The 57911-nt window shown below is 40.1% G+C and overlaps 4 protein-coding genes and 1 pseudogene across 7 annotated transcripts in view; all 5 read left to right on the top strand.

Annotated features, from left to right (window-relative positions):
* The first annotated feature begins 27159 nt into the window (after nt 1–27159).
* LOC133711936 (uncharacterized) lies at nt 27160–29295 on the top strand. Of its 3 annotated transcripts, XM_062138009.1 has the most exons (3): nt 27201–27316; nt 27429–27465; nt 27877–29295. In XM_062138009.1, exon 3 carries the CDS (start codon nt 27897–27899, stop codon nt 28953–28955), a length of 1059 nt encoding a protein of 352 aa, XP_061993993.1. In that variant the 5' UTR covers nt 27201–27316; nt 27429–27465; nt 27877–27896; the 3' UTR covers nt 28956–29295. The 3 variants fall into 3 exon arrangements, with proteins under 3 accessions (XP_061993990.1, XP_061993996.1, XP_061993993.1); XM_062138006.1 differs by lacking the exon at nt 27429–27465 and having other exon boundaries at nt 27160–27316; XM_062138012.1 differs by lacking the exon at nt 27429–27465 and having other exon boundaries at nt 27171–27316; nt 27886–29295.
* A 2210-nt stretch (nt 29296–31505) lies between these two features.
* On the top strand, nt 31506–32230 carry LOC133727030 (lachrymatory-factor synthase-like). Its single transcript, XM_062154659.1, has one exon. It carries the CDS (start codon nt 31534–31536, stop codon nt 32113–32115), a length of 582 nt encoding a protein of 193 aa, XP_062010643.1. The 5' UTR covers nt 31506–31533; the 3' UTR covers nt 32116–32230.
* Nucleotides 32231–34207: 1977 nt separating this feature from the next.
* On the top strand, nt 34208–35986 carry LOC133711931 (lachrymatory-factor synthase-like; annotated as a pseudogene).
* Nucleotides 35987–38032: 2046 nt separating this feature from the next.
* LOC133711916 (cell division cycle protein 27 homolog B) lies at nt 38033–46583 on the top strand. Of its 2 annotated transcripts, none has more exons than XM_062137995.1 (16): nt 38033–38218; nt 38874–38946; nt 39090–39199; nt 39394–39440; nt 40478–40575; nt 40697–41001; nt 41902–42054; nt 42624–42834; nt 43217–43440; nt 43532–43597; nt 44034–44153; nt 44442–44518; nt 45210–45329; nt 45430–45649; nt 45753–46034; nt 46169–46583. In XM_062137995.1, exons 1-16 carry the CDS (start codon nt 38114–38116, stop codon nt 46217–46219), a joined length of 2262 nt encoding a protein of 753 aa, XP_061993979.1. In that variant the 5' UTR covers nt 38033–38113; the 3' UTR covers nt 46220–46583. The 2 variants fall into 2 exon arrangements, with proteins under 2 accessions (XP_061993979.1, XP_061993975.1); XM_062137991.1 differs by having other exon boundaries at nt 41902–42084.
* A 10040-nt stretch (nt 46584–56623) lies between these two features.
* LOC133711906 (protein phosphatase 1 regulatory inhibitor subunit PPP1R7 homolog) overlaps nt 56624–57911 on the top strand; it is a 2476-nt gene continuing 1188 nt past the window's right edge. The window contains exons 1-5 of the mRNA XM_062137982.1: nt 56624–56958; nt 57049–57279; nt 57431–57577; nt 57669–57811; nt 57901–57911. The exon at nt 57901–57911 is cut by the window's right edge and continues 104 nt beyond it. Of these exons, the coding sequence (XP_061993966.1) occupies nt 56665–56958; nt 57049–57279; nt 57431–57577; nt 57669–57811; nt 57901–57911 (826 nt within the window). The 5' untranslated portion in view covers nt 56624–56664. The remainder of the gene's footprint in view (nt 56959–57048; nt 57280–57430; nt 57578–57668; nt 57812–57900) is intronic.

The raw sequence follows: 57911 nt of genomic DNA, 5'->3' as shown, positions 1-57911 counted from the left end.
ATTTTTCTTTTGGTATAGTGGTTTGTATAATGGAGGGGTATGAAGGATTACTAGAAGGTCCCTAGAGGAGAGCCAAATTACCTAAGGATGCCATCACATTCAATGATTAAAGATATTGGAAAGATATTTGGGAAGGTCCCAAATGTCAAATAAAGAGTTTTGCTCTACATAGTAAGGTACTTGCAATCTCTTTTACCCTTCTTGGAAGGGTAACTACATCATACAATGTGATCAAAAATGGAGTTGGAAAGGAGAAGATGAAAGTAGGGATGATTGGGAAAACAAAATTTATTTCCAAATAGTGATTATACTTAAATTAATTTTTGTTGGTCCATAGTCTCAAAAAATATTTTAATCGATCTTAGCCAAACGTTATTAAACTGCTCATAACTAGCTAGAAAACCGTTGAGTTGTTAGAGACTGAGACTAGACAAATAGGGTAGTATTAATGTAGTTATTTATATAACGAATTAAAGCAATGTAAATGATCAAGGGTTACTCTATCCCCATCAGTCAAGGCTCTAGTTGATACAAGAATGTATAAATCATAGTAGAAGACCAGCTGAAACAAATCGAGCTATATGAATTATAATACTATATTACATATATGTATGAAGACCGAACGAAGAAAAAAAGATATCATCCGAATTTCGATTGGTAGTAAGAATTGGAGAAGGATAATCGTTTATTTTTAAAATCAATGTTTTTGATGCAAAAAATTCGGGTAGAAATGGGATAAAATGATAAATCTATGTCTATTTTATACTTATATACGCAACCAAATCCATCCCGACACAAACTATTTCAAATTGAATACTTAAATTTGAGTGAAAAAAATAAATGAATATAGAGAGGTGGCTAGCTACAAGTTGGGCACAATAGAGAGGCTGGGTGGCTAGCAAGTAGCAGATCGAAACTCGATGAAATTAGCCAATAGACCCGGGTGGGATATCGATCCAAAGCTTGCTGTTATTGTTTCGTATAGGCCGGTGGTGTTCAATCAACTTGTACGATTTTCTTCAAATCATTTTCACACGTTAATTTGCACGTAGTTCTCTTTCATTCATCTCAAGAAGTCCAATCAAAATTTAATTCTCGAGTTTATGTACCAAGACAATTAATGTTGTAGGGTTTAGCATAAAACTAATTCAGTGCCATAATTAGCATGCATAAAATCAGGTAACGCGATTTTTCAAGCACCGAGTAATACCACTGATCCTAAAAAGGAATATCTTGTCCATGCAAAGAAACCTAAAAATTCACAAATTGTGTCAAAGATAATTACATTTAAAAAACGCAAGTAGATATATTTAACGGGAATTTATAAATAAATTGACATTTATATTAGATCTTTACCCAATCAGCTAATCATTAAATTATAAAGAAACAAGGTTATTACTATCAAGTTATGTTGATGTTAAAGGTAAAATCTTCAAATATGGACCTAAAAACGTACACTTAAGAGTAAACTGGTGTCAGCTTCATAATAAAAAATTATCTAACCATTTGAGCTCGCTGGTTGATATGAAATTATAATTTGAATTGTTTAGTTCATATTTTGATCCCCTTTCATAGATCACTTCTGCTATTAATTGTTAACAAATTAAGTTGTTCAATTTACTTTTAACTTACTTGATCATACTGAATTTTGGTTGTCTACTATTTTTTTATTAAAATGTTAATGAAAGACCGATCGATCTAAAAGATCGACGAATAACTCAAATTATATGTGATATGTTATAAATTGATAGTTAGCTTCCCATTATAGTGCTAATCGGTTCATAATTACTCTTATATGTGAGTTACGATCATAAAATTGATTAAGGATTATTTTTTTTCTTTTTCTTTTGGGTGACAGGATTGGAGGAGTTTCCCGAGGGCACTACTATAGTCATGTGGAGTTTCCCATGGAGAGAGCGATGCATGGAGTGAGAGTGACCCAGCCAGCCAGCCTGACAAGGTTGACAGGCTTCAATGAGTGCACCTACTCTGAACACGTGGCCATCTTCTGAATCTTTCACCGAACCTTATTATATACGAAAACCAACCTTCGAGTGTACTGTACCCAATTCTGTTGAAGAACGCAAGAGACCCCAGCTGGGACCTCTGACCCCAATTATGTTCTTAGTTATATTCCATTGTCTTGTTCTTCCTTCTCCTCTAAGGACATCGAAGGACATTGGATCAATAAATTAGATCTTTAACGCAACACGAAGTAGCTAACCCATTAGAATATTGATGTTTTAATGCTTCAAGGTGGAAATGCTTGAGAAAACTTTGTCAACTTGATCAAGAAAAGCACAAATGGTGCCATTGCTTTTCCTTCATTTCAACCCCAAACGTACGAGTGCTTTTCCTTTTACTAACTCCACCTACCGTGCTCACTAGGAAATGCAGTTGTGCAACAAGACCTTTGATTTGCATGTGGGTGTTACATATAATTATTTTGTTGATGGAGGAGACTAAGAATAATCGTATCAACTCATACACGATTCTTAACTATTAATCTAAGATAATAATCTTGATCTAGATTGTTTAGTAATCGTATGGGTGTCAATAAATGTAATGTTGAAAGTCAATTTGTATTTTCTTTTGTGTGAACGATGTATGGCAATAGCTATTTGGATAACTATATGTTTGTTACAAAAAAAAATGCTAGATTGTTAATTAATTATTAATAGTCTGTGATTTACATATTAGTAAACTAAATGTCCACATATGATCGATTCATGTTTTATTCAAGAGTGTTGCTAGTAAAGATGCGCGATTGTTCTATAGTTTATGTTCAAATGTTGGATTCGTTAAAAAAATGATATGATTTCCCAATCCTCTTAGATGTAGAAGACCCATGTTAAAATGTAAGAAAGAGATGTAGCTTAGCCAGTAATTATGCTAAAGGACTCTTACGGTAAAGAAATCACGCTCAAACAAGGAAAATGTGGTCTATGTGGGTAATTTTCAGGGAAACTTTACATTGCGTGTATGTTTAGCGTGATTTAGTTCGTTGTGTCCATCTCAGTGTGTTCTAGTACTGCATGCATACTCTGGGCACGTGTCTGCCGCGTTCTTAGAACTGAAAGCGCCGGCGATTCAGGCAATTATTGACTTGTGAAAATGATTGAAGCTTGATTAGGCGCACACGATGGAACTAGGAGTCTAGGAAAAATCAGGTGCTTTCCGGAAGCCACATATATACCACTTTCTGTTAAGGCGAGTGAGGTGGTGAGTGATCGATCTTCCATTATGAGTTTTCTTACTTGTCAACCATGTATGCACTCAGCTCTAGAACTTTAGGAAAGGAAGCTGAAAAATCTCCGCGGCAGCTTTATGGTTGGGCCATATGATATGAATTAACTTGCTTTTCATCGACATCAAACTTCTAAACCAATCAGTAGGAGCTAGTTAGCCAGAATGGAATCCGAAGGCGCGGGGACCTGATGCCATCTGTCAACTACTACCTTAATTACTTGCCTAGCTGCAACTGCTCTCCCTAATTTGAAGGCTTTTGATTTTTCTCATGCTTGACCATCATGCATGCATATAGCCATATACAGTATTTCGTTTTGAAATGTGTTCTGTTCATAGTGGGGTTTGGACAAACTTGGGGACTGGTCAATCCGTCAATGTCATATTCATGTCTTGCCCGCAAAGCAGATTTATAGTTGTAAACTTTTAATGTTTTAGAAAATTACATGTAAATGTCATTTTAAAACTTTAATTAGTGATAAAGCCACCTGTTTGAGTCCAAAAGTAATTTTAGCAACATCCTTTAATAGATTTAGCACAGCGGCCCGATACTTGTGGCCCAAAAATAAGCTTACTTGGGTTTGGGTTACAGCTTCGCCCATTCCGTGATCCATAAGGAAAACGAAACCTTATTGGAATCAAGTAGCAGAGATTGAATAGGAAACTTCAATCAATAATCCTTCTATGACAAGGAACAGTCGAAACCCTAGGTATAAATATCAGGTTTCAAGGACGAATCAAGGACGACTCTCAAATCAATCAATCCCTCGGATTATCAAACCTCTCAGGAGCAAACCTTCAACCTAGTTGAAACCCGGCGACCGTGCTTCCAGTCCTAGTCTCTCCAAGAGCCTACTGTTAAGTACTACTGCCACCGATACTACCAGCGAAGCAAGGGTAACGCCCTCGCAACCCCGCGAAGCTAAAGTCACGCTTTAGCAAACCCTGTGCTTTCTCCAAACTTCCCAGTGATTGCTCTGCTTAGTCTACAACACTAAGTATCGATTCGGTGTCGCGAAGAGATCACAACCAAAGCCCTTATCCGTAAGGCAAGAAGTCCTTTCTCGGAAGGCAGAGAAAAGAGCCTTGTGATGAGGTTGGTGCTCTCCTCGTCCACAACGCTTGAAGAAGAAGTCAGGTCAAGGGACTCCCCCGACGACTGCACCCCACGGTGCTGGCACGCCCGTGCAATCACATGCTCAAAAGAGACAGTTTGCAAGCCAACTGGTTTTCGCGTCAAACATTTTGGCATGCCCAGTGGGACCTATTGCATAACGTTTCTTCGCAAACGTAACCATTGGGAAGTCAAGCGAAAACCCTTACCAAAAGGTTTACGCTAACTGTCCGAAGCACAAGACCTCCAGTTACAGACCGCATTCTCGCGCGGACTGTCGTGGTCTTTCTAAAGAACAAGTGACACGAAGGTTTTGTAGCTCCTTCCAATCATCAAGCATGTCAACTGAACAAGGAGAAAACCAGGCGCCCGCTACTGAGGGGCAAAACGTCACTACAAACCAAGTAAGTGAACCTGGCAGCAGTGTCGTCTCCAATGCAGGAGGCGTGACAAGAGAGGCCTTTGTGCCTACGCCCATCCCAGAGGGAACACCCTTCGAAGAGCAGTTTGCGATCATCTTGGCTGATATTGACAGACATCGAAAGATAATAGCTGATGATTTTGATAAGGCAGACGCACGGGCAGAGCGGCGCATGCGCGAACTGGACCAGCTGGCTGATGAGACAAAAAAGGAAGCGATTGAGTCTAGAGCGCAAGCCAGAAGAATCGCTGAGGAGCATACTCAGCAACAAAAACAGGTCGTGGAAACCATCACGAACCAAACCAAACAGACTGCATCAGATTTGGCAGGTCTTATCAAAGATGGTTCTAACCTTGCGACAGAAGTCGCCATGCAGAGAGCTGAGTTGAACCAGGCCAAGGAGGTATTAAGCAAAGCTTTAGGGGATCCTAAAGCCATCCTTAGTTCGCTTGGCCAACCCTCTGGCTCTGGCAAATATATACCTCCTAATGCTCGTGAAAAGGGTAGCAGCAGCACGGCTACGCCTTCAGTAATGACCACTACTGCGGCAGCCAAGAGTAAGGAGAAAACCCTGGTAATCGGCGGTAGCAACGAAAGGACCACTCAGGGCGGACAAACTACCTCCTCTGTCGGGCAGAAAAATCAAACCTCAAAGGCCAACGAGCATGTCTCGTCCTATTCTGCCGCATTCGTGCAATATGACAGTGATGGAGTAGAAAATATATATGAAGAGCTTACAGGAGATTACTATGGCATTGATATGGCTGGCAATCCGATCAAGATAACTGCACTCGTCAAAGAGGCAGCCGTGCCAGCAATGACTCTTCGGCAGTCTGCGAATCCCCGGACTATTCGTCTAGGGGAGCGAACAATGAATACTATCCAAGCCATACCATTGCAGGCTGCTCGCCAGAATGTGGCGATACCTCCCCCTCCTGGTCCTGAGTTTGTGAGGCGTGAAGAGGTCAATGAGATGATCAGGCTGGCTAACCCTAGGGCCCAAATGGATGGGGTCTATGAGGGACCTTTCCCGCCACATATAATGCTCGCGCCTTTTCCTAGGGGCTACAAGAATATTATATTTTCTACCTTTTCAGGAGAAGACACTGAGAACGCGGCAACCCATCTGGCCAGGTTCAGGGTGCAATGCGGCCAATATCAGAATGATGACATTCTCAAGTGCAGGATATTTGGCACCTCTCTTTCTGGAGCAGCCTTTAGATGGTTTTCCAAACTCCGACCAGGAACAGTGGCCGATTGGCCAGTGTACATACATGTACATTTGCAAGCATAATTAGCTATAATGGGCTACGCTCATTGTACCGCCAGAGGTACTAATTCCCGCCAAAGGAATAACATGCAGATACACAGCCAGGCGGGCAACAGCCTGAGCCTCGGATCACCCCCAGATCACCGCCGACGCGCCGCCACGCGCCGTGCCAAGATAGCATCAGAAGCTCCCAGAGCTGGGGACTGAAGCACATCAGTCCCACATCAAAAACAAAGAGAAGATCAACCTCTTCCTCACCTATAAAAGGTTCTCTCCTCCCTCCTCATTAATTACGCATTTAATACTTACCTACTGTTACTTTGTCAACATAAATACATTGACTAACTGAGGCATCGGAGAGTCGAAGACCGCCCGGCGCGGTCTCCCTCTGACGCCCTCTGTATTTTACTTGACAGGGAGCGGAAGCTTTGATAACATCACAAGTATTGATCCGCCCACCGGATCAGCGTTAACAAAGGTTCAGCTACCTCTGAACTTTTAGACATTAACAGCCAGCGATGGAAAAGCTCTTCCGAGAAACTTTCGGAGCCATTGAGCTTGAGGTTGATTTGGCTTCTCTTACTCAGATGGCCGAGCAGCCCACCGAATCTAGTGTCGCCTATCTTCAACGCTTCCAAATTTAGAAAGCCAAACTGAGTGTGATTCTGCCTGAGAAGGAATTAGTCAAAGGTTTGGAACCACACCAGCCAAAGAAACAACATGGCAGCTTGATCCAATCAATGGGAGACCTGATCACAGAGGTAGGTAGTTTTGAGCATCTCCTCAGAGAAACCGATGCCATGAAGAATGCATCCAAATGGACATATGTGCCAGGGAAGCATCGTACTGTAGCAGCTTTGAACTACCAGCCGACTACCTATGATCCCTACTACCACCACCAAGAGGAAGAGGTGTTCCAATATGAAGATGAAGAGGAGAATGACGTCTCCGCGTTAGAATTGACAGGTAGGAAGAACTCAGCCCTCAAGCAATTAAAGATATCTAAGGAACCTGTCAAACTCAAGTCTACGGTTTTCACCAAACTTGAGTTCGCGACATATACGTATGATGCCAATAAGGCACATGAGATTCTAGATGAGATGATCTCCGCGAAGATGGTGAAGACAGACTTTGGCCCTTTTCCTCGACCGGATCAGCTGAAAGGAAAGAAGTATTGCAAATTCCACAATTTGTGGAACCATAATACAGCTGACTGTGTGAAGCTAAAGGACCAAATTCAGGTATGGCTTAATAATGGTAGTTTGTAGGTTGAGCCCTCGGCGACCGCGACAGCACTTGTAGACCTGAACCCTTTTCCGGACACTGGAGTCGGTATGGTTGATGTGAACTGGCCTAAGAAGAACCAGAGAAAACCAACCCTGGATTTGACTACAAAGGGGAAGGAATAGCAAGTTGACGAGGAGGAAACCCCCATAAAAAAGAAAGCTAAGCCCATCAGCGAGGCCTCATCAGTGGTCCTCTGCTCGCGATGCAAAGAAGAATGCGACATCCAAGTGACGCACAAAGAAGTCGAGCAGACGTTTCAGTTCGGTTCTTTCCTGCCAATTAAATGGGCTTCACCATCACGAAACTATCAGCCTTCTAGCCCAAAGGTGAGAGATGAGGGAAAGTCACCACCATACCCAAAAGATTTCAACCTATTTAAGAAATTGAAAGCGGCCGCGACCGATCAAAAACAAGAAGGAAGGGCTTGGAATGAGCACAAAGATGTCGTGACCAAACCTTACATTCCGCCTGCTTCAGCATCCACCATCAAGGAAGGTAAATGGTACACCAGAGAGAAGGGGAAAGCAGTGGAAATCAGCCTTTCCAAGAAAAGGAAATTGCAGCGAAGGTTCGGAGAGGCCAAGCGTGCTTTAGAAGCTCTGGATCAGGGTCTGATTAAGCCGTCACAACTGGTTAAATATTTTGAGCAATATCAGAAGGAGATGGAAGCATTAGCTGCTAAGCCATTACTGGCTCCTCGCAGCTTTCAGAAGCACGCGCGATCAGAATCAGGGGCCTCTAAGCCTAGTGTTTTCTGCAGGATCACGAATGAGAGGACATCTCCGCCAGCTAGGAAAGACAATTCGCCAACTAGGCGATCACATGTCAGGCGCAGGTTGTTTCGAGAGGAACCAGAGGCCAAACCCTCAGTGTTTGAGAGATTGGGGGGCAAGGGCAGTACTGTAGAAGATCTACAGTGGAGACCTAAGAAAGACCAAAGTCTGGTGGTCGCGCCCTCAAAGGAAATACTTGCAGGGGAACAAGGACCAAACCGCCATTAGAAATGGCCGAACTGCAGGAACAAAAGCAGTGTGAGGTAAAAGGCCTTACAGAAGAATCGCTAGTTGACCGGCTGGCGAAGCAGTTCAACACTGATATCCCGGTTGGGGAGCCTAAGCTCAATTTAGAAGACGACACAGACGAAATTGAAGCGGTTGATACCTCCTGCAATTTGGTCTATGTACTTCCCGCGAAATATGCTTTGCCAATAGCCGCGCAGGAATGTGTGGAGAATGAGGAAGGTACCGACCAGCCCCTGCAGATTACTTCGGCTGCAACAACACCTTTGGCAGACGCAGTGGTTCTTGAGACGAAAGATGCTGCTGGTAAAGGTTTCTTAATGAGCTTTACAAGACCAACACCTGCGATGGTCCAGCACATGCGACCTTTATATATCACTGTGGAATTTGCTGGCACTAAGGTCAGTAAGGTTATGGTTGACACAGGGGCAGCTGTCAATGTTATCCAGTCTACATCCCTCACGCTGAAGAACTTCGCGGGGACAGTCACAAAGACTTTGGGCTTATTGTTTCTACATATCAAGGTAGGACCAGCAGAGGGAGTCTATGCCTTTTTCGTGACAGACTGTTACGCGGCTTATAGTGCCATCCTAGGACTCGACTGGATTCACCGGAGCTATTGTGTTCCGTCAACTCTCCACCAGGAATTGGTGATGTGGAACAGGGTAATAGATAAAGCTGAAGTAATTCAAGCAGATCCTCGTCCATTCCCAGTCTCCGTGAACTATGTAGATGCCAGGTACTACTTGGAGCCAATCACTCCATTGCAGGTCAGTGGCATCGATAATAAAGGCTGCCCCACAGGGGTGACGACCTCTGAATTGGCACAGTGGGGGCTAACGCTCGCAAAAGAAGGCTTGGAAAGGCATGGCCACGCTGTGCCTAAACCCTTAAACGATTAATGGATTACGACCTTCCAGAGGAAGAGATAGAGGCCTCCTACTCGCTATACGAAAGACTATTCTCGTACTTGGTGGAAAAAGAGGCCTATGATAGGATCGCAACCTTAGAAATCATAAGGGCTAAATACTAGTTAGTACCTTGTGGTTTAAGTCCAAAATCAATTCAGTCCCTGGACTTCTAATTTCATCTAAAACACCCATGCACTTTCAATTTTGATCTAATAGGTCCAATTCGTTAATATTCTGTTATGGGTTCAAGTTAGAGTTGGATTATTTGTTGAAAAACTATTTATTTTTAATAGTAGGCCGGACTCAGTCCTAAATTGACTATGCAGACCACCTCGACACCACATCATAAAACATAGGCCATATATGAGCCACATTAACAAGTTAAATAACTCAATTGTCGGAAAACTAACAAATTGGACCTATTAGATCAAAATTGAAAGTGCAGGGGTGTTTTTGATGAAATTAGAAGTTTAGGGACTGAATTGACTTTGGACCTAAACCACAGGGTAGTAATTTGTATTTAGGCCAAATCATAAATGAGGAGCTCTCTGACCAAGAACAGGAAGATGAAGAAGAAATTTAGCTGGCTCTGGCAGCGCTGGATGACACTCCCCCAAAGGTCAGGGACCCTACCTAGAAGGTCAATCTTGGAACAGCAGACGAGCCTATGGAAATGGCCATCAGCGCTTACTTAGAGCCTAGCGAGAAACAGAGGCTTATTGATTTATTACTAGAATTCAGAGACTGCTTCACGGAGAAATATGAAGACATGCCAGGCCTGTCACCGGACTTGGTATGCCATCAGCTGCCAACACTCCCAGACAAGAGGCCTGTAAAGCAAGAGCCGCGGAGGATGAATTCCGAGACCCAAGTTCTGGTCAAAGAGGAAGTTGAAAAAATGCACAAGTCAGGCATTATTAGGGTAGCCAAATATAACCAGTGGTTGTCCAATATAGTGCCAGTTCGAAAGAAGAATGGCAAGATGAGGGTCTGCGTGGATTACAGAGACCTTAATGTCGCTACGCCTAAAGACGTCTACCCCATGCCGGTTGCGGATATGTTGGTAGATGCAGTGGCAGGACATGAATTGTTGTCCTTCATGGACGGCACAGCGGGATATCATCAGATTCCGGTCGCGGAGGACGATAGACACAAGACCGCGTTTCGCTGCCCAGGGTTCACGGGAGTTTTTGAATATGTGGTCATGCCTTTCGGTTTAAAGAATGCTGGGGCAACGTATCAAAGATCCATGAACTTGATCTTCCACGACATTCTTGGGAAGATCCTAGAGGTTTATATCGATGATGTAGTCGTCAAGTCCAAACAACGAGGAGACCACATCACTGATCTCAGAAAGGTTTTCGAACGCATGCGGCTGCACAAGCTAAAAATGAACCCCGCTAAGTGCGTGTTTGGAGTCCAGGCATGAGATTTTCTAGGCTTCATCGTCCATCAAATGGGTATTGAGGTCCCTGAAGATAAGGCCAGCGCAGTCATCAACGCATCTTCCCCGCAAACAAAGAAAGAGCTACAACGTTTGCTGGGTAAAATCAACTTCCCGAGACGTTTCATATCTAACTCTGCAGGTAAAATCCAGCCTTTTTCTCCACTACTGAAACTACAAGGACAAAATGAGTTTGTATGGGAACCTAAACACCAAGAGGCTTTTGATAAAATTAAGGCCTATCTGGCGAGCCCGCCAGTACTCATTCCACCTAGAGCTGGATTTCCATTAAAGTTGTATATTTCAGCAGCTGAGGCTTCCATTGGCAGCCTACTCGCCCAGGATGATGAGGACGGTGTCGAGCATGCTATTTTTTTACCTCAGTAGGACACTGACGGATTGTGAAACCAGGTATACTTCCATGGAAAAATTGTGTCTTACGTTATACTTCTCAGCATGCAAGTTGCGCCACTACATGTTATCCTTTACCACTTGCATTATCGCTCAAACCGACCTGGTTAAGTACGTGCTGTAGCGACCTATTCTGAGAGGTCGTATTGGCAAGTGGGTGTTGGCCTTATCCGAATTCTCGCTACAATACGTTCCACAGAAAGCAGTGAAGGGATAAGCCATCGCAGATTTTCTCGCACATCACCCTATGTTGGATGTCCCCACAGTGAAAGAGTTAGAGATAGCGACCGCAATCATAACTCGCCCGAGTTTGGCGCACATTCCAGAACATGGTTTATGGTATCAAGCCACAGTCTCCCTTCAACCCTGGGTATTATTTTTTGATGGCTCACGAACAGATACACTAGCAGGAGCAGGGATTGTTCTGGAAAACCCAGCGGGCAATCGTTTTTCTTATTCTTTCCAATTGGAGTTTAGGTGCACCAATAATCAAGCGGAGTATGAGGCCCTTATTATTGGCCTAGAGGTATTACTGGAGCTAGGAGTAAGAGATGTCCAAGTACGCGGTGATTCTTTGCTTGTAATAAATCAGCTTCAAGAGAAGTACAGATGTGTGAGCTGTTTACTCGTACCATATTTGAATCGCGCCATTGAGCTCCTCAACCAATTTGATGACGTGGATTTGGAATACATTCCTCGCGAGCGCAACTTTGCAGCTAATGAGCTCGCTCAGTTGGCTACCGGCATTACCTTGAAATATGGGGTTCGCGAGCACATTCTAAAAGTCGAGCGCCGCACGCTACCTTCGTGGATCGTGAGGCCAGACCCTCCAGATGAACCAATGGTGGCGGCATTAGATCTCATTGATGTGGACTGGCGCGATCCATTAATTGCTTATCTCAAACAGCCAGATCCTACAGCAGACATGAAGATTCGTTTTCTTGCCTTAAATTACTTCCTCAGGGGCGACGAGCTGCAACGACGTGGGGAAGATGGCAATGACTTCCGGTGTGTTTATGGCCTCGAAGCAAAGCGCTTAATGCGCGAGGCACACGCGGGCGTATGCGGAGCTCATCAAGCGGGTCCTAAGATGCGATGGCTCATCAGGAGACATGGGTATTATTGGCCCAGCATTTTGAAGGACTGTATCACGTTCGCGAAGGGATGCCAAGACTGCCAAGCACATGGTCCAGTCCAGCACATCCCCAATATTCCCATGCAGCCTATTATTAAGCCTTAGCCTGCGAGGGGCTGGGCATTGGACTTGATTGGCATGATTCACCCACATTCCTCACTCCAACACAATTTCATCATTGTTGCTACTGATTTCTTCACCAAGTGGGTCGAAGCTGAGCCTTTGAAAGAGGCTTCAGGTGCCACCATTCGCCAATTTATCTTTCAACATATTATCTACAGGTTTGGTATCCCAGAAGTGCTTGTCTCAGACAGGGGGGCAGCATTCATGGGTGGTGATGTAGAGAAACTTGTCAATGACTTAGGCATCCAGTTCGTCCACAGCACTCCATAGTATGCTCAGTCCAACGGTCAAGCGGAGGCCAGTAACAAGATTATCATCACCCTGCTAAAGAAGATGCTGGTTGAAAACCCTCTCCAGTGGCACAACACGTTATATGAGACACTATGGGCTTACCGCACCTCCAAGAGGAATCCCACTGCTACAACACCCTATGCACTAATGTTTGGTCATGATGCAGTTTTACCCTTGGAACTCAACGTTCAATCCTTGCGCGTCCAAGATCAGTATCACTTGATCGGCGAAGACTACGTCCAGGCGATGTGGCAAGAACATGAAGATCTGAACGAGCAGCGCCTAGCGACTTTGGATAACCTAGTGATGGAAAAACAACGTATCGCCCGCGCCTATGATAAGAGGACGCGTGGCCGTAGTTACAAAGAGGGTGACCTTGTTTGGAAAGCTTTTTTGCCCTTTGGCGAGAAATTGACCGGTCGCGGTAAATGGACTTCACGCTGGGAAGGACCCTTTGTTGTTCACCGCATTCTGGAGCGCGGGGCTTTTCACCTCAAAGATTTGGATGGCGATATCCACCGTAACCCCATCAACGGGCGGTTCCTAAAAAAGTATTACCCTAGTGTTTGGGAATTCGAAGATCCACCGGACCAACCATCTTCCCAGACAGGGGGGAACCATAGTCTTCATTGGCTCGCGTTATCCATACATTCAGGCCTTTCCTGTGGCCTCATTCTCATGTATTTGCTTCACCTACGAACACTAGGGGGGCAACACTCTGTACATCTTGGCCTTAGTTGTGGCCAATTTTATGTTTTTGTTGTAACTTTCTTTATTCCATTTTCCTTGACAATATGTGTTAAGAATATATCCATGGCCTATACATGAGGCTTTATTTTACAACAATTTTTTCCATTTTGAACTCAGAAACATTCATTCATAAATTGGCTTTGCGGCCAAAGCAGTACAAGTTGAAACAGTTACATTTGCGATTTACAAGGCCAAAAGTGGCTTAAGAAATCATAAGAGTTGCAGATCTTCTAAGAGTTTCAGGATTTTGTGGCGACGGATGGGGGGGGGGGGGGCAGTGCTATGATCATGCATGCTCTTTCTCTCTTCACCCACATCCCTCTTCTGATCTGAGGAGGAAGAGGGCAGGAAATAATCCATCGCAACCCTTCCAGTTGGTTACCCTCCGGGATGGAGATGGTCTTCAGAGAGAGCGCGACTTACAACCACATCTACCTCCAGCGGAAAAATAGAAGTCTGACAGTCAGACCCCCGAAGGTAGGCTGCAGAAGAAGAATAGTTGGCCTCGAATGGCCCTCTGCCCTTCTTCGTCCTGCTCCATGCGAGATATCTGAGGAGAGGGGATCCTCAGAATCTGGTTCCGCCGCGTTAGGAACGCCGCGTGTTCTTCAGTCTAACTGGAACCGGTGAATCCCATCCGGAGTTCCAGAGACCAAAGACTTGCGGCTGGACCTGAGATTAGGCCATAAGACCTACCCAGGCATTGAGATTAAGCCATAAAACCTAAGGATTTGAGGCTAAGGCTGAGATCGTGAGGAGAGGATTTCAGAAACAGAAGGAAGAGAAGTAGGGCTTGCGAAACTATTTCTGGGGAGGCCATATTTGCTTGTGTTTTTTCACTCCTCCAGAGTACAGGTATTTATAGGACCAATCTCAGTGGCCTCAACCGTGCGATGGGCAGTTGAAGTATTTTCAACGCCATAAATAAGAGTACCAATATAATTGAATGCTAAGATCTCGGAAATGAAGGTAATTAAGAACGCGTGGGAAGCGGGGCAGTCTTCAAGGAGGTAACCGCTTCGTTTCGAGATTATCATTTCAAACAGTTTCAACAGCAATAAAGGCAAATCAAACGTTGAACTGCTTGAAGAGTTGTGTATATATTTGGGCCAAGCGATGTGGGCTAAAATTTTAAATTATTAATAATAATATTGTTCATACAAAATGGGCCTAATACTAGAGGCCTAAAGTTTTCGGCTTGCATGGGTTAAACGAAGGAAATGTTCATCCAAGCGAAAACTGGCATCAGCATCGGCTCGTTCTGCTTGTCGGACCGCCTCGCGAGCTTGAGCTAGGTTTTGAGAAAGTATTTCAGAAGCCGCTAAGGGTTGCTCCAGTAAGGGCTCTTCATGTTCAAGCCGGGTCGTCACAGCAGTCAGTTGGGGCTGAAGATATTGGACTTGGGACCGGAGGTGATTTTGCATGAGCCTCAAGTCTCTAACAAGGGTAGCCCGATCTCCGAAAAAGTCACTTGAATAGTCCATTTGTTGAGCGAGGCCCCGATAGTGGGCCTGGACTTGTCTGGCTTGCACAATCGCGGCCGCTTTTTCATCAAGCCACTGGGGGAGATTCTGCAGCAGCTCGTCTATCTTAATGAATTCATCTTCAGTGATGGCGCGCTCGAGACGAAGAGCCCTCAGATACTCCAGAGCCCTGACGGACACGCCAGGCAGCAAGATATCGGGACTCAGAAGACGGCGAAGGCCGTCCCTAGCTTCATTTATAACTTCGGGAAGAGTCACCTCAAGTACGCGAGCTAGCCTTTCCAGTCTGGAAGGAGGCACATGCAGTGGATTTGGGGGAGCAGTAGCAGCAGGAGCCTCAAAAGGCTCCGCGACAGGAACCGCTTCCAGCACCGGCTCGAGGTTCACCCCTTCCATTGCTTCAGGTGCTTGGGTGGCATGGGGGGCAGGTTCTTGGTTAATTACATCTTCACCAGCTGGTTCAGCAGGATTGGCGTCAAGTACCTCCACAGCAGCAGGTACCTCCTCGACAGGACCAGGGTTTTGCTTCTAAGGAGCAATCATTAGAATGTCTAAAGGATAGGACATGAATCAGAATGTAGTGCTTGTTAGAAGTGAAATATACCTCTTCAACAGGTGGTTCACGAAGGGTTGCTATTGGCACTGATTCTTGAACAGCCTCGCTAGAATATGGAACTAAATCAGGCGCTATCTGTTCCGGGACAGATGTTGAGTTTGGTTCCTCGCGAGATGCAGCTGGAAGAGGCATTCTCTCTTCGACCTCAGGCGAGCTGTCATCTATGACTTGCATTGGGATCAGGGCCAACTGCAAATTGTTTGCAACGACGACAGGAGGTGGAGGGTTATCGGAACCAATTGGCGCTTGGGCCTGTGAAGCAGATGTGCCTTCACCAGCAGCTGAGGATCCTTCCCAAGGTTGCCTTGAGGACCTACGATGAACTTGCAAGCGAGGAACGTTATATGGTCACGCAAAAGGAAAAGAAGATTCCAACACGCACTTCTAGTGTCTTACCAGTCGATCAGCGATTGGTTCATCTTCCACCCATGGATCAGAGCGACTGCGCTTTCGGGCCAAAATGGCTGCAATCTGCTAGGGTTGAAGGATTAGACTTGACTTGGAAAGAAAGCATGGAGGAGTTAAACAAGAAAATCCTTACTGTTTGCGGGTCATCATCATCAGAAGAAGAATCTTCGACTTCAAGTTCTGTCACCACTGCTTTTTGCTTTCCGGATTGGCCAGTGGACCGAGAAGCATTGACTGCGCGATTACCAGAAGGTGGCGCACATCCCTGGTGCAACAAAATCTGAGTTAGAGGGGAAGAGTGAAAGAAGAAACAAAATACAGACGAAGACACTTACCTCTTGAGGGGGCTCGCGAATTACGATACCAGCCTGGACCTGGCGCGGAGCTTGCGCGGGTCGCGGAGCCGGCTCAGGTGGCGGGGATTGTGCGGCATCTTCAGGAAAGCGAGCAAGTAGCTCAATGTCAGCAGCATAAGGATATCTGAGTTCCTGTAAAATGGTCGCGAAGAGTTCGTCATACCGTTGTCTCCAGCAATTGACAGAAACTTCTTCCCACTATTCCTCATACCCTTCTTCGGTCCCATCCACAGCAGCAATGTTGTTAGCCCAATCAAGAAGATCAACCAGTGCAAGCATGCTGCGTACTGGCGGAGGCCCAGAGAGGGGCCCAATTCTGCGCCAAGAGGTGTTGTAGTTCCAGGCATCATAAAGAGAAAATGGCACTAATTGGACTAGGCCAAATTGGAGAGCGAAATGGTTAGGAGCGTAAAGCTCATAACTGAGTTCTTCAGCCGCAATCCTAATGTCTGAGCAGGAGATCGCGCGGCGAAAAGCCAAGCGCGCGCGATTGCTATAGCGAGGAGCACCAGGGAGGAATCCATTTTCAAGTGGAGCTAGGAATCTTCTGCCCAGCACTAAGTCGCAGTAGGGCATTTCGTGCAGGAAGTACAGATATGTGAAGCCCTCGGAATAAGGAGGGGAAGTGTACCTTTCCTCGCGACTGAGCCATTGACCCAAGAATTGGTCAGCCGGTGGAAGCAGCGAGATGTCGTCGCGGCGAAGATATGGAAAATAGGTTTGAATCCAGAAGTCAAGGATCCAAAAAGGGCCAGAAATGCTAGTTTCAAAAGGATGCATAGTGGCCTGGTACAGTGTACGATAGAGGGCGCCCAACACTGGTTGTCCGAGCCCAACGCAGCGACCGTTGTAGAGGGCCGTTGCCAGAAAAATCCAAGGGCCAGTGGGCTTATAGGAGGAGGTACAAAAGATGAACTTACAGAGCCAGTATTCTAAGAAAGCAATTCCGCCAGTCGCAATGTGCTCTCTGCGGTAATAGGCTAGCCACCGGGGATAAGAGCCGCTGTGAGCGCTACGATTGTTTTGGGCCATGGTTGAAGTAAAAGTGACAGAGTCGAATTGGGCATGCAAATAGGGCTCGCCATCAATGGGTAGGCCGGTGATGGTTAGAATATCCAATATTGTGATACTCATTTGGCCAAATCGGAAATCAAAGGTGTTGGTGGCGGTGTTCCAAAAACAGAGAAAGGCGGTGAGCGGTGAGCGATTGCAACCGCGTGGAAGACGAAAACAAAGATCAATAGTGTGAGCGATACCTGCAGCGTTCCAGCGAGCCAGATCTAGTGCTCGAGCTTCGCGATACCAGGAAAGCTCCCCCGTGCTGATTGAAGATGGTCAGTGCCCTATTTTTGCTCGATGGTTCTGGGCACTCCAACTGCTGAAATCCCTGGGAGTCCTTCGGAGGACTGGGATGGCTCGACGGATGAGCAAGCCGTAGAAAGCGATAGCGTCGGCTGGAATAGAATCTTGCGGCGCTGGACCCAGTCCGACATGGTGGTTTGAGAACCGGAGAAACAGGGGTCTCTGGATGGTGGTGTGGAGAAGACAGCGGGCACCGATGCTGGTTCCCCAAGAGTGGGCAGCCTGTTCATTAAGTTCTTCTTCTTGATCGATGACTATCTTCTTTGGGGGAGCCATTTCTGGGTTTCTGTGGGGAAGATGTTGGCAGTAAGAGGGTTTCTGGGTTTAAGATACAAAAAGAGTTTCTGATGTGACAGGTCTGAAGTGGCTGCGGGTTTAAATAAGAGATTTTGTGAGGGAAACGATACGACAGAAAGGCGTTTTTGCAAGCGAAAGGACGCAACCCTCATTAATGATATCGTTCCAAGCAATAGGCGTGTCGTTTTAGCTCCCTTCAATCAATTACATTTTCGCGGGCCTGATTTCGGGGCCTGGGGGGCAATGTTTAAGTCCAAAAATAATTTTGGCAAGATGCTTTAATGGGTTTAGCACAGCGGGCCGATACCTGCGGCCCAAAAATAAGCCTACTTGGGTTTGGGTTACAGCTTCGCCCATTCCGTGATCCATAAGGAAAACGAAACCTTATTGGAATCAAGTAGCAGAGATTGAATAGGAAACTTCAATGAATAATCCTTCTATGGCAAGGAATAGTCGAAACCCTAGGTATAAATACCAGGTTTCAAGGACGAATCAAGGACGACTCTCAAATCAATCAATCCCTCGGATTATCAAGCCTCTTAGGAGCAAACCTTCAACCTAGTTGAAACCCGGCGACCGTGTTTCCAATCCTAGTCTCTCCAAGAGCCGACTATTAAGTACTACTGCCACCGATACTACCAGCGAAGCAAGGGTAACGCCCTCGCAACCCCGCGAAGCTGAAGTCACGCTTTAGCAAACCCTGTGCTTTCTCCAAACATCCTAGTGATTGCTCCGCTTAGTCTACAACACTAAGTATCGATTCGGTGTCGCCAAGAGATCACAACCAAAGCCCTTATCCGTAAGGCAAGAAGTCCTTTCTCGGAAGGCAGAGAAAAGAGCCTTGTGACGAGGTTGGTGCTCTCTTCGTCCACAACGCTTGAAGAAGAAGTCAGGTCAAGGGACTCCCCCGACGACTGCACCCCACGGTGCTGGCACGCTCGCGCAATCACACGCTCAAAAGAGACTGTTTGCAAGCCAACTGGTTTTCGCGTCAAACACCGCCTAAATCTTTTTGTACACATAAGGCCACTTTAGACAACAAAAACATCAGCTTCTTTTTATGCTATACCTATTTTGCCCTCAACCTTCTCTCTCTCTCTTTTTCGATAGAACTGATACGTTTTCAATTCTCATCTCTCATATATATATATATCTCTCTCTCTCAAATCAAGATGTTGTTGCAGACCTCAGAGGACGTCGGCGACGACCAGGAGGCATGGCGCGACTATCCCTCACAAACCAAATCGATGTCGTTGCAAACCTCACGAGATCGCCGGAACTGAATCTCCGACGCACGACATACGACGCCGTTTCACTACTGGATCTCCGACGCACGATCTGGATCTCTGATGCACGACGCGGACTGGAACCAGATCTCTGATTCTCTCCTCTGCCTCTCTCTCTCTCTCTCTCTCCGGCAAAACACTCCTCTCCACCATCACGTCGGCGACTAGAACTGAATCGCTGACAGACGCGCCGTTTCACGACTAGATCTCGGACGCACGAAATTGATCTCTGATGCACGATGGATCTCAGCCTTGGCTCCGGCAGCACCATTCCTCAACGCCATCGCTGATTCTGTTGTCGATTCCATCTCCATCACCTTTCTCAATCGAAGCCGAACTGAACGGAGACAGGCTGGAGTAGATTCTCACCGTCTCCGCGCACGAGGACAACGTCGCCGGAATATAGCTCACCGGAATTGATCGTTCTATGGTTCGTTGTGCTAAGTTCTTGATTTTCTTATAGATTTGTGTTTTGAATCATGTATTGCTACTGTTTTTGGAAATGACAGAAACTCAGTTTGATAGCTTTGGTTTGATTTGGGCAATTACTATGAATTTTACAATTGTTTTGATTTCTGAGTAGCTTTTGTATTGTTTTGAGTTATGGTAATGAAATTGGATCTGAATTTTCTGCCTCATTGTTCAATTTTGATCTTATGGTATCTATGTTTTTGATGGTGTTGTAGTCTGGTTTGTATTTTTGTTTTTGTGGTTGAATTATGTTTTCTGATGCTGTTGTGATGTATTTTGATTGATGAATAATGAACCATTTCTTGTATGTTATTTGTTGCAGTTAGTAATCTATAACTGTTATAGCGACTTTTCAACATAGTGATAGTATCTTTCTATGTCTATGTTAATATCTTTTCAACATGATGTCAATAGCTTCTATTTTCATTTTCATTATTTCAAGTTAGCAGCTCCGTGTAATTGTTCTAGTGGCATTTCAATATCGTGATAGTAGCTTTATATGTCTATGTTAGTATATTTTCAAGCTAATGTCAATATCTTTTTTTTTTCAAATCAGTAGCTCTCTATAACTATTATAGTGGTTTTCCATCATAGTGATCGTAGCTTTCTGTACCTATGTTAGTAGCTCTGTAATATTGTTAGTGAGAGTAGCTCGTTGGTGTTGATGACAGTAACTTTTGGTGTTGGTGAGAGTAGTTTTCTGGTGTTGGTGAGAGTAGCATTTGTTGCTGATGACTAATGAGAGTAGCTTTTAGTATTGGTAACAATATCTTTTGTTGGTGGGGATAATAGCTTTTCGTTTTGGGGAGCATAGGTTTTTTGGTAAGGAGTAACTTTTGTTGTTGGTGATAGTAGCTTTTGTTATCTCGCTGGAGGTTGCCGGAAATCTCACCAGAGTAGTTTTTGTTGCTAGTGACAGTAGCTTTTGTTGCTAGTGATAGTAGCTTTTGTGACCTCGCCGGAGGGGCCCGGAAATCTCATCAGAGTAGCTTTTGTTGCTAGCCACAGTAGCTTTTAGTGTCAGTTACAGTAGCTTTTGTGGTCACCCGAGTTCGCTAGAAGTTGGCCGGAGGTCTGCCGGAGACCCCCCGGAGTTGACCGGAGACCTCGCCGGAGAGGAGAGAGAGAATGATTGTTGATTTTGTACTCTAGTGGCATTTATGTAAATATGTTGGTTTTTAATATCCAAAATATAACACATTTTTTAATGGACTAAATACTGTTTAGTCCTTGAGCTTTTAACCATAAAACACTTCAGTCCCCGACCTTCTAATTTCACACGTTTAGTCCCTGTACTTCAAAATTTCAGACCAATAGGTCATTGCTGTCTAAAAGTCACTGCGAAATGTCTATTATGCCCTCAGTTATTTTTTTTTTAAATTAAATAATTATTTTATTTTTTTTCTAAAAGGAATTTTTTTCCCCTTTCTTTTTTTCTGTTTTTTTTTTCCTTTCTTTCTTTCTGTTTGAAAAAAAAAAAATATATATATATATATAAATAAAATAAAGAACAAAGAATAAATAAAAAAAAATAGAAAGGAATAAATTTATTAAAAAAAAAAAGAATTGAGGGCATAATAGACATTTCGCCGCGACTTTTAGACGGCAAGGACCTATTGGTCTGAAATTTTGAAATACAGGGACTAAACGTGTGAAATTAGAAGGTCAGGGACTGAAGTGTTTTATGGTCAAAAGCTCAAGGACTAAACAGTATTTAGTCCTTTTTTAATCAAGTGGCCTTATGAGGGAAAAAACTAGTTTGTGGCCTTATGGCTAAAAAAACATTCAAAAATGCACTTATATGTAATTAACTCATAATGTTTTTCTTTTTTTAAATTTATAAATTATGAATATAATATTTATATCTCACTAGTTATTTGAAAATAGAGAAATATGGGAAGTTACATATGAGAATAATAGGATCGGAAGTTATCTAAAGATGATAATAGTGGGAGGTTATCTATGTACATATAGAGTTAGGGGGAAAATATATGCAAATAAGTAGTTATCAAATATTTTTCTTGGTGGTTTTTTTTTTTTTTAATAAGAATTGATTTTATTAGTAATCAAGCCATGAGAAACAGGTCAGAGTCTAACAGAACTTACATAAGTAATCCTGAGACGAACAGGGTAACCTATCTAAGCCAAAACTAAACTTATTAGAATCTAAAGGGACGCTCGCTGAACAGCAAGCCTAAACTAAGCAAGAATAATATTCCTCTCTAAGAAAAATATATTCATATAGTCTAATCTACCAATCACGCAAATGTCGTACAAATATTAACTAGAAATATCTTAGAAAAGCCTCTAGAAATTACCCCTACCCCAAAAGGCTTGACTCCAAAATGTCTAAAAGCCTAGAGAACTTAAGAAAGCGCTAGTCCCTCCCCCTTAGGGTTGGAACCAACACCATTTTTAGCCTCCTCATTAGCCAACAACCTCAGCAACAGGTTGCTCCTCGGGCTCTTCTTGAAGATCTGCAGCCCCTCAGGCCCATTTGCCGCCTGTGGTCCACATAAAGTAGCCTCAAGCCCATCCACCTTCGGCCCATAAGCTCCTTCCAGCTAGGTCAAACCAGCGGAAAACCTTAGTTTTTGCCGGAAGTGCTTCTTGCTCTCAACTTGCCATCGCACTCATAACTAGCGCTGCTAAATTAGTCCCAGCCAATCCTAACCCCAGCCCAGCCACTGCTGATGCTACAGTGATCTGTTTCGGCCTTTCTGTTACCGTCACATATCTCTGGAAACCTACGTCACCACAGCCCACGTGACTCCACCACCGGCCTTTCCAGCCACCCAGACTTGACCCCAAACTCAATCAATCGACGCCGCCCCACTACTCAGAGCCCGAGCGCCTCGAAAACTTCAAGCGCCGACACTGACATCGCAACTTCGACATGATCTGCCAGACCACGTCCAAAAACACCACCCTCAGCTGAGAATCGCCTCAATCGGAGCCTTTGAGAACCTTGATTTTGATCCCAGTGCTGTTGCATAAGAGACTACGGTCTCTCCACGCCCAGGCCGCCGCCATCTCCCCTCTGCATGGTCTGGAGAGCACAAGACTCACCGCCACCATCATGAAATAGGAATTTCGCTTTACCGGGTCGCTCCGCAAGTTTTGGGTGGTGTTATTCACACACCCCTCTTCTCTATTCACACACCCTATTTATTTTTCTATTACTTTAATTCAATTTTTTTTTTTTTTTACAAATTATTCTAACTACCCTCCCTTGCAATTATCTTTTTCTTTTTTTTTCCTTAATTCTATTTGGCAAGTCAATCATCCCAAAATCCTAAACCCTTATTTTCCCGCAAACACATAGGACTTTACGACTCTTTTCAATTCCGTCTTTTCTTTTCCATCAAAATTTTATCTAGCATAGTCATTCTATCTCTCTAATGTGATGCTTTGACGTTCAATCATGGCAGAACAAGCAAATTTAGGCCCCATCTTTGGAGAAAATATTACATTTGATTTGCAGTGGAGACATGAAATGAACTATAGTCTTATTTATTTGTAACTTTTTATATTTGCAAGATTGCTACAGTTTTGCAGTCAGCAATTATATATATATGTATTATTTTTTTGTGTTCTTTTGAGATTGGAAATAAAGGTTCCAGAGTCTTTTTTAAGATTCCTCAGGATATTGTAAACTAGAGTTACTATAGTGTTGTAGTATAAAGTGCGTACTTGTGCTATCATGATATTTTGCTGAGGTTATCATTCTACATGATTTAGAAGATGCTGATTAACATTGTTGACAATTGTATGTTCTCTCATATTTTGATTGTTCTGGCCTTGCATAATATATTCTTAATTTTTTGATTGCGAGATTAGCAATCACATATTCATCACTATGACACTGTATATATGGTTGTGGATTTTTGGCTAGTAGACTATAAGATGCTTTGATTTTATGCTGGTTAGTGCTATTTTGCAACATTTGAGATATTATTGCATATAATCTACTTGTTACATATTGGAAGACTTTTTTTGTTCAGCCTAATGTTAAAATATATATATATAGAATTGCAAGAGAGGGTAGTTATGGTAATTTGTAAAAAGATAAAAAATTGAATTAAAGTAATAGAAAAGTAAATGGGGTGTATAAATAGAGAAAAATGGTGTGTGAATAACACCACCATTTTTTAAAAATTATTTTGTTATTTACTGTAATAACCTTCAAATATTAAAAATTATTCAAAATTAATATATGGTATGAGAGGTTTTCATGTTTTTTTACACTCAGTCAATCAGTTTGACTAATAAAGTGAGTTTTCTTAATAATAGTACAGATTAGTACAATTAGAAATTAACACAATTAGGAATTAACTGAAATACTGACCTAAGTTAATTTAGTCTAACCGCCACCTTCACCGGCCGTCCGCCATCGCATCCGCCATGTTGCTTGCTTATATGTTAACGTGGAAGCGTGCAATTGTCCTTGGTTTCCAATATAGTATTATGGCTTTCTCTTGGTTGCTCCTTTTTCCGGAAAGAAAATAAAGGGTTTGAGGGTGGTAAGAAAGTGTGATTTGATTTAATTTTCTTAGTTCAAGATTAATTAATTTGAGTAAGCACATCAAATTGGTCTCCATTTGATTGGGTCAGACAAGCATGACTAATTCATAATTATTTTGTACTCCAATAATTAATACATATCTAGCATTCAGAAAAAACAAAGTCGGGGTTTACATCAGTAGGGCAATGCATGTTTACTACTATTAATATTGGAAATTATTCTATGCACCGACGGTGCAAGTGACCCGACCCTTATAAAATAATCTCAACCCTTGATATTTATTATTAACTTTATTTTTAATAAACAAAAAGTGTATTTAATGCAATCTAACCATTTATTTATGTTGGTGCAAGTGCACGGCGGTGCTCTGAATAATCTCTCCTATTAATATATCCATTTGGGTGCTTCACTTTTCGTCTTTGCTTCAAGTGGAATTGCAGAACAAGGAGTGTTTTATTCAAATAGAGACCTTTACGTGGGGACTTGGGAATTATTTATTTTTGTTTTTGGTCTGAAGAGACTTGGGAATTACGATTGGCTTGAAATGCATGCTTTTTGGCTTTCCACGAGGATACCTTATTGTGTGGGAAAATTAGCTGACCTAACATAAATGGTCTCATACTAATAATGTCTTTGCAACATACCATCTAAAAAATAAAAATTAAACAAGAAAAAGAGTTCTGATAAGCACTTAATAAAGTACTCGCAATTAAGCACTCAATAATTGTATACAATTATTTTCCAAGAAATTGGATTAGCGGTATTGAGTCAGAGTATCTATGAGTCACTCAACTGATTGTGCAAGTATTAATATTTTAGGATTCGATATAGTTTTTTAACTTCTACTTATGTATCTGCATCATGTCATTTAAGATTTTAATGTAAGTCTTTGTCAAAAAAAAAAAAAAAAGATTTTAATGTAAGTCATTCACGTATATTTAATTTACAAATGTAAGAATTAAAAACATGAATAGAGATAAACTTGACAACCAGATAGATCAACAACGTTATCAAGACGGCAAGGACACACTCTCATATAATTCATTGAGATATTAGCGGCTTTTCAAAACATATGGAAAACGAAAAAACAGACAAAAGACGACATGAAATTGATTAAGAAAACAAGTTGGTCCAAAGGAACGACCATGCTAGCTAGCTAGGGCATACACAACGAGCCCTACAAAGAGCCACCAATTTCTTTGCATCTACATGCACCTACCTCGAGGATTTTTCCTTCACCATTAATTACACAAAGAAACTAGTCTCAATATATTTCCTTAAAGTGCATATTAGAATATTAGATATTTGAGTCTCTGGCCCGAATTATTGGTGGTCCGGCGAAAAATGACTTACATTTAGGACTATATTTTTCATTCAAGCTGTGTGTCGTTGTTTTCCAAAGTCGTCTCTCTCTTGGCAAACCCTAGCTCTCACTCATAATGGCGGCCTGAATATACGTCGTCGTCGGCATTAAATTGCAGAGCCAAAGCTTATCTTCAACATCATGATGATTAGAAGGTAGAGTACGTAGCTCGCGATCTCGATCTGTTTTTGCATGCGTGGCCTCATAAGGCGTTGCAAATCACATATCTGCAGACATTGTAGGGTGTCACTGAATATGTAGCTGCATGGAAGAAGTATTACTATTACATATACTCCATTAGCACAGCGTAAAGAATTACTCATTATCAATATATTGGTAGCTAGCTAGTTCAACTACACAAAAACTCTCACCCAAATTTTCATGAATCCATCTTCAATATGCGATTAGTCATTTAGTCTAGTAATCGGTAAAGATCGATATCTCTAGCAAACGAAATATTGGTATAGATTTTAAATTTGAATTTTCGATCTCTATGGCTTGATAAAAAATAAATAAAGCATAATTGATATGAGTCAACATATACATCAAGAAATAATTAAGAAGAGCAATTTCATATCTACGTTTTAATTATCCTACATATATACGACTATACGAGCTAAACAAATGTGACAAAATTGTGGCAAATTAAACCTCTACTCTTTCGTCCAGTAAATAAAACTTTTTATCAAACGAATTTATATTCTTCGCGGAGATGATAAAGTTTGCTTTTTGATAAATATTGTTAAAATAAATTAATAAAAGGTATAAGTATTCACACACCGTAAAAGTCAATATACATAAGAAGAAGAATATATTGATCGTTACTGGCTTTTTGATAAAACATCATTTTCGGATGCTTATCGTAATATTAGGGGTTTAGGCTTAATGTGTCCTCCCTTTGTATTCAAAAGTTTCATTAATCAAGGCTTAAGGGTAACCGAACCAGCCGTTTATTCAAAAAAAAAAAAAAAAAAGTCATTTTCATAAGAATTTACCTAACTATTCAAAAAAAAAAAAAAAGAATTTACCTAACACCATATTCAAAAGAAGTCTTGTACATAAAGCCGACAAGTATTATGACCAATTCGCATAAAAACAAAAATTAAAGAGTGTAGAGATTGACTTTTAGGTTTTGTGAAGAACTAACACTCCCTAAAGTATTATGACAAAAAAAAAAAAAAAAAAACACTCCCTAAAGTAATATAGATATTTTCTCAAAAAAAAAAAGTAATGTAGATATAAAGAAAATAATGTAGGAAAAATCGGAATTTCGAATGAGTTTTGGGCTTTTGTTTGGGTTTTAGGTGGAACCTATTCATAGCATTAGAAATCCACGGCCTGCCCAAAATTCTTCGGTCTCGGGCTTCGAGGTTTTGGGCCATGTGTACAAGTCTACGTGGCAATGAGCCACAGGAGACAAATGGCCGTCTCTTACTCCGAGCAAAGCGGTTTGTGATCGTTTAACAAAGGCAGCATCGGCATCACGTCTTCCATCTTCCCAAATTTACCCTCCCTACTCCACCATATTTTCATATAACCCATACTCTCAAAGCGTCTGGTCGGCGGGGCAGTTTCGGAACCACGCACCAAAAATTAACCGCTCTCTCATATTTTCCTCCACCCTTGTTTTTTTTCCAAGTCCAAAAGAAGACCAGCCATGAAAAACGACGCAGAAAATTCCAACTGCAGGCAAGGGGCTCCTCAGCTTTACGTTACTCATAAAAAGGTACAGTTTTTACTCGTAGTTTCATATTTTGATCTCCCTTTGTTTTTTCTTCTTGAAATCTTGAATTTTGATGGAAATAATTGTTCAAAGTTAATTCGATCGTTATTGCTAGGAAGAAGAAACAATCAAAAATTCTGAGCTCTAAATTTGTAAGTACAATTGGTTTTAGTTAATCTTATGAGTTTTATGAGTTTGACTTTGATTTGGACTTGGTTGACTAGGATTTTTGTTTAGTTTCTATAATATGATCACAGCAACCAAGTACAGGGTGATCTAATTTTTCTTGCTCTGTGAAGTCTTATGTAAAATTAGAATGATAGGGAAATTAATGAGTAGTTTGTGATGATGAGATCTAGTTCTAATATGTTATGAAGAAATAGGAAAGTACTCAAATAGTTAGAAGAATTTGGTTTTTGAATTTTTCTGGTTGCAGATAACTATTCTCTGTATTTTTTTGTCTCAAATTTTGAGGTGTATGTGAGTAATATAGACCGTTTCTTTATCCTTGTGATAAATTCATGGAGAATTGATAAGAAACGTTTATTATATTTAATTTGAAGGAGTTACAGGGCAGAGTTAAATGAATTCTCAGTCTAATGGCCGCAGCCAGAGACCCAAAGGGAAGAGGGTAAAGCTGGCCATTCAGATTGTGTCGCTTTTGGCTGTTTGCTTGTGGTTGTTATACCAAGCAAAGCAGTCTCGTGATAAGGACTACAGTGGAAGTGTACAGAACGAGGTTATTGAAAAACATGGTTCTGGTATTTTGGGGCGTAAAGCGAATGCAGGTGGTTCAATTCTTGTGGGAGAAGGCCTAAACGATGAAGATCGGGGTGGTGGAGTTGATGTATTGGATGGAAATGTTGAAGAGAAGCACAAAGTAAATGATGATGGAGATCTTGGGAGACCTGAAGGGAAAGAAAGTGAAAAGAAAGTGGAATTGATATACAAAGAACTGAACAATACTGATAATAATTCTGATATTGAACTCAAAGCTAATAGTGAGGCAGTGGGACTGGACGAGAATTCATTGCAAGAAGGAAACTCCCAAGTAGGGTATGAAGATAAACAGGTGACAATGTCTGATCAGGACGGTGAGAAAGATGCGAAGAATACTAGTCACCATGAAGTTGGAGAGGATGAGGAGCAAATATCACATGTTAATCGTGATGAGCAAGGACATGAAAGGGATACACAGAAAGAGTCAGAGACAAAGGACCTCAGTTCTGACAACGAGTTTCTAGTTCAACCTACCGAAAGGAAGAATGATTCTCTTCAGGATCACAATTCAATGGTAAATGGTGTCCGTGGCTTTGATGATGAGAATGGTGTTCCTGTGGACGGTAACGATATCATAGAATCAAGAGTGACTGAATCAAGTGGTGATGGTGAAATTAGTTCACATGAAGAAATGTATTCAACTTCAAACAGTCAAAGTGAAAACAGTGAAAGCACTCAAAGTGAAGAAGAAGTTGTTGTTAGAGGAGATAATGCTGATTTTGAAGCCAGAAGCAAAATCTCGGTACAAGATTCAGGTTCTAAGGCAGAAACAAACTCTGAAGCTAGTGTTCAGGTAGATACCTCAAGGATCAATAATGTGACTGGAACTATACAGGGAGGCACTTCAGTTTCAGATCTCTAAGTGAAACAGGAGAATGTCCCATACATTACAACATTATAATGTTATCCACGAGATGATGAAAAAGTTCAAAGATGGAAAGTGAGTTGAAGTAGTAAACTTTTTTTTATCTTGAATGATTTTGTATAGTCAAATTTCAAATATATTGTTATGCAGGTTGTTGACATACGTTGTATTTGCTTAGATAATGAAAAGGGGCAGTCCTAATAGTACCAGTTCTGAGTGCTATTACATACACAAATGAGAGTTTGGTTTTCAGTAGGAAGAGGAAACAGTTCAGATCTGTTATCATGTTCAATTAATTCTACCATTAGTTCTGCAATTAAATCATTTGTTCAAACCACTTCTATACTTCACTCTCTGACCTCTTTCCTGTTTCTTTTAAAGATGAAACCTGCATATTGGTTTCCACACCTCTAATTTGATCTGTTCCATCGTTATAATGCTGCATGTTTGCCAGAAAACTTACGTCTTCGGTCTCCTCATCCAAGTATACAACATCAGAAGTTGTTCTCTGTTTTCCCACCAAAGTGTGATGTTCATACTGTATTGTCTCTTCTATCATCATCATACAAAAAGCATCATTGTCAAGATGAAATCCTTCTACCCTATAAAGTACAGAAAACTGTTGCTGTAGTTTTAACTCTGACTAGATTAGTACCAAGTGGTTTAGGTAGCATGCATGTGGGTTGGATGCCTTGGAGTACGATTATTTTCTTTCAATAATTTGTAACCATTTGGTCCCCCCACCCTAATAAGTAACAAATTCTTCCTTGGACATGAGCATCTTCAATGTCTATCACATGGAAGTTGAGGAAATGTAGCTCGACATCTTATGATGATGAAGATATCGCATTGTAAATGTGTTAAACACTTAAACATATATATGACATGATGTTCTGCCCAAATCTGTGTTTGTGTCACTGTTCCATCACTTTCCAAATATCTGTTACGTACCTAGCTTATACAACCATACAAATTCCTGTGGTGTAGATATTTTGCGCAGGACTAATTTTAGAGTTGTGTTTGCAAGAGATAGAAGGCTTCACGCTCTTGAAGCCATTGTGGGCTTCACTTCAGTGTTCGGAAAATAAAAACTCCTGCAAACTATAGAAAATTAGAAATATCTAGGGTAAATATATACATTTGGCCAGAAGTCCAGAACATAAAATTCTTGCCTTCTGTTTCCTTGTCCAGTAAACAAAATTAATGGTGCTAATTTTGAAGCCAGAGGCAAAATCTCGATAGAAGACTTACAACCTAAGACAAAAGCAAGCTCTGAAACTAGTGTATTTGATTAGATTAAGGAATGTTCCTAGTTTAAGACTTTAAGCTATCTATAGCTATCTAGATCCTTACTTAGGGCATCTCCAACAGAGTAGCTAAACTCAATTTTTAGCTATATATAACTATTTCTAATGCAAAATTCAGCTCCAACAGACTAGTTATAGGTAAGTTAAATTTAACTATAGCTAAAATAGTTAGCTATATTTAATTAGCTAGAGTATCCTACTTTTAGCTATATTATATTTCTCTCTTCTTTTATCCACATGTCAGTTTATGATTTGGTAAAATATAGTTATTATTTACAAAATAGCTACTATTGCTGGATCAACATTGCTAAATCAATAGCTATATTTCACAACTTTAGCTAAATTTAACTAAAGAACAATTTTTACTATTGGAGATGCTTAGTCTAACTCCAACAGTGATACTTATATTTATAGCTAAAAGTAGCTAAAAGTGAAATATAACTAGTTAGCTATTGAGTTATGCTACAGCAGAATACCTAAATCCCAAGTTAAATTTAGGTTTTAGTTAAATTTTCTCTCAACCTAGCTAAATATAGCTAGAGAATTTAGCAAAAGTTAAATTTAACTTTTGTTTAGGTATTCTGCTGGAGTAGAATTTTTGCATAATATTAGCTAAATATTAAATTTATTTTGAAATAAGTAGTCTATTGGAGATGCCCAACTATTACAATGAATTAGCTATTTAGATCCTTAGTCTAAGCAATTACATGATGAACAGGAAGCTAATTTTTTTTTTTTTGAAGAATATCATGTCGATATATATTAATTCTCAGGCCAAAAATGACCATTACATATCCTCCTTCTACCATCTCTGGGTAGATAAAGAGTTTGTGGAAAACCACAGCGATACATAGATTAGGTCCGATCATTTAACGGTACCCATGCTCACTTATTTAAGCAAGCTTACAGACCATGAAAAGACATAGTAAATAAGCAAGCCTAACGATAAAAACTTATAGTGTCCTAAAAACAAAGGAAATAGAGTTCCCTAAATGAAGGGAATTATTGAAAAGACAAACAACAGCCTTAAAGTAAAAGCCCAAGAGGAAGCTAATTAGGATCAAGCAATTAGGATATACATTGAATTTGGACGTAGCTATTTAATTTGGAGATGATTAATTAGGTGGTTTAAAACTTTGGTTCTTCTACCGTATAGATAAATACGATATATGCATGCATACATGGTAAAAATAACAAAACAAAAGATCGATCTACCCTAGAATTGACTCGGATGCTTATATACAGGTACGTACAGCTAGCCTAAATATATGCATATGCCCGGCCTCTTAGAAGAGATATCCTTGAACCAAGCTTCACTTGTTAGCTCTCAAATGGAACCTACTACCCAAATGGCTCATGACCAGCAACAACCAAAATGGGAAGGCGAGGCTAGGGCAGAGCTAATAGGCCCTAAGGCAGAACAAGTGTGGCCTTTGTTGGAGGACTTCTTCGGCCTACACAAGTGGTTCCCAACCCTAACCACTTGCCTTCCTGTACAAGGCGTATCCGGTCAACCAGGCTGCGTGCGCTATTGCGCCGGATTCAAAACTCCGGTTGATCATGAAAGCAACCAGCCGGAGCATCTGAACTGGACTAAGCAGGAGCTACTGTCCATAGACCCAAGCCAGCTGACGTTTAGCTATTCCATTGTAGACGGGAATGTCGGGTTCAACTCGTACATTTCGACTGTGCGAGTGGTGCCGAAGGAAGGTGGATGCAGCATTGAGTGGAAGTATGAGGTTGAGCCAGTGGAGGGGTGGACACTGAAGGATCTGGACGTGTTTATAGGCACTGGTTTGCAAGTCATGGCTAGCAGAATGGAAGCTAGCCTCTCCAAACTCCAAGTTTGAGCTTTTAGTATATGCATGACTTTTTCTGTTAAGGTGTTAATTAATTGTTTGGTGTGATCAGTAATGTTGTTAAATGGTTTTCTTTATGAGAGTGAAAATTAAATGTGATCTAGTATACCTGGTATTTGATCGATATCCATCAACTATGTAAAACCCCTGCATGATTTTGATTTTGATTTGGATTTGAATTTCAAATCTTATGTATTTAAAATCTGTAGAATTGAAATATGTGTATTCTAAATTTTGTTGTTTGAATTAAAAAAGATATATAGAGATTTAAAATTGAAGATTTAGATTTTGCAATATTAGAACAGCATCCATCTCAACCAAATCAACCATCAAAGGCTTCAGAGCAATCTGAAACTTGACTCGGAGGGGATGAAGTTGGCGGCGAAGAGCTCAGCCACCATTGCCGGAGTCAATGAGTCGTCGGCGACGCAGAAGAAGATACAGAGGCTGAGCCGAAACGCATAAACGCAGAGAGAGAGAGAGTAGATCGGGATGGAGTCGGCGGCGGAGAGCTCCGCCACTGTTGCCGGAGTCGGCGGCGATGCAGAATAAGCTACGGAGGCGTGGGGAGAGGAGGGGGGGGAGAGAGAGTAGATCGAAGGATGTGAGAGAAACCTTGGAGAGAGAAAGAGGAGAAAAGAAGAAAGAGAGAGCACGATCTGTTCTTTCAAGGAATCCAAGACCTGATGATTTGAAATAACTAGGGTCCCCTAGTTATTTGAAATCATCAAAATTTGCTATCTGAAATCTCTGGATCTGCAAGGTTTACCGAATTTCCGTATTAGCTAATTATGTGGTGCTTGATAGACTTCATGAAAAGGTGGACTTGGGTTATGGTGGTTTCTGCTGCATGGTTGCTGATGACCTATAGGTGTGTTCCATATATGTGGTTGCTGCGTGGTCACATATATATGCATGGTTACTGCATGTCCTTCTTTTATCCATCAGTTTGTAACTATTGCTTAGTGCTCACTTTGAGTACTTTACTTCATTTTGTTCTCAAAGAGGTTTTGGTTCATGTCCCCCTCTCCTTGTATTCTCTTTTCTTTTATTAATAACATAAAATAGAGGGATGAGCGGTGAGTTCCCGGTTGCGATGGCCCCCTTTCTTTCGAGATTGTGGGTGGGTGCCAGTCACCCCAAATCGGCTATCGCAGAGGAACTAATATCGCCTAATCCTCTATTTAATTCAAAAAACAAAAACAAAAAACTAAAGAAGACAGCCAAACAAGCAAATTTGAATTTGGGGGTTTCAAATCCAAATCCACACTCCCAAATCCCTATATCCAAACGGGCCCTTAAAGGATTTAATTTAAGGTGGTCATGATTAAGCTCAACTCCCTAACAAGCGTTCCATCAATCATTCCCCAAATCCAGAAACAGAGAATCCATTGGCCACAGTTGTATGCATTCTGTGATATTTACCGCAGATAAAGACATAAGAATATTGGGTTGCGCGCAACTCTTGCAAGTGCATTTTTTTTCTTTTTTTTCTTTTGGGGTATGAAAATTAATATGTGCCTGCGAACTGTTCTTTGTTGTTGGGCTGATAAATGACTACATTTTTGCAACTCCGAATCGGGCGTTTTCAATATAGATGAGCGATCGTGCAACCTCTCGTTATGTGTAGCCGGGTAGGGAAGAGGTCGTGTATGAGCAGTCGAATCTAATTCAAGTCTATTTTGTTATGTAGAGTGTGAGTTTATTTAGGTAGCAAGTCTTTTCTACACCCTCTAATGCGTTAATGTGTGTTGAGGACCAATTTCACCAGGTACGGAGGTACCATATGCATAAATGTGGCTAGGTCGTTTGACAACATTAAGAAATATCTACTCAATTATTTTAGATCGAGGACGCATGCGGACAGGACGATTCCTTGCAAAGTATTGATGAACCTCATACAAGAACCGTTTTGGACGATTCTTCGACTCCCATCTGAAACGTGGACGCAAGAGTACCTTGCTGCCTACTCTGCACTGACACCACATGAAATGAGGGCTTTGTCGCATTATATGTGTGATTGCAATCACTTGGAGTAGGATGATGTTAATGAAATGAGGGCTTTGTCGCATTATATGTGTAATTGAGGGATAACCTGACAACAATCCTCCACACCAATAGGCGTAGGCCCAGGAGCATACAAACTTTTATAAAAATCAACAACATGAGAAGCAATGCTCTGTGGTTCTGAAAGAAGAACATCCCCATCTTGAAGATAATTGATACAAGCCCTTGCAAACTTATTCCGAGCATAAGCATGGAAGAAAGCAGAGCGCTGAGTTAGCTCTTACACCGCTTCTCACAAAAAAAAAAAAGTGTGATTGCAATCACTTGGAGTAAGATGATGTTAATCCATTCGATCGAGGAGTAGGTGGGGAACCAAATTAAAACCCAACTGAACCAAACACCAACACCTTCGACTCTCTATTTGGGGCTAATCATGTCACGAGGGAATGAGGGATTGTTTCTTTAGGAAGACAGCGTTCTTCTCATATCACACATCCGAAAGAAGTAAGCTACCTGCTTTTTCGTTACTATCAGATTGAATTTGATTAGCGATATATGACAAGAAACTAATAAATTAAGTTTCTATTTGTAAGGCACGTATTTCCGACATCAGGATTTTTTTGCCTAATTATAATATTTCAATAATTGAGATGATAATTAATGTTGTTTTAAACTTTATATGTTCTTCATCAGACAAGAGCATCGAGATGTTAAAATATTTTACATGCATGAACTTTGGAGGCAATTAATCTGCTAGCTCAATATCTCACGATGAAGACATATATATAGCACTTTAAATTACGTGTGATCGAAGCATATCTCCATCTCACAAGATTTTCTGGCCTAATTTTGCTGTGTATATCTCTACCATCACATTCTTTATCAGTCTTGCCAAGCTAGCTTCGATCTACGATAGTAGAATATGTGGCAGTATATATAATTCAATGATCGTAACAGTTTATTCTTTAGATTCCTTTACTATCTCAGACGCGTACATGAATGTATATAGTTATAATACATACATACGTACGCTAGGGGCTAGCCTCTTCTATATATGTGCGCACTCATAGAAGAGTTATATCCTTGAACCAAAACTTCAATTGTTAGCTTTCTAATATGGAACATACTACCCAAATATTGTCTCATGACCAGCGACAACCGAAATGGGAAGGCAAGGCTACTGCAGAGCTACGAGGTCCAAAAGCAGAACAAGTGTGGCCTTTGCCGGAGGACTTCTTCAACCTACACAAGTGGTTCCCAATCCTCCCCACTTGCCTTCCTGCGCAAGGCGTATCCAGGCAGCCAGGCTGCGTGCGCTACTGCACCGGAATTAAGACTCCGGTTGATCGCGAAAGCGACCGGCTAGAGCATGTGAACTGGTCTAAGCAGCAGCTACTGTCCATAGACCCAAGCCAGCTGACCTATAGCTATTCCATTATATATAGATGGGAATATTGGGTTCAACTCGTACATTGCAACCATACGAGTGTTGCCCAAGGAACATGGGTGCAGCATTGAGTGGAAGTATGAGGTTGAGCCAATTGAGGGGTGGACACTGAAGGATCTTGACATGATTAGTGGCCCTGGTTTGCAACTTATGGCCAGAAAAATGGAAGCTAGCCTTGATCAGTATAAAGTTTGAGCTTTGTTTCCGTAGGGGACTTAGTTGGACTGAGTACATGGCTACTTCTCTGCAGTTCTAAATTGGGCTCTTTTCATTGTGTGTTTACTTTAGTAATAACTTATTTTGACATATGCTTTATTTACGTTGTGCTTTAATAAATTATCGAACAACATAATGTATGAATGTATGATAGGCGTAAAAGTAATGAATGATGCACTATTTCTATGTCGATTTGCATATCAAAGGACACCCCAGTACTTGGGCATAGGCGATGTCCTAGATGCTGAATCTTGGAGCCTTTATTATGGTCTTCAACAAGCTCTTAAATGCCACATTACACATATTGAAGTTGAAACTGATTCTGCAATTCTGGTAAAGTTAATCTCTGAGACTAATGTTACTCTTCATCCCATGGGCTCACTTATTTGCTGCTGCAAAAATTTGATCAAAAATTTTCAATGCTTCTCCATAAAGCACATTTACAAAGAATGTAACATGGTTGCAGACTGCCTTGCTAAGCAGAGCATCAATCATGCTTATGGGATAATTGAGTTTGATAGCCCTCCTATCCATGCCTCTCCCCTCTCCTGCTTATCTTGATGATCTTGAAGGAGTTACTCGGCAAAGACGAATCTCTGTTAGGCCTGATAATATACCAAGATAGCTTGTTTCTTTAGTCTGTTTTTTTTTTTTGGGTCTTTTTGACCCCTTGCTTACCAAAAAAAAAAAAAAAAAAGGACACCCCAATAACATGGTGGAAAACTATAGAGGATTCAACTTATTTGTGGACCGGAATTCAAAGCTCATAAAGTAAGTTATTCTATTACAGTAATAATCCGTTTAAGTAGTCCAGATTAAACCATGTCTAAAACATAACATCTTACCTCACTAAGTGCGACAACTAATTTATAAAAGAAATTGCTTAACTTTTACTCCAGATAGGTTGTGTTGGCATTATACCAAGAATGGATTATACTCAGTAAAGAGTGGATATAAGTTGGTATTGCTTAAAAGAGATTTGCAGAGTGGCGAAGAAGGTAGCTCGACCCCACATGACAACCCCATTTGGAGATGTATTTGGAATCTTAAAGTCCCAACAGCGGCAAGAATGTTCATTTGGCGAGCTCTTGTGGATATTCTACCTTGTGCTTTTCACCTTCATAGGCGTCATCTGCTTTTAACTCCAATTTGTGTCCGCTGCAATTTATTTCCTGAGACGATAATCCATGCTCTTTGGTCTTGCCCCAAGGCCAAGGAGGTCTGGCGGCTCTCTCCATTCCGTAGTGCAGTTGGTAGTTGGAAACATGGGTCTTTTATGGACCTTTTTCAATATGCAGCTTCTGTTTTATCCACTTCGGAACTTGCTCTTGTGGTGTGTTTAAGCCGACGCATTTGGCAAGCTAGAAATGAAGAGATTTTCCAACACAAGTTCACCGCTGCTAACACTCTGCTATCTCAGGTTGCTTGTTCTCTTGCTGATTTTCTTTCGGCTGCAGTTGCTCCCCCAAGTTCAGTTCACATGATGGCCAATGGTGATAAATGGTTAAAACCTCTGTTTCCTTTTCTCAAGCTAAATGTAGACGGTGGTGTAAATGTTGCTACTGGTGGGAGAGGTTTGGGTGCTTTATTAAGAGATGAAAATGGTGACTTACTTTTGGCAGTTTCTAAGGGTATGGTGGGGCGGTTTGGAGCAAAGGCCACTGAACTATATGCTGCAGCTTTAGGACTTCAGGTTATCTCTCAGGCGGGCTTTCAATCCTTCAACATCATCCTTGAGTCTGATGCTTTGTCTGTGATTTCTGATCTCACTAAAGATGAAGTTGACCGGCCTATCTGTAGAAAGTTGTCTTGTAGAAGAGGTGAAGAATTTGTTTCACCTCTTCAATTCAGTTGTTTGTACATATTGTTATAGGAAATGTAATCAGGCAGCGCATATGTTAGCTAGGAAATCGCTTTTGTTTCCTGCATTTCAAGTTTGGGTAGAGGAAGGGCCACAATGGCTCTCCGATGTACTGACTGCTGATGTTTGTATCTAAGTTGCTTAATATAATATGCAATTTCTTTCTCAAAAAAAAAAAAAAAAAACTTTTAGTTCCTTCTTTTTTTTTAAAAATAAATTAATTTTAAATTTTATAACCGTTGAGGTATTTATCTCAAAATTTGATTTCGTATTTTCCAAAAGACAAAAAAACGAAAAAAGAAAAAAAAAGGAGGATCGTTGAGAGTGTGCGACTTTCAAAAATGAGAGAGATCACACACGTGCCGCCCTGATTTGAAACCCAAAAACCCAAAAACCCCTCTTCTCTCTGAGAGAGAGAGAGAGAGAGAGAGAGAGAGATTCACCAAACCCAGAGAGGCATGGAAGCCATACTCCGAGACTCCGTTCACCACAGCCTTCGCGATTTCCTCCACCGCAACGCCATTTTCCTCTGCGAGCGTCTCTGCGCCGAGTTCCCCTCCGAGGTTCCTCCCCTTCTTCTCCTTCTCCTTCTCCGCCTCCTCTATTCCACTTCCCCCTTTGTTTAATCACCCTAGCAAAAACGCAGGAAGATGGAAATATTCGAAATTGATTCGGTTTAGTTTTTCAGTGTTGACCGGACCAGAGGCACTAGCGCTCTTTGTTTTCGTCGATGCTTGGTGGCTTTGGTTGGGTTACCGAGGAATTTAGTGTTTCTAATTGAGACCTAGGGTTTGATCGCTTTACAATTTTTTTTTTTTTGGACTTTGTTTTCACAGCGCTCAAGTTCTTTGTTTCCTTTTCGAAAATGTTCAAATTGAAGATTAGTTACTTATAGTTTTGTTGTTAGCTTTCAATTTTGGACTCTTATTGCTAATTTGAAATGAATCGTCAAGTTCTGGGTGGCTTGCATAATGAGGTTTTTTAGTGTGATTTTTTCGGAGTGGACTATTTTTGCTTGGCATTCGTTACTAGGGTGATGTGCTTTTATATGTATTTGAGTGGATACATACTTGTTCTATAATTTTGAACTGTTTATTAGGAGAAAGGGTCTTTGTTATTTGAATAAATTGTGCTTGTGAAATGTTCTCTGTATGGTATAGGACGGGTATTGTGCTTGCTGATTGTTTATGGAGACACTGACGACGTGTTGTGTTGCAGACAAATTTGCAATTGTTAGCTGGATGTTACTTGCATAGTAATCAAGCTTATGCCGCATACCATATTTTAAAGGGTAAGCAATATCATGCCGCATACTCTCTGAGTGTACTTTTAACATTCTAGGTTCCTTTTTTTTTTCTTCTTCTTTTAATATTGAGGTTCCTTTGTTATCATCATACTATGTCTCATCTTTTCTTTCTGTTGATTTTTGTGAAGGAACACAAGTGGCTCAATCACGCTACTTGTTTGCTATGTCATGCTATCAGATGAATCTTCTCAATGAGGCAGAAGCAGCATTATGCCCCCCTAATGAGCCTAGTGCAGAGGTACTTGAAGCTGTATATCTTGGCAAGCTGTATTGACGAGTGATTGAAATGAGTGACACATACCCTTTTGAGATATTGACCGAAAGAAATAACCCTTCAGGCATTCATTATGTATTTAGGTGTTGGTATTGCAATTTTCGTTAGGATCTTCAGTTGTTACCTTGTTCATATGTTCTCATTATTTCTTAATGCAGGTTCCAAATGGCGCAGCAGGTCATTACCTTCTTGGGCTTATTTATAGGTCTGTCTTCTTATGAATCAAACTTTTAGGGGATATAGATATATTACCTTTGCCAAAGACACTTACTTTATAATCTTTTTCGAAAGGAGTTATTACGATACTGGCTTAGAACTACTTTGCAAAAGACCTGTTTATTAGTTTTCATCTGAATGAGATGTCAGGCAAAAGGGTATTCCTATAAAGGATGTATTGACATCATGTTATTGATATAGGAGGCCTCCTTTCTATTATACACACACATACATGTGAGAAGTAAACAATACTTGTAGTGTTGTTGATCCTCCCAGAGATATCAATTGGTGTTCAGGCTTGTATTTTGTTTCTTCTATTATTGTTGGCCAAGATATCTGTGTGTCTGGAAATTCTTCAGATTGTCAAAAGTATCCTTTACTAGGATGCTCTCTCGGGATAGTTGGTTTTTCTGTGTTGGACCAATCTGCATCTGGTACCAGATATGTCCCCTTTAGCTTGTCCAAAGCCTCGTATTGACTTAGTGCTTGAATGCATGCCAAACAGCTTGGTGTCCTACTGTTCCTCAAGTTTCATGACATATTGATAAAGTAATTTGGGGTTCACATCCAAAACCAATTGGCAATGGATGGAGTGGCCCAAATCCTTATAAACCCATAGGCAAGGTCCCATTTTTCCCATGTGGGATGTATATATTCTCAACACGCCCCCGCACGTGTGGCGAATTTTCAAGCCATACACGTGGACAACTTTGGGTGACGTGGAGCCCGTGTGGCCGTTAGGCATGCACACGTGGGTAACCCGCTCTGATACCATGATAAAGTAATTTGGGGTTCACATCCAAAACCAATTGGCAATGGATGGAGTGGCCCAAATCCTTATAAACCCATAGGCAAGGTCCCATTTTTCCCATGTGGGATGTATATATTCTCAACACATATATTATATTTTCTATATTTCATAGTTATTCTGTGCTTACACTGTTGATAATGTCCATTTGCTGTTCTTGGAAGTGTGATGTATATGCATGCCCCTGATATTATTGCTTATTGATGGTTTTATTCTAGGTATACTGATAGAAGGAAAAGTGCCATCCATCACTTTAAACAGGCTTTGACTATAGACCCTTCAATGTGGGCTGCGTATGAAGAGCTGTGTGTGCTAGGTTTGTAAAAATTCTCACAAGTAATTTTTCTTATTAGTGCACATACTTTCCTATATCATTGGGAAGGCCTTATGTTTTAGACCTGACATATCTAAAGGCCTTAATTTTCTCTTTATTCCAGGTTCTGCTGAAGAAGCAGCTGTGGTTTTTGGGGAAGCTGCTGCTCTTTCCATACAAAAACAGTACCTACATCATGGATTAGCTTCTCAAAGTTTTCTCACCGTCAATGATGATTGCAATTTAGTTTCTGGAAGGAACTTTAGCTTTGAAGATGTTAGTCCAAGACAATTGAAACTAATGCAAGGCAGTAATACAAGAGATAGTTCTGGAAATTCTCATGTTATTTTAGGAGGAGTTTCTGGTCAGCCTACAAACGGCAGTTCTAACATATCTTTCTATAACACTCCTTCTCCAATGCCTATGCAGGTATATATAAAGTTTTTTCTTAATTTATTTTCCGCAGTCTTCTCACATATTGCTGCATCTATTTTCTTTGACACTTCACTCAAAATTACTCTCGAGTAAAAGTTTCAGATATATTGTTTTTATTCTGGCTTGTTATAGGCAGGCAACCACTTAAAATAAATTTTGTTTTGAAACTGAATATTTAGTTATTACTCATAAGTTTTGTCTCTTCAATGTACATAGACAATTTGATGAAGGATGGGTTGGGAATACTCCCGCAAATGGATATGCAATAGACTTTAGGGTTTGGCAAGTGGTTTTTAGGCATAAAATGGAGGAAACTTAGTCGCTGAAATTCTGAAGGCCAGTTTGAGGTTAGCTTCAAGGGTTATTTGGGGGATGTAGGTCATCAGCCAATACTCAGGGTTTAGAAAGGATTGGAAGGAAGGGTAGGAGAGTGCAGTTCCCATCAAATTCCATTATCAATGTGCATTGCCTATGTTAAAATTTATGAAGGAATGAATCTTGTCTTATAGGATTCAAATTTTTAAAAACTCGTACAAAGCCTAAAAGCAAAGACACCATCAAAAATGTAAAATTACACAGGACTTTCGAAGTTTCATTCTGAGGGCTTCTGCCGTACATATAATGCTTTATCTCTAAAACTGAGGACTCCATCCTCAACAATTGACCATCGAGTATAAGACTATATTTATAAATGAAAATGCTGTAAACTCAGCATTCCATTCTTTTTGGCGGCATCCTTTCGCATTGGCTTACCAATCCTGGTAGAACATCATAAAGGATTATAGAAGAGACTTAAATGCCATCCGATGTTTCTGTGTGTACCAAAAGTGAAAAATACTGAACTAAGTCGTTTCAATGTTGCATCCTCATTGCTCTTAGTTTCCCTGTTTGCAGTTGTCAGGTATTGCTCCACCGCCGGTTTGTAGAAATGCCCTGCCAAATGGCCTAAACCTCAGCTCTGGTACTGATAGCTCTCCTAGGTCAACTATGAGCTCTACCGTTCAAGCTGGGAGAAGAAAGTTTGTTGATGAAGGAAAACTTCGAAAGGTAGCTAACAATGAGTCAGCTATTCGATTGGTATGAAGAATCATATTCTTTGCTTCCATACTTTTTTTTTTTTTTGCTAAATAAGTCAACTATTCAAGTGTATGTAAGGTAGCAATATAGTTTAAATTGCATCTCTATAATCATGTTTCTATTTCCTGAACTTTTCTCTGTGGACTAATTTGTATTTATGAACCAAACATGGAAAATTTATTGTGAGTCACTGCTGATGATTTCAGCTGTTGGTTTTTTCTATAAAAGGAAATTTGTGACCCCTGTTATCATGATATCCTGTCGTTAAAGTTCTCGACTGGCTCTTTTGGTTTAAGTGGGGCTGGTTTTGGAGTTTGACCTATGAAACCATTATGTCAATTTTTCTTTACTTTTTTGCACTTAGTCATTTTCTACACTTTATGCTTTTCTTGTTTTCTTGCTTCATGCGGGCTTAAACAGAGGTCATTTTTCTTGTTGGTGATGTTGCTTTCTGCTAAGCTTCATTGCAATTATTTGTTCACATTGTCACGTTGATTCCTTAACATTTTGAGATCAATGACTATTTGTCTTCTTTTCAGATTTCTAGTAGATTATCTTTTGATTCTGGCAACCGAAGGAGCAATAGACTTGCTGCTGAAGCAGGGGCTAACACCAATGCAAGTGCGTCCATGGCAGCTGGAAATGGAACTACCAATACATCTAAAATTGGAAGTTCTAAGTTGGGCTCTGTAGCACGCTCCTTGACAAGTCGGAAGGGTCAGCCATGGGCCAATGAAAACCTTGATGAAGGTATCGCAATGTCTCATTTCTCACTTACTTGGTGAAAGTGAACTATATTAGCATATGGATATGAGCAGGGACAAAAGCCCTTTCTTAACCATTGTACTTATTCCTTCTTTCTATTTTTAGAGAAACAACTGAAGTTCTGTATACTTAAAGTAATTGCATTCTAGAAAGATTTGCCTCCAATAAAATGCTTTTTAACCTAATTATGAGTCCGAGTTGGGACTTTGGAAACTGGCCATGTTAGTATTGTTTTTTCTTCATTAGATAAGTTCTTAGAACGAGATAAGTTCAAGTAAGTTTCCAGGCTAATTCAACTTCTGGTCTCTTGTTCTATCTAATAGCTTTTCTGCTAATAGTGGTGAAATCTAACTTGGGTCTTATCTAGGCATACGGAATGAGACATTCGATGATTCCCGTTCAAATACAGCAGCTATCTCTGGTTTTACTCCCACTAGTGATACCAGATATCTTGAACAAGATGGAGCAACATTGTCAATTGGTGGGGGTATTATGCATGCTTCAAAAGTTATTAGCGGTGCTTCAGAAATATTGAGCCTTTTGAGAACTCTTGGGGAAGGTTATAGGCTTTCATGCATGTACAGGTGCCAGGTACTATTCGGCTATCACAAAATAAACTGAGTATAATATTCTCATTTCCTAGGTTTAGGTTCAATTGTTTAATATAGTCTCTCTTGCACAGGATGCACTGGATGTCTATCTGAAACTTCCATACAAGCATTACAATACAGGCTGGGTACTCTGCCAGGTAGTTCCTGCCGTTCAAAGTTCTGGGATGGATTTCTATATCATCTCCTACTGTGACAACCTTGTACAGATGCATTGAATGTACTTATATCAAGCATAGGATTCCATCTACCCCATTTTCTGCTGTTAGTCGTCCACGTTTTAGTGATATCATTGAATGTACTTATGTCAAGCATAGGATTCCATCAACCACATTTTCTATTGTTTGTATGATATCTACTTGTCCGCAGAACCTCCTTATTCCCCTTGTCAGATGTATATTTCCTCTTTTCGACAATTTGGCTAATTTTCATATCATCATAAAAATTATAAATGATGCTGAATAAATTTGGAGTTGATGTATTCTCTCTTATCTATTCTTCCTTATAGTTATTTAATATACTTATTTCACAATACATTTTAATACCTGCATATATATTGGCATTCTTCAATTGCAGGTTGGAAAAGCTTATTTTGAATTGCTAGATTATTTTGAAGCTGATAGGGCCTTCAGTCTGGCTCGACAGGCATCACCTTACAGTTTAGAAGGAATGGATGTATATTCTACAGTTCTTTATGTGAGTTCCCACTGATGTACATGAAGCTCTTTAAATGCTGTTTTCTGCAGTTTCCCACACAGTCGTTCTGAATGAAGCTTGTTGCTTAGCTTATCCTTATGCTGTTTAGATTTTTGTCTATACTTTAATGTTTACAGATGTTTGCTTTTAGTCCACACACCCTGTTTTCCCCCCTCTCAAATAGCTTTCTCAATCTTTACTCATGAGTTTGTTAGTTACGGCTTGTATCTGTACAACCAGGTGACTAATGTTTAGTTGTTTTACTGAATATATTCGAAATTTTTGCAGCTTTTGAACGAAGATATGAAGTTAAGTTACCTGGCACAAGAGCTCATATCAACTGATCGCTTAGCTCCTCAGTCTTGGTAGATATATCTAGCTCTCTCACAACATTCGAATCTCAATTCTGTTTTAAACTTATCGATCATTTAGCTTTTGAGACCAAATTTTATTTTTGACCTATTTATTCATGGTAGCTTCTGCGGGTAACTTTTGCAAATAATGACTTATGCTTTAGCTTTTGAAGACTGACATTTTTTTCCTCTCTGTCTACAATTTTTCACTGGGGGATTTTATACCTTCAATATTTCCTTGACTTCGCTAATCTGGGCATTAACATTTCCAAATAAAAAATTAATTTGGTTGAAATCTCATGCATGGTCTTAATGTTCACTTTGTGCATTAATAAAATACTTCTTTTTGTTAATCTACATCTAAATCTTCACATAGGATACTTCTGTTTGGAGTAATGTATATTATGTACCTGCCTGCTTGTTGGATGGATGGATTGAGGAAGGCCCATAGCACTGTTTCTCATTTGAGTTGCGAGTTATTTGGTTGTTCTCCAGAGCACATGATTGTGCTTTTGACTAAATGTTGTTTTTTACCAACTCAATTTGTTGTATTCAATTGTCTTTGAACATTGGAAAGGATGCATTTTCTCCAATTGAGGATCATAGTCCATAAATATTCAAGTTTTTTTTTTTTTTCTTTTCCCTGAACTTATGTGCAAAGTTATGATTTGTTCCTCACATCTTCTTGTTGACTGGGTTTTAGGTGTGCAATGGGAAATTGCTATAGCTTGCAGAAAGATCATGAAACTGCTCTGAAGAATTTCCAGCGAGCTGTTCAACTTAATTCAAAATTCACATATGCGCATACCCTTTGTGGTCATGAGTATGAGACACAGCCTTTTCTTCCTTTCAATATCTAACATATGAAAATGAAATTCTCCTAGAGTCTTATTTTGTGATCTGATGGTATGACCTTGTACTAGATATGTAGCCCTGGATGATTTTGAGAATGGAATAAAGAGCTATCAGAGTGCACTTCGACTTGATGCAAGGCATTATAACTCCTGGTTTGGGCTTGGAATGATTTATTTTCGGCAAGAGAAGTTTGAGTTTGCAGAGCATCACTTCCGGATGGCTAACAAAATAAATCCATGTTCTTCTGTTATTGCGTCTAATCTTGGCACAGCATTGCATGCTTTACAGGTTCCATTGGCCATATCAATGTTAAAATTACATCTTCTGAAAGTTTAACTTTTATCTACCAACTAATTAATTTTATTACTGTTATTGTGTTTGTATATGGCAGAGAAGTGATGAAGCTTTGGCGATAATGGAGAAGGCTATTAGAGCAGATGAGAAGAATCCTGTTCCCATGTATCAAAAGGCTAATATATTAATGAGCTTAGAAAAGTTTGATGAAGCTTTAGCAGTCTTGGAGCAGCTTAATGAATATTCTCCTCGTGAAAGTAGTGTGCATGCTTTGATGGGTAGGATTTATAAGCGGCGAAACATGCATGACAAAGCAATGCTTCATTTTGGCATTGCATTGGATTTGAAACCATCTACAACTGATGTCACTGCCATTAAGGTGATTGCATTATTTGTCTGCCTTACTGCATTTTCAGTTATAGTTAGTACCACATTACCTGCAACATTCAGAATTTCACACACTCAGAATTTTGCTTCTCTGCTCATCCTTTCTCATCTCTTGATTTTGAACAGGCTGCCATTGAGAGGTTACTTGTACCGGATGAAATAGAAGACAACTTGTAGATCTACTTATTCTGGATTTGCAGTAAAAGATAACGTGGTATAAATTATCCGGCTTAAAAAGAGTGGCCGCGAGAGGTGGTCTGCTTGTGCTTTCGATTGCTTACGAATGACTTGGATCATGAAGCTCAAGCCCCCGCTGTTACCCTGTCAGACCAGGCACAACTTCCAGTCTGTAGATTGTAAAAAGTGACCTCAGTTTTGTAGGTGATTCACATACTGAAAGGATATGATGTGACAACAGTAGTTATAGCTCCCATATGCTTACGGCTAGTTGTATCATGACGTTGATGAGAAACTGCTTGTATCTTTTACTTTGAATCAGAACTTGTCTATAATCATAATTTGCTTTGTTCTTTGACTAAAAGTGTTAAAAAATTCTTTAGACCCTCTCCCATAAATCGGTAGTGCTCAGTGAGAAATGCATGCTATGGTCGTCACTTTCTTAAAAATACTCGCACTCTACATTGGTCATTTTGATAAGTGACCAATTTGTAGCCTTCAAGATGACTTTTGACCTGCATTTAAGAAATAAGTTGAAAAATGACTCAAACACTCTGGGGCTCTGAAATTATATTGTATATTCTCACGAAAATAGAATTTTCTTGAAGGTTGAGGAGTCCAGATCTTTGTGATAACCCTAACCGGGAAGATCATCACGTACCCTTGAGGTTGCAAGAAGCTGTGGTGTTTCGATGTCTGGAATTGTGGTGGATGGTGAAGAAATGCGGAAGCTTGGTGGACACGTGATCTAACTGGTTACAAGTGTTTCCATGTGTTGAATTCTGCTTAATTATATTATTGTTTAGTCGCTATGCACTGAGAATTCTGCTTAATTTCCTTATGCACTGTGATCGGCTCCCCTCGCTTTGTATTTCCACTCAAGCACCTGCGAACAAATTTACTCAAGTTCTTGTATCTGAAAATTTTCATTGGAACAAAGTTGGCCTAATCATTGAGAGACTAAAATTGGTTGGAAGTCTTGGTGGCTGTGTGCGCTATCGATTGGAGAAAGAAACCAGTTAAATTAGAAAGTCTATAAAAGTATTTTGCTTTGCTCTTTGGACTATAATTGTTCAGTTCTTTAGACCGAATGAAGTTGCCAAAGTCTGTTCCTTAAATGCATAGGATAAATGTGAACGTTGTTCAGATTAAAATTTATTGGCAGGGACGCAGGTCAGGTAAACCCAGACAAAACTATAGATGACAACCAGAAGAAAGTATTGCAGTTTGTAGGTTTTTTTTTTTTTTTTTTGATCAAACAGTTTGTAGGTTATTCAGTATAAAATTGTTGGAAAATTTAATATTAAATATTTTATTTTTCATAATTTGTGGATGAATAATTTAGTGAAAATGTGTGAAGTTAAATAAATGTAAATGACTATGCCATGAGAAGTCATGGTTGATCACAAAAGATAACTTTTGGTGATAAGTCATCTCTCCTCCAAAAGTCACCTTACATCTATAAAACCCTTGCTACACCATATTCTGAAAATATCTTCTTGAATTCATCTTTCCTCTTCTCCTTTTACATATGAGTATTTCCTAGTGTCTTGAAAACTAATCGAGTCTTTTCAAGAGAGAGTTCATACACAATCTAAGTTCGCTGTTCTTGAGGTTTGGAGTGCTACTACCACAAGAAGAAGGTCGTTGTATCCTGGGAGACGTTTGCCATTAAAATCCTAGCTTTAAGCACCGATGAGGAGGCAATTTCGTCTTAAGGACATAGAACCAAGTTCTAGACTCGACCATATTACTTAAGGTTTTTCTAACTTTTATAGGTTTTATTTTGGTTAGATTTATCTGCATAAATGTTTCTTGATTTTCTTATAAATATAGCAATTAGACCAACATATTTACCAACAAAAATTATATACGGTCAATACTCAACAGCAAAGTACTACTTAGGTAGTTTTTTAGATTTTACTGCTGCACGGGGAAGGCCAGGGTGAAGGACTGCTGCACGAAACACATTTTTCACTGATGAACTCAAACTGAAGGAGCGTGAGCGCTATTTGGAAGACCATCCCAAACGTTGAGCAAGTCTTCACTTACTGATGCCATCATTTGGCCATTTTCATCCCAGCACCGAGAGAGAACAGGGTACTTGTCCCCTTCCAGTCGTCTAAGAATCACTCCTGTATCGCTATCAAGTTGGAAGACATGGTTTGCTACTGCTGCAGCAAGCAGCCTAACTGAACCAGGTGGGAATCTTATCTGTGGAACTCCACTGATCTCTTCTTATCCCTTAAAATCCAAATGGACAATCTGGAAAACAAACAGGCCAAGGGATAACTACTATGTGAACCAACATGCTTTTCCTTTACAGCAAACACTGTTTAGTAAATCATTCTCATACCTCGAGTGGTTTAACAGGTTGCTGGATGTTCCAGTAGAATATTTTTGAGCCTCTGTCTATACTGCAAAGAAGGTTGGGGCTGGTTGGGTGGAGATCCAACGAGAGGACATCAATTTTGTGTGTTAGGGTTGTAATAAGGGACGTTGTCGCAGGCTGCACAATAACAAGGTTAAAGAAGTTTGAGTTTAACAGATTAAAAAGCTAATACACTGTTGACTAGGAGAAGAAGAGAACATGCTACAAACCCGATTAACATCCGATAGTTTCACGATTTCATATGTAGAAGATGATGCAATACAATCAGGAGGAATTATTAGGTGGTCCTGGACCACCACGTGTCATGCTGACATGGTGGTCCACCACGTTTAAAAAAATTTATAAACGGCATTGAAACGGAGAGGAAACAGATTGAGTCGTACGTTAAACGTATTTGAGAATCGTATGAATGTAGCAGCTGTACACATGTCTTCCGGCTATTGGTTGGGACCACCATGTCAGCAATTCTAAATGGCATTGAAACGGAGAGGAAACGGAGCCGTTAAACGTATTTGAGAATCGTATGAATTTAGTAGCTGTACACATGACTTCCGGCTATTAGTTGGGACCAGCATGACACGTGGTGGTCCAAGACCACCTAATAATTCCTCTACGAGCAGGACCGTAGCATACTTCTATTATCTGAGCTGAATGCCTCAGTGAGTACCTTGTAAGGGTCCTTGTAGACCATAACAAAGCCTGTAGCAATCAAGACATCCATATTCAAATCAATTATTAATTATTTCACTGCCAAATCCTGCATCAACCATTCTGTATCGAATCCTGGTATCTAAGAGTTCCTAAAACTCTTAATACATTATCAATAAGTATTTACCTCTGAACCCTGTCCAAATGTGGCCAAAGATCTACTATCAGGGGAAAGACTGACTTTCGTTGCTTCTTGACAATAACATTTTATGTGACGTTTTTAATGCTATTCTCTCTACATTTCACTTTGTTAATGCTCAAAGTCTGGCGGTAGCCAAACCTTCGTTTAACGCAGGTCCGGTGGGCGGACCGCTACTCTGTATACTCGGTGATCTTCGCTGGCTGCCAAATGAAAGACAGGGCGTCAGAGGGAGACCGCGTTGGGCGGTTTTCACTTCTCCGATGCCTAAGTCAGTCAATACATATAGGCAGCATAACAATAAATGAGTAGTAAATGCGTAATAATGAAGAGAGAAGAGAGGACCTATTTATAGGTGAGGAGAGGTCTGATCTTCTCTTTGTTTTCGATGTGGGACTGATATGCTTCAGTTCTTAGTTTCAGTAGCTTCTGACGCTGTCTTGGCGCAGCGCGTGGCGGCGCGTCGGCGGTGATCTGGGGACGATCCTGTGCTCAGGCCATAGCCCGCCTGGCTGTCTATCCGTAGGACATTACTTTGGTGGGAGTTGGTACTTCTGGCGGTACAATGAGCGTAGTGTTTGGCTCCGATTTTGCTACAGCTGGTCAATAGTCTCTTTTCTTGCGCGGGCGTGCCAGCACCGTTCGGGTGCGGTCGTCGGGGATGTCCCTTGACCTGACTTCTTTTCAAGCGATTGTAGATGAGGAGAGCACCAACCTCGTCGTGGGATTCTTTGTGCCTCGTGGTGAGGACTTTGCTGAAGTTTCTTCTTGTTCACAAGTCGATACTCAATATTGCAGATTGAGCAGAGCGAAATCACCGGGAAATGTTGAGATCTTGCTAAAGCGTGACTTTAGCTTGGCTGGGTTGCTAGGGCGTTACCCTTGCTTGGCTGGTTCTGTAACCGTTGTGGTCGCGGCACTACCGTCGGCTCCCGAGGAGACTAGGACCGAAGCACGTTGACAGAGGGTTTGGTGGCACTGAAAGTCGGCTTCTGAGAAGACTAGGACTAGGAGTGTGATCACCGCTAAGAGAAAGAGAAGGAGAGGAGTTGCTCTTAGAGAGGTTTGCTCTAGAGAAAACTTAGATCATCTTAGAGATGTTGTTGTTGAATGTGAATGTGTCAATTGTGTTTCAATGTAACCTCTATTTATAGGCTACCATGCCAACTACTTTGGCATTAAACAAATGAAAGTGGAGCACTAATTGGAGATAAGGGAGGTGGAGGTGTAGGTGGAGCACTAATAGGAATGATGAATTTGGGAGATAAGGGAGGTGGAGATGGAGGTGGAGCACTAATAGGAATGATGAATTTGGGAGATAAGGAAGCACTTTCGGCTCCTTTATTCCTTCATGTATATCTCCATCAGAAATTCAGATTCTGGCCATGATGTCTTCATAAAAAATGTTCCACTATGAACTAGATCATGCTGACCAAATTTCAAAGCTTTCTTCCATGTGGTTGGGCCGAAAATGCTGCTGGACCTCTTACAGGTCCAGTTTTCCAGTTTTGCTTCTGTAGAAAATTGGGCTGATTTTTTGAAGGCCTTCCACTCAAAAAAAGCTCTTGTACTCTTCATAAGAAATGATCCTTGGGCTGTCTAGAATGGATCTGGAAAGTTTCAGCACATTTCGATTTCATTTGGTTAGTCTGCCACCCCTCCTTCCTTGTCTAGCTCGGTTTTTCCTAGCAGAAGTAGGAAAATATGCTAAAGTTGACTTGTCATACTTCCATAATAGGCTTTATTTAGCCTCTAAATATATATTTCGAGCTTGTCGACAATATATAGCTTGAGCCACTGACATTGGCTCAATTTCTCCAAGACACGCCTTGTCAGGCCAAAATGTTCATTTTGGGTCCAAACACGTAGCTCATTATAGCTAATTATGCTTGCAAATGTACATGTAGGTACACACTTAGTCATTCTCTTAACATCATCATTTCTAACTTAGTTTTGTGCTTTTAGGTAGTTTTGAGTCTAAAATGAAGGCAACAAAGAAATGAAGCGCATAAATGATACAGAAATGGAGAAAAGATGTTTTTCCAATACTATCAGGAAAATGAGTTTCAATTGAAGTAGGAATCCTGAATCAACTAGGAGTCAAGCTCGTCGAAATGACAAGAAATGACAAATGACAGAATCCTAATTGGACAAGGAAACCCATTCTTGCTAGGAAAAGGAAACCTAACATGCCTAGGAATCCCTGTCACACAAGGAGAGCTTCAGAAGGTTCCAGAACATCTCGGAAATGAAGAGTCCTAATTTGACTAGGAAACCTGTTGGCATTAGAAGTCCTGATGATACTAGGATACCGAGAAGGTCAGGAGATGCTTCAAGAATGTATAAGAATATTCTAGAAGACACAAATTGGCGTCATACATGAAGAATATTGGGCTTTGAAACGTCCAAGTGGGGAAGCATAGCCCAAAGATTGAAGCATGTTACATCCATGTGACCTTCTAGAAGACACTTGTCATCTCAAAGGAGTTTTATTCTCATAATTATTCCTTTATGTCGTGCAAATACAAGAGAATACTAGAAGATTTCGGCATTGAGTCAAAAAGGGAGAGTTCCAAGGAAAATCAACTTAGTGTGCAATTTGGAAAAGAAAATAAAAGAGAATAATTATCAATTTGGGTTTCCTGATTACATACGAGTTGAATGAAAGACCAAATTAAGGGAAGATATATACAAGATTTCGGCAAAGATGTTTTGAGAAGATTCAAGATTGTTCTCTACATACTTCTCATGGAATATTTTGATTGGTTAGATGATGCAGAACAAGTAGAGAAATACCCTAACACGTACCTTCTAGCTTCTTCTTATTTGGAGAGTGAAACCTTTTTCCCATGGAAGGAGGAAATGGAGGTCAGAGAAACCTTGAGGAGCTAGACATAAATTTTCAGAGCAAGAATGAAAGAAATTCTCATAGTAGTAGACGGAGACTTGATGAAGAAGGAGACAATCTATTTATAGAAATGGAAAACGTGTCCCGTTAATAGTGACGACATTAGGACACTATTAAAGTAGCGTTCACTAATTTTGTTTCTTGTTTGTGTTTTTATTTTTGTTCAACGTACGTTAGCTTAATTGGATGATGAGATATTGGAAGATATTAAAATACTTTTTTTGATATACCGATAACGATAAGTAAACATGTTGAAAAACAAAAGAAAGAAAGGATTTTTACCCTACCTTTTTTCATGATAATGCGTAAGACATGAAGAATTACAGTCTTCAAGTCTTATTTTCTTGAAAACACTTCTACAATTCATTGTTGCACAAAACTAAAAGATGCAACAAATCATGAGTATCGGATGATTATGTGAATCAAGTTTATTTTGTTTAAGATTGCTACTAAAGCAAAGGTTCACTAATTTCGTTTGTTGTAAGTGGTACTTATTCTTCTCAAAACTCGGTTCACACCTGAACAAAAGTTTATATGGCTGAGCTTACGCTTAGTACGGCCAAATCTCTTTAAGTCATTCTCATCTACACGTCAATTAAGTTATCAAACAATTCTGTTAAAAAAATAAATAATAGAATGGATGCATGTCAGATAAGCTCCACTTAATTACCGGCCCGTTAGTCCATATATCAAAACAATAGAGTCTACAAGTCCTATGCAGTATATTTTTCCAACAAGGGGTGACTCTAGATGTTTTGAATATATGGTCTTACACCTGTAACAATTCAATTCACATTTCCTTTTTACTAGTCATCTTGCTTAATCTTGATTACCAAAATCAAACAGCTCTATTAGCCCACTTGAAATTTGGCTAGTACGAGTTAAGCTCAAGTACACAAAAAAATTCATTTCCCTTAATCCATCTGGATATCAATATCATTCCAAGCTACTTTTACATTGTATGTGCACGTTTCTCAATGCTGATGTATAATGAATGACATCACAATCATGTTATTTAGACATAACACATGTTTTTATAGAAAGCAATAACATTCAAGATTTAATTCAACAACTAGTAAACAAGTCACCGATTTTCAATTATAATTCTATTTAACATTTTAACAGAAAAGGTTCCAAGCTTCAACTTCAACGCTGCTCAAAGTTAATAACACTACGACTCGCATTTTGAAATCTTTATCATTCTCGACAATACAAATCGCCTCCCAAATATGATTGTAAATCGAGCCTCCTAATACGAGCCTTCAAGAAATAAGAAATAAGAAATAATTATTTGATCTAAATCAAACCTAGCCTCCATGGATAGAAAGAGGGCATCAAGAAGAATCCGTAACTTTTTGTGGATCCTAAACAAATCAAAAGTTATATCCGCTGAAGTTTTGGAAAGAGAAAATGTAGAGAGAGAAACTCTCTCGAAAAAATGTACAAACAACATACTTCTTCCACTTGTCAAGCAAACATCAACCAAGCTCCTCTACTCGCCATGTGTCTATAAGTCAACTGAGTGATGACATCATCAACATTCCCATGGATGACCTCAGCATTAGCTGCCCTCCCCTCATGTGTCACTTGTCAGCCTAATCAACCAATAGAATTTTGCCACGTTAGCGTTCTATTTTTTTCATATTAAACTTTAAAAATTCACAAAAAATAGTTCAGCAATCCAAAAGGTTCACCAAAAAATATTACAAACTTGTGGCAACCTATAATTTTCAATACTAATCTCGAAAATAAAATTCAAGCAACTTCAAAATTCGAATTCTCATAATTGGTGTTATATATTATCATATAATATTCAATTAAAAAAATCATGGTTTTCATATAATTATGTGAATCATGTATATTTTGTTTAAAATTGTTATTTGTTGTAAACATAGTTAGTAATATATGAGATGTATATAGTACGCGAAACATATATACGTGTATTATTCGGACACTTTATCAATTAGTTCGTTGAAAAGTTTGACAAATTTAAAATTTAATTAGTTTTTAATTTTAATATATTACTTTATATTCATTTTTGTTCAATAATATGTGTAAAATATGGTAAAAAAAACTTTAAAAATCATGTATAGTACATGCATGAATAATACTTTTGGCTTCAAAAGTACGAGAAATTTAATGAATTCCTTTCAAAAATACGAAGCACGGAAGATTTTTTGAAAAAAATGTAAGTATGTGTTATATTCGTATATAATACAAAAAATTACTAACTATGATTGTAAGTGATTTATTTTTGTTCAAAATTACGTAATTGGATGGTGAGATGTTGGAGGATATTAAAAGATGCTTTTTGATATGCCGATAACGTTAAGCAAAAAATGTAAAACAAAGAAATGATTTTTACACTACCATCTTGAAAACCCAAATAAAAAACTCGAATTATGGTAGAACCCATAATAAAAACCAAAGTTGCAAATTTGCCCAAGTGATGAGGAATGAAAAATAACAGCATAGAATATATTACTGATGCGGCTTTATATAATTGATGATTAATACTCGACCTTACCTCATTTCATTTATATATTTTTTTGATTCAAAGTGATATTATTCATTAAAGACTTCATGGTGTATAGTGGTCCAATAACATGAATCATTCCTAACCGCAACAAAGCATAACAATATTGATTGTACCAACTTCAATGCCGAACCATGGGAGTATGTTCCCTTAAATGCCGTGACTATAGTCTACCCCAACTTACTCATGAAACTCTAAGACAAGACTGCGTATCCAGACTCAACTATAAATAAATTGAAGACTCTAAAGTTTGAGAACTAGATAACCACTTTTATGTTGAGCCACTAGATCTCACGCATGGTCCAGATCGAGTTATTTTCTCAGTCATCACTAAAGCTGAAATTATAATAACTTAAAAGTGTACATTTGTTTTCAGCTGTCAGATTCACTTGTCTATCACAATCCCTTAAAGATTGTCCTTTAGATGAGCAAGACTGCAACTATGGTTAGGGCATGATCGGTTGATTAGGTTCAGAATTTAGTAGCTGGATCATGCCACACTTATTCATGACGGGTTCAAAATATGTAAAATTCAAATAAAAATTCGATCTAAGAATCAATCGCATTAGATTTTTAAATCATCTCGAACAATGATAGTTATATTTGTTATCATGAAAAATATTCAATGTAAAAAATCATGGTTTTGGATGATTATGTGGATCATATATATTTATTTTAAGATTGCTACTAAAGTAAAGATTCACTTGTTTCATTTGTTGTAAGTGTTTAAATTTTGTTCGACATCAGGTTTTTTTTTTTTTTTTTTGATAAAAACATCAGGTTAATATATTGGATGGTGAGATATTTGAGGATATTAAAATATTTTTTGGGTATTCATTCCTATTTAGCTTTGTAGACTTTGCAAAGAAAGCATTAGACCACTGGGGGCCAAAAAGATCGATTAGACATTGATGTGCAGAGAAAAATAGAAGAATAAAGTACCATTCTTTCACTCACCGTGTGTCTAAAATTTCGATTTCCACAAATTTTAGACAACAACTTTCTACATGTCTTTTGTTGCCGCAAAGCAAGAACACTATGATGCCAGTTGCAATTTATTCCCTATACAAATCATACACGAATCACAGAAAAACTAAGTAAAATCAAACCTTAAACCCAAATTAGAAACAGGAAGACAAAATTAGAAGTATGGTACCCACAATAGAAATTCAAGTTGCAAATTTGCTCTAGCGGTGAGGAATGAAAAATAATAGTGTGGAAAAAATGGTTGAAAATCAATACTCTACTTTATCTTGTTTCATTTATATGTTTTTTTTTATTTAAATTAATATTGTTAATTAAAGACTCGATTTTGTAAAATTATCCAAAAATACGAACCACCCTTAACAACAACAACGCATGCTAATCATGTCAACCGTGAAACATGAAGCAAACTTGCTCACGAATGCTATTGCGAAAGCTGGCCACCACAAAGCTAGCTCAATGCTCTTCCTCTTTCTGCTAGTCATGATTACCTATTTGATTCTCTTAGTGCTGGATGTGTTAGAAGATTTTGTTTGTAATTTTAATACTTCATTAAAAAAAAAATCATAAAAAAAAACTCGTACATGATGGAGTTCCAACTAGACAAAGAACTTTTAAGTTTTAACTTCAGCCACTGGATCTCACGCATGGTCCGGATTGAGATAAACTCTCACTCATCAGAACACCCACTTTGATCCGGGTCCGGGTTAACCCGGGATTAAAGGATATAAAAATAACAACAGAGGCCGAAAAACGCATCCTCTTACCATTTTCCTCTATGGACGACCAGGCCCAACCACCACCACCGAATCACGATGATCCGACGGCCGAGAACGACGGCGATCCTTCCTCCACCGTCCTCGATCTCACCAGCTTCCAACTCCACGACCTCCACTCGGTCGAGTTACCGCCGAGTCTCACCGAGTTAGACCTCACCGCCAACCGCCTCTCCTCCTTGGACACTCGCATTGGAACCCTCTCCAACCTCACCAAGCTCTCCTTCCGTCAGAACCTCATCGACGACGCCGCCGTCCAACCGATCTCCGCCTGGACCGCCCTCTCCGGCCTCGAGGTTCCTCCTCAATCAAATCCAACACAATTTTTTTTTTTTTTGTGTGCGCGTGGAATCAAATTGAATATGAATATGAATTTGATTGTGCAGGAGTTGGTGCTGAGGGATAATAAGCTGAACAAAATACCTGATGTGAGCATCTTCAAGAAGCTTCTGGTTTTCGACGTCTCTTTCAATGAGATTACATCGTTGCAGGGGCTTTCCAAGGTCTCCAGCACCCTCAAGGAGCTCTATGTCTCCAAAAATGAAGTTACTAAGATTGAGGAGATTGATCATCTCCATCAGCTTCAAATTCTTGAGCTAGGTTCAAACCGGTTAAGGGTTAGTTCTCCTTAGAGCATTTGAAACTGTTTACATTGTCAATATTGGTAGTGTAGTATCGATATTGTAATGATTGTATGCTGAAATGAAATACTGTATATGAGAATTTTTGGAGTAAGGGGTGAATAATGAGAGTGTGGTGCAAATTCAGGTGATGCAGAGTCTGGAAAATATGACAAAGTTAGAAGAGCTGTGGCTGGGACGGAATCGTATAAAGGTAGTTAATTTATGTGGGCTGAAATGCATTAAGAAGATTAGCTTGCAAAGCAATCGGTTAACTTCTATGACTGGATTTGAGGTACGTGGTGGTTCGTTCAACCTTTCTTTATAAGACACTTTGTTAGACGCATTTTTGGTTAGATATTAAACTCCCCTTATTCTTTTTCCAGGAATGTGTTGCGCTTGAGGAACTGTACTTGAGCCATAATGGGATTTCCAAAATGGAAGGCCTCTCAACCTTGGTTAACCTGCGTGTGTTGGATGTATCTAATAACAAGCTAACATCAGTGAATGATATCGAAAACCTAACAATGTATGCATTCTCCTCTTAGTCACTCTTGGCTTGATACTGTCTCGTCTTTTGTTGTTGATTCTACCTACCAATGAGAACCTTGTGTATAGGTTAGAAGACC

The sequence above is a fragment of the Rosa rugosa genome, chromosome 1, assembly GCF_958449725.1.
Source record: "Rosa rugosa chromosome 1, drRosRugo1.1, whole genome shotgun sequence".
NCBI lineage: Eukaryota > Viridiplantae > Streptophyta > Magnoliopsida > Rosales > Rosaceae > Rosa > Rosa rugosa.
This window is presented reverse-complemented; position numbering and strand designations above follow the sequence as displayed.

Coding starts and splice junctions, on each gene's coding strand:
- LOC133711936 (XM_062138006.1), top strand. CDS start 27,897: ATGAATTCTCAGTCTAATGGCCGCAGCCAGAGACCCAAAGGGAAGAGG.
- LOC133727030 (XM_062154659.1), top strand. CDS start 31,534: ATGCATATGCCCGGCCTCTTAGAAGAGATATCCTTGAACCAAGCTTCA.
- LOC133711916 (XM_062137991.1), top strand. CDS start 38,114: ATGGAAGCCATACTCCGAGACTCCGTTCACCACAGCCTTCGCGATTTC. Junction 43,441..43,531: donor CATGCATGTACAGGTGCCAG/GTACTATTCGGC, acceptor TCTCTTGCACAG/GATGCACTGGATGTCTATCT. Junction 44,519..45,209: donor CGCTTAGCTCCTCAGTCTTG/GTAGATATATCT, acceptor ACTGGGTTTTAG/GTGTGCAATGGGAAATTGCT.